Here is a 72,089-nt window from a genome sequence, read left to right on the forward strand (position 1 = left end):
CACCCAGGTGTCCCTTGTTCATCTATTTATTAGTTGTAACTGTGGGCAGGTTACTTGATCTCTCTGTGTCTCAGTTTCCTATTCTGTAAAGTAAGGATAATAGTTGTAATTACTTCATGGGGTTGTAGTGAAAATGAAATAAGTTATTTTAGGCAAATTGCTTAGGAAAGTTCCTGATTGAAATCTTACCATTTACATCCACGTGGATGGAACTGGAGGGTATTATGCTGAGCAAAATAAATCAGCCAGAGAAAGACAATTATCATATGGTTTCACTGGTATGAGGAATATAAGAAAAAGTGCAGAGGATCACAGGGGAATGAAGGGAAAAACGGAATGGGAAGAAATCAGAGAGGGAGACAAACCATGAGAGACTCTTAACTACAGGAAACATTCTGAGGGTTGCTGAAGGGGAGGGGGGTGGGGGGGATGGGGTAATTGAGTGATGGACCTTAAGGGCACGTGATATGATGAGCACTGGGTGTTATATGCAACTGATCAGTTAACTGAACTCTACATCTGAAACTAATGATGTTCTATATGTTGGCTAATTGAATTTAAATAAAGAAAAGTTTCTGATGATAATAAACATATAAAATGTTAGCTATTATTATTATCATTTCAGATTATATAGTGGAACTTGATTCTTCCCATTAAGGCTTATATGGAAGAGGAGGATTACACAAATTTAGAAAAGGAGTTCATGCAGTGGGCAGCCAGAAAAGATGACAAGTATCCATTATCATAGGTGTCCTTCCAGACTTTTTACCCCTCCATTTGCAATTAAGACATTTGTGCTTGTGCTTGTGAATGTGTGTGTGTGTGTGTATCAGTTAGGATTTCAACTCAAACCTAGCTCAACCTCAGACACAGAGGGTGGGAATTTATTGGCTTTTGTAATCAAACCACAAAGAGGGAGGACAGGGATGCAGCTAGGTCTCAAGGACAACTGGAAGCATAGTGTTCAGTGCCACTAATATTCTTTCCATTTCTTACCTCTGTTTCTCTTGGCGTAGCGTATCATTGTCTTATATTCAATTCTTCTACAAGACTGAAAAGTACCATCTCTGGCAACATCGGGCCTCATACCTTCCTACTTCACCGTCTTGAGGAAGTGGAAATGTTCTCCCTCTGATGCCTAGACAAAGAATTCTGGGAACAGGTGTGGATTGGCTTCGGTCAGTCACTGTGGCTGGGTAGGTTATCATCAGGGAATGTGGAAGCTCCTACTAAGACCACATGTTTCAAATTGGGAAAAACGTTTTTCAGAAGAAGTAGTGGAGTATTTGGCAAGCAGTTTTATGTATTTTTTAATTAACCCTCATGGCAAACTAAAAATTCCTTTATGTTAAAAAAAATCTGTTTTTAAATTAGAAATAAAAAGCACATGTAACAGAAGTGTTAGGTCCTGATTTTTAAAACCTTGGAGATCAGCAGTGTGTTAACTTGGGCTGCCTGGTTAACTTTGTACAGTTCCTTGGTATAAACTATCATCTTTCAATTGTAGAGTATCCTGAGTTGCAAGGGAGCTTTAAAAGAACTGTTACTATTTGCAACCATTTATTTGTGTGAATCAATTCTCTGCCACCAAAACAGAATCCAACAAAACAAAATGCAGGGATATTGCCATGAGTGGCTGTCATCTGCCCCTCCTGATTTCTCATTTTGTGTTCAACCAAACTGCTGGTTTGGTTTTTCATATTAAGGAAATATTTTACATCTTAATTTACAAAATTAATGTATACTAAAATACTGCATTCAGATGTTTTATTTTCTTGTAAGATTTCATTTGAAAGGATTCTACTGCTAAAATTTGAAAACCAGTATATTAGAGCAGGGGTTAGCGAAGTTTCTGTAAAGGGCCATATAGTAAGTATTTTAGATCTTGCGGGTCATACGCTCTGTTGCAATGACTCAGCTCTGCCATGTACCGTGAAAGCGGCTATGGACAAATACATAAATCAACTATGGTGACTGTTCCGATAAGACTTTATTTACAAAAACTGGAGGCAGACTGGATTTGACTGGTGGGCTGGGCTATAGTTTGCCAACCCCTCTGTATTAGAGCTTTTGCCATAAACGAATAGATGGGACTATTCAGACGAGTTACACAGTTACCTTTAATGAAGGGGGCAAGTGAGCTTCCCTTTCATTCTGTATTAACGGTTACTTTCAAGAGGGGTCTTCTTAAACAGTTCTGATTTTAGTTAAAATTCTCTTGCTGATAGTTTAATTGAAATTGTTTGGTCACATTGTTTCTGAAATCCACCAATTTTAAATTAGCCCCAATATGCAGCTTTTTATATGTTCTTTAGTGTAAAATAATCTGGAAGAGTTTATATGCCATGTATTTGATGATAATTATCTTTTATGGTAGAGATTTACTCATTAATCTTTGCTTCTAATCTCATTTGCAAGAGTAAGTGAAGAGTTTAAATTAGGCATCCTAATCTAATCTTCCAAATTGATGCTTCTTTTTCTTTTGCTCACAATAGCTTGTATCATCTGAAGAAGGGCCCGAAAAAAAATGTATCATTTGGCCCTAGCTAAAAACTGTCATCATTAACTTGATTAATCAAATGCTGCTCTTAAAGATGGATTGAAATGTAAAATAGCCAGCCTGGTTCCACATAATGAAGAGATTAATTTGACACACAAGACAACCAATTTAATTTTACTCAATGATCATGCTTTATTTAGAAAGCCATCAATTAGTATATTTTTCCTTGATGTACTATTTTGTCTTTCTAACAAGAAATGGTGATTTCCTCAAAAGTTACTCTGCTTCCCTTAAACATAAAATGATATTTATCTTAGCACTCTTAAATTCCAAAATGTGAAACTCTGTCTTATGAGTAAAGAGAAAATTAATGATGGATTAAAAAGCTTACAATGGAAATCTTTAGTTTTAGGATATTGCTGATTTTCTTTTTGTAACATGATTAGGGTTATGGTAGTAGAAGTCACAACAAGAGAGACCCAGAGGCCCCTGTTCTTACTTCTTTTGGATGGAGATTTAAATGGCCTGTATACATGTACTGAGATGTAAATTGTGCACTAACTTGCAAAGAAGTTAATTAGATTTTACTGCTTTTTTGTGTATGTGGTGGCTGGGAGAGGTTTTTTGGCAAAGTAAAGAGTATTAAGTCACAGTATCAGTTTTCTTTATATGATTGATACTTAAAGCAACTGAGAGAACTGTATTCATGAGGTTTATGTGGCATATGGATTTTTTAATCATCCCCTGTTGACTAGCATTTCTGATTATGATGGGAAGAAACAGTGGCAAATATTTCATTAACTAACTTAGGGCTAATGATGCTTTCTGGATGTGGCGCTTACTGTGAATTGAGAAGTTGGATTTGATGTTTAAAGAGTTCAGAGTTGGATTAGATTTCAAATGCTAGACTTGAGGAATTTTTAAAAAGAGAGTGATGCTATTTCATTAAGAGTTGATGGAAATTTACCATTTGAAAGGCTGATGTGTTTCAGAACCTATTACGAGTTATTAGATGGCATGCCATTTATGGATTTGACAGATTGTTGAAATCTGTTTTGTGTCTTGTTTTTTTTTTTTGTTTTTTGTTTTTTTTTTGTGGGGAGGGGCCTTGGCAGAATGCTGCATGTGTGACATATTTCTTTTTTCTTTTTTTTTTTTAAAGATTTATTTATTTATTTGAAAGAGAGAGAATGAGAGAGAGCACATGAGAGGGGGGAGGGTCAGAGGGAGAAGCAGACTCCCCGCTGAGCAGGGAGCCCGATGCGGGACTCGATCCTGGGACTCCAGGATCATGACCTGAGCCAAAGGCAGTCGCTTAACCAACTGAGCCACCCAGGCGCCCCGTGTGACATATTTCTTGCCTATGTGTGAGTGGTTGGTGTTTCTGCCTAAGTGTGTCAGCCTCCTGGTGCTTGTGGAAGCTTTCTAGAATTCCAGGGGGCTTTCAACATGCATAAGGAGACTGTAGGTGGTAGCCCAAGCATGACTTCCTGGTTCCGTCACTCACCGTGTAGGCTTTCTCTCTGCTGATAAGGCAGGATAACAATCCAAAAGTGGCGACTGAGCATTCCTTAAGTCCCCAGTACCGGGGGCCACACTGGTGTTTGATGATCTTAGTGTGTCTTCTCTTTCCACAAGACAGGAGTCCTTGGAGACTGCTTGGAGTTGGGTCCATAAGAGAAGCAGTCAAAACTTTCCTTGTTGCTGTTTGAAGGAGAGCACGTAAAGAACAAACATTTCAAAATTGTGGAATGGATTTGAGAGACCTGTTTCCCAAGAGGACAATCACGGACTGGGAGCCAGGACTACTGTGTTTTAGGCCTCTTGCCACCAATAAGTATTTGTGTCACCTTGGGCAAGTTTCCTCGCTCTTTTAGAGGTTTTTAGAGAAGTGTAGATTTATTGCTCAGATAGAAAGTGGGCAACATGAGAGGACAACATGAGAAGAATACATTAATATTTTAATAGTGTTCAGAGGCATAAGCATGAACAGTTGTAGAAAATATGTACTTGAGGGAAAAATAAGTTTATCATTGAGAATGGATTCCCACAAAGCTGAAAGAATCTGTTAAGGATTGATGGCTTGACCTTCACCCTATCCATATATTTTTCATTTCTTAAAAGCGAAAATATCTCTTCCTCCCCCTTCCTGCTGCCCTCCCTCTTGATTACAAAAGAAAGATTTTTCTTTTGTAGAAAATTTGGAAAATAGAGACAATTACAAGGAAGAAGTGAAAAAATTTTACTACCCAGAAATCAAGCCCTTAAGATTTTAATATAACCTTATTGCTTCTTTCCTCTGTATGTGCATGTGAATGTGTGTATGCACATAATTGGAATCCTGCTAAATGTAGTTTTTCCAGTGTATTGTTTTAATTTAATAATATATTGTGAACATTTTCTCACCTTGAGTATTCTTCTAAAATATAATTTTAAATAAATGCATAGTATTCCAGAACATGCTACTTGTTTAAAAGAATTTCTTTCCCATTATGAAATGTTCTTTGGCAACAATTTTGGAAAATATAGAAAGAGATAAGAAAAATAAAATCAATGATAATTCAGTTATTCGAAGAAATCAGTCTTCTGGTCCATTTTTCTGCACATTTTCACTAATATTTATAATTTGTTCTCTGCCTTTTGTTTAACAGTATGACATAGATATTTTCCTTTATTATGAAAATTTATCTTAAGTATATTTAACATTAAAATTTAGAGTTAAGTTTGGTATTGTACAAACTCTGTAATTAATATTGCCGTGTGGTTATGTATATAACATATGCAATTATGTTTCACCATTCATGCACTCAACATATTTATTGAGAGCTTATTATGTACTAGACACTTGGTGTACACTTGTAAAGAGAGCAGGTGGTACAGATTATGAATGGTAGTAGATATTCTTTCATAATCTTTTTGTTTCCATTACCAATATGTCTTTACACATCAGCTAGTATTTTGATCCTGTTGTTGTGATCCTGTCATTTCATGGATATACCACTGGTGAACCTTGGATTGTTGTCAGTTTTTCCCTGTGAGAATTGTGATGAATATCCTTATAGCCAATTATTTTTTTCACATTCTTAATTATATTCCCTATGACAGTTTTCTGGAGTTTAAGGTCTTGATTAAAAAGCGTATGTATTTTTAAGACTTTTGATATCTACTGTCAAAATGCTATCCAGAAAGTTTGTATCAATTTTCACTCCTAATAGCAATGATCGAGGGCCATTTTTCCTAGGCAAAAATGGCCTATCATTATTATTTTAATTTTCATGTCTTGCTTTTATGGCAGAAAGTCCCCCCTCCTCCCATCACTCTATTACACACATTTAAAATTTACATGATTTTGTTTAAAATTTTTGATTCCTAATCTAAGTGAAAATTATTTATTCTTAAATTGTTATCAATGTAAGGGTCAATGTAAGGGTCAACTCTCCTCTGCTTCTGGCACTGCAGTGGATTAAAAAACATATTCATTCTGTTATTGTTGGATTTGGGGGAGGGAGAAGAGGTAAACATGTCATTTATCAGCCATTGGAAATAAGAATATTCAGCCCTTTTTTTTTTTTTTTTTAAGAAAAGTGAGCATAGCATAAGAGCTGTTAAAGGTAGTAAACATACAAAAGTCAATGTCATGGCTGCTCAGCAGCTCAGGCCTGTCAAAGAAATATGCACAAGTACATTCCCAGCGTTTGGATCACTGAAGCTTTGCCACAAGCTTTAAACATATAATTGTTACTGCCATAGTTGAGAAGGAAGACAAGAAAGAAAATTAGGACATTTGGGGCATGTTTGTTCTTTTAGCAGCAGTAACTTGGCCACAATGTTCCTGAATGACGCATGTAGCAAATGCCTCTGGCACTCCGTGTCATATCTCCTCAGCCCACCTCTGTTTATGGCTCAACTGCAGTGGACAGTTCATTCAAGTAACTACTCACCTTGTGCTGATGGTGCCGCGCTCCATGTGTGTCTTTCTGCTCTCTTCCCAGTGGCTTTCTCTGGTGCCACAGGTGCCCGTTCAGTCCCCGTGCAAGTCCCAGGGTGTGGGGATGTGAACGCCCCTAAGCTCAACCCTCAACCGATGGGGGACAGAACCACAGTGGATAAATGCTCCAGCCTCCTGTCTTTCGGGTAGACAGTTCGGGGCAGGGTGGTCATTGTGTATGTTTCTCAAATGGCCCCGACTTGATCAAATCCTCATTGCCCATAGTAGGGAGGTTGGTAATTCAGACTTATTTTGGGGTTTCCTTCTTTCTTTTCTTACTCTCCTGGTTCCCTCCCCCTTGTTTCTTAGAATCGCCTTCCAAGAAATCACTTGTACCCATGGGCTTGTCTCAGACTGCTTTTGATGGAACCCAAACTAAGACAATACCATTAAGTGTCTACTCTAGAATTTTAATGGAGCTTTGAGGTTGAGATGTTTCACTGCTGGCCTTGACTGCATGGAGGATGTAGAAAAAGAATAGGGAACACCACTGCGGTTCTCATGTTTTACTGACCTTGGGAAACATTATCACATATGAGAGCATAACTGCTGAGAAATTCTAGTTTTTCGGCATCCCAGGGCCACAACAGTGTAGCTATCGGAGCAGGGAGGGAGGGAGTAGCTGCTACGTGTTGTGTGCCTTCTGTAGGGCGCTTTGTATGATTACATTTAGTCCACTGATTCAACCTTAAAGGTGGAGATTACAATCCCCATTTTATAAAAGTCTGAGGATAAAACAATTAACTTGCCTAGGACCACAATATCCAGTAAATGGTAGATTCAGCCACTAGGGAAGTCTACTTTGAAACCCAAGTTTTAGGAGCATCTGGGTGGCTCAGTTGGTTGGGCATCTGTCTTCAACTCAGGTCATGATCTCGGGTTCCTGGGATCGAGTCTCACATTGGGGTCCCTGCTCAGCGGGGAGCCTGCTTCTCTCTCTGTCCCTCCCCCGACTCATGTTCTCTTAAATAAAATCTTAAAAAAAAAAACCCATGCTTTATAACTTCACTAGTATTAATTTTAAATGAATAATGTTGTATATAATTCATTCATTCGCATGTTCAATATTTTAAAAACTTTATGTTAATTATAAATATTGTTGAAATTCTTACCCAAAGTAATATGTGTACGCGATACGGAATTTGAAGATCTGAGAAGGTATGCAGTGAAAAGCATATCTCCCTCCCACCTCTGCTAGGCCTGTATGGAAGGCATCTGCTGTTACTGGCTTCTTGTATATTCTTCCACAGTTATGCTCTATGTATATGTATTATTTTATTTTTAACTTTTACATATGCCATGCACATTACCCTTTTCTTATCCTTGCTATTTTCACTTAAAATATCTTAGAGATCCTTTCATTTGATTCACAGAAAGTTGACTCATTATTTTTAACTGCTGCAGAGTGTTCTATCCTATGGATGTATCCTAATCTATATTATCTATTAAATTTTATCATATAAAAAGTTAAAACTTTTTGATATCTGGAAACGATTATTTAAAAATTCTTCTTGGGGTGTCTGGGTGGTGCAGTCAGTTAAGCATCTGACTCTAGATCTCCGCTCAGATCATGATCTCAGGGTCATGAGATTGAGCCCTGTGTTGGGCTCCACACTGGGCATGGGGCCTACTTAGGATTCTCTTTTTCCCTCTCCCTCTGCCCCTCCCCCTTCATGCACGTGCTCTCTCTAGAAAAAAATCTAAAACAAATTGGTGGCAAAAATTACCTATAACTTATAAAACATAAGGAATGTTCTCTAAAACCAACAATAAATGGTCCTTTTATCTGTTAATGTATAGCAAATTTTGAAATGAGTAGAATTTAAATTCCTTTCAATTAGATATCTCTGTGTCTCGGTCTCTCTCTCTCCCACCCTTGATAACCATCTTTTAAAATTATGATATGCGTACTCTCAGAAGTCAGGGATTGAGTTTGGAACTTGTGGTCACAGTGTCCCTTTAATTCCATTTCTGTTAGTTTAGAGTTCTTTTCAGAAGCAGGCACAAACTTCAGAAACTGGGTTTTAAAAATTCACATTGATAATGTAGATATATTGGGTATAGATTTTTTCAGGTGGCATAAAAAAATCAAAGTGCGTACATAAGACAACTCTAGTTATTCATACTTAGAGTCATAAAGCCCTCTTAAAATTTGCGTTCAGAGCAAACCTACTTCTATGACTAAAGGAAGATTCCATGAGCCTCCTAATGAAACTAATTAAATCCAGTAAATTATAATTCACAATTATTCATATTATCTTTTACTCTGTCCTGTCTTGGAATTATGCTGGAATAAGCACACTCAAGCTCACTTTTTAAAAAGCTGTCCATTAATGGAAAACATTTTCCACAGACACACATGTATTTTCCTTGATTAAACTTTTAATTTTGGGACAATGGTAGGTTCTCGTACAGTTATGAGAAATAATGCAAAGAGATCCCATGTACCCAGTTCCCCTCAGTAGTAACATCTTGCAAAACTATCAATTACAATATCACAACCAGGATATTGACATTGATACAGTCAAGATACCACACATTCCCATCACCACACCCATCCTTCATGTTGCCCTTTACTAACCACATCTACTTCCCTTCCACTGCTGTCCTTTCTTTAACTCCTGGCAACCACTCAACTGTTCTCCACTTCTATAATTTTGTCATTTCAGGAATGTTCTACAAATGTAATCATATCACGCATACATACATTTTTTATAGGCTTCTTCAGGAATCACAGCTAAATTCATAGATAATATTCCTAAATTGACATGACACATTTTGTGTGTCATGTTGGTTTGATTTTATTTATTTATTTATTTATTTTTATTTATTTTTTTAAAAGATTTTATTTATTTATTTGACAGAGAGAGAGACAGCGAGAGCAGGAACACAAGCAGGGGGAGTGGGAGGGGGAGAAGCAGGCTTCCTGCAGATCAGGGAGCCTGATGCGGGGTTCGATCCCAGGACCCTGGGATCATGACCTGAGCCGAAGGCAGATGCTTAACGACTGAGCCACCCAGGCACCCTGTTTGATTTTTTTTTTTTTTAAAGAAATCAAATCATCCGGGCGCCTGGGTGGCTCAGTTGGTTAAGTGACTGCCTTCGGCTCAGGTCATGATCCTGGAGTCCCGGGATCGAGTCCCGCATCTGACCCTCCCCCCTCTCATGTGCTCTCTCTCTCATTCTCTCTCTGTCAAATAAATAAATAAAATCTTAAAAAAAAAAAATCAAATCATCCTTTAAATATTCAACATTTTCATTTATAGAAACTTATTCAAACCTACTGAATTAGATTGGTGCCCTGGAAACTGACTCAGAGGCGGAGGCTTGCGTATAGAAGGTCCACCGGGGTTTGGTCTCAGGAGACATCCCCATAAGGAAGTGTGGGAGGTGGGCTTGGGCAGCAGGAGAAGCTGCCCCATGGTTCGTTTGTAGCTGAGGCCTCAGTAAGCTTTACCGGGAGCTCTGAAACCAGATGGTTCTTCACAGTTGTCCCAAATTGAGAGAAGGGGACTAGACTAGACCTATATATTTCTTCATATATATTTTAGAATCAGCTTATAGATTTCTACAAATGATCCTGCTGGGATTTTGATTTGATATTGTGTTGAATCTATAAATCTATTTGGTAGGAATTACATTAAGAATATTGACTTTCTTACACAATTCACAGCGCTCACCATAGCACATACCCTTCTCACTGTCTATCACTCAACAATGAATCCTGGAACACTACATCAAAAACTAATGATGTAATGTATGGTGATTAACATAACATAATAATAAAAAAAGGTAAAACAAAAACAAAACAAAACAAAAAGAATATTGACTCTCCTAGTCATTAAATTTGTGTATTTGTATTTATCTATGTCTTCTTTCTTTCATCAGTGTTTCGTAGTTTTTTAACATCTGTGCATATTTTGTCAACTTTATACCCAAGTATTTCATGTTTTTGGTGATATTGTAAATGGTACTTTTTAAAAATTCAGTTTTCAGTTGGTTGTTGCTAGTATATATTGTCCTGTGATCTTGCTAAACTGACCTATTAGTCCTACTAGCTTTCTTGAAGATTCTTTAAAATTTCTCCTTAAATTAACACTGATGTCATCTGCACAGAGAGAGTGTATGGTTTTATTTCTTCCTTTCTAATTAGTTTGGCTTTTATTTCTTTTTCCTGCTCTCACTGGCTATGTTCTACATTTCAGTGTTAACTAGAAATGGTAAGGGCAGACACATCTCTGCCTTGTTTCTAATTTGGGGAGGAAAACATTTAATCTTTCTTTTCTTCTTTTCTTTTACTTTTTTTGGGGTGGTGGTGGTGTGTGTGTGCAAAAGCTTTATTGTTTCCGCTTGGTCCAGGCTTGGGGGGCTCCAGTCAACAAGCTGCTTGGCCGCTGCAGGGAGACCCTCACCCAGAGGCCCTGACGCCGGGGGGTTGCCAGAGGGCCCCTCGAAGCCTGCTGGGCTCTGGAGGCTCCTCGCCGTGCTGGACGGTGGGCGTCTGGAAGAGCCGCCCGCCCGGGCCCAGCCTGGGGCCGCCCGCCCGCCGGGGGAGTCGGGCGGTCGCCACCTTCTGGACGAGCTTCAGCTGCGGCCCCCGGCGGCGGTCCTGCGGGCGGCCCGAGAGGTGGGCGCCTGCGCGGGCGCGGAGCGAGGGCCGGCCTCCGGGGCCGCTCCAGGCCGCGGGGGGCGCGCGTGGCGTCCGCGGCTCTGCGCCCCTCGGCTTGAGCCGGAAGGAGGCCGGCCGCCGCGCTGGCTTCGCGTCTTGGAGAGGAGTCGCCGGGCTTCGCGCCGGCCAGCCCTGGAGAAGCGGGCCGCCCTGCGGAGCCCCGTCCTGGCGGTGGCGCGAGGCGGGGCGGGAGCCCGGGAGCGGGCGGACCCGGCGCTGGGCGCTGGGCGCTGGGCGGCGGGCGGCCTCCACGCGGGGGGTGGGGGAGTCCCGCTGGCGGGTCTGGGGGCTCGTGGGCGATGCGCCGCCGGGAGCGAAGCGCACCACGCCGCGTCGGCCGGTCCCGGGGCAGAGGGTGGCCGAGAAGACGGTTCCCAGGTTGGGGCTGGAAGGGGGTTGCAGGGTGGTGGGAGGCTGGAAGACGGGGTCCCGGGACCCTCCTGTCCAAGCACCGTCGAAGCAAGACGCAGATCCACGGGGCCGCCCGGGGCGCTGGTGAAACAGTCGGCCTTTGACCTTAATGGGTGACGTGGGCTGCAGGTGTTCTGTAGATGCCCTTTAGTAGAGTGAGGAATGTCTCTCCGGTTTCTGGTTTGCTGAGGGGCTTTATGGTGAGGGACGTTGACTTTTACCGAAAAAGTTTTTTTCTTTTTCTGCGGCTACTGAGATGATCACAGCGGTTTCTTCTTTAGCCTTTTTATACGATGAATTACATTGTTTGATTTTTCAAATATTTAACTAGCCTTGCATTCCTGGGATAAACTGCATTTGGTCATGCTATATTTATTTTACAAATGTACTGCTGGATTTATATTTAGTGAAGATCTTTGTGGCTATGTCCAGGAAGGATAACGGTTGGTTGTAATGTCTTTGCCTGGTTTGGGTATCAGGGTAATGGGTGGCTTTTAAAATGAGACAGGAAGTGCTCGTTTCTCTTCTGTTTTTGGGGAAGAGTTTGTGTAGAACTGACATTTTTGATACTGTTTCTTTTTTAAAAGTTTGAGAACTGTTTTGCAAGTAAAGCCATCTGGGCCTGTGGTTTTCTTTGTAGGAAGTTTTAAACTACAAATTTATTTTCTTTGGTAGATGGTAGGAAAATTCAAATTATCTATTTCTTCTTGAGTAAGCTTTGGTAATTTGTGTCTAAAAGGACTCTGTTCATTTCATCTTTTTTGTCAAATAAATGGCCATAAGGTTGTTTGTAATATTCACTTACTATCCTATGACTGTATGATCCGTAGTGGTATCCCCTCTTCTATTTCTGATATTGGTTATTTGCATCTTCTATCATTTTTTTTTTCTGAATTTGTTTGGCTGGAGTATTATCAATTTTATCCATCTTTTCAAGGAATTAGCTTTGTGTTTTTTTTTCCATTTTCAAACTTCCTGGTTTCTGTTCTTATTATTTTCTCCTGCTTGCTTTGTGTTTAATTTGCACTTCTTTTTCTTCGTTCTTATAATGGAAGCTTAGATCATTGATTTGAGACCCCCCTCCTTTTTTTTCCCCCTAATGAAAGCATTTAATGTTATACCTTTCTCTTTATGCCTTGTTTTTGCTGCATATCACGAAGTTTCTATGTTGTGGTTTTGTTTTCATTTACTTAATATTTTCTTGCTCCTCTTTGGATTTTCTCTTTGACCAATGGGTTATTTAGAAGTACATTGTTTAATTTCCAAATAATTGACGGGAATTTTTAGGTATATTTCTGGTTTTGATTTCTAGTTTCTGTCATTGCCAGAGAACATACTTGATGTCAGTCCAATTGTTTCAAATTGGGGGGCGGGCCATGATATATAGCCTGGAATATTTTTTGGTGAATGATCCATGTGCACTTAAAAGAATGTGTATTCTGTTGGTGTTGGGTATCAATAATGTAATGTTGGTTAATAGTATTTCTGTCTCCTGTATCCTTACTGAGTTTCTGGTTTTTGTTCTTTTAATTACTGTTGGAGTCACTGGTGTTGGAGTCCCTGTCTATAATTGTGGATTTGTCTGTCCTTTCACCTCTATCAGTTTTTGCTTATGTATTTTAAAGCTCAGCTGTTAGGTATGTAAATATCTGGAAAAGCATTGTTTTTCCTTCTTAGTAAATTGACCCTTTTATCATTTAATGTCCTTGTTAATCCCTTGTAATATTCCTTGTTTTGCACTGTCTGGTGTTAGTATAGCCATTTCAGCCTGTCTTTTCATTTTTTTCAAGTATAATTAACATAAAGTGATATATTAGTTTCACAATATAATGATTCAGCAGTTCTAAACATTAGTCAGTGGTCATCAAGGTAAGCATACTCTTAATCCCCTTCACCTGTTTCCCCTATCTCCTCCCCCCCCCCCCCCCCTACAACCCTCTGGCTCCAGCCTGCTTTTGATGATTGTTTTGCAAGATACATATAGTTTCATTCCATACTTTTAGCCTGTTTCCATCTTTAGGTTTAAAGTGAGTTTCTTGTAGGCCGCATGCAATTGGGCCTTGCATTTTATTTTATTTATTTATTTAAAGATTTTATTTATTTATTTGACAGAGACACAGTGAAAGGGAACACAAACAGGGGGAGTGGGAGAGGGAGAAGCAGGCTTCCCACTGAGCAGGGAGCCCGAAGACCTGGGCCTTGATCCCCGGACCCTGGGATCATGACCTGAGCCAAAGGCAGGCGCCCCACTTTTTTTTTTTTTAAATCCCATTTGATAATTGGTTTTTAAAATGGTGAATTTATGGAATTATATCTACCATTTTGCTAGTGGATTTTTGTTTGCTCCATTATCTTTTTTCTCTTATTTTTTTTTGGGGGGGGGTTCTGCTTTTGCATTGAGTATTTTTAAAAAACTGTGCTTTAGGGGCACCTGGGTGGATCAGTCAGTTGAGTGTCTGCCTTCGGCTTGGGTCATGATCCCCAGGGTCCTGGGATCCAGCCGCATATTGGACTCCCTGCTCAGTGGAGGGCGGGCCTTCTCCCTCTCCCCCTGCTGCTGTTACCCCTGCTTGTGCTCTCTCTCTCTGTGTCAAATAAATCTTAAAACAAAAGACAACTGTGCTTTAGCTCCATTTTTGGCTTACTATATATACTTCCTTTAAAGATTTTCTTTGTTGTCCTAATGTTTACAATATACGTATTTAAATAATCACATTCTGTCTTCAAATATTATACTACTACACATATTGCATGAAAACTTTACTCCTAATCTATCCCTCTTTCCTTGCAATCTTCTGCACAATTGTCTTATGTTTTACTTTTACATATTTTGCACTGTAAACTCTCAATTCATTACTAGTATTTTAAATTTAGACAATTATTTTCTAGAGCTATTAAAATGAGAAGAATCTTCTATAGTTACCATTACTTTAATCACATCTAGAGATGTAATTTCATTGTGTGGATTAAAATTTCTGATTTTTAGTTTTTCAGTAATAAGGAATAGGACATTTCTTACAGTGCAGGTTGCTGGTAATGAATTCCCTCAGTTTTTTGTTTTCTTTTTTTAAAGATTTATTTGAGAGTGAGAGAGTGCGCACGAGTAGGGGAGAGGGGCAGAGGGAGAGACTCTTTAAACAGACTCCTGGATGAAGATACCACCTCACACCAGTCAGAATGGCTAAAATTAACAAGTCAGGAAACCACAGATGTTGGTGGGGATGCGGAGAAAGGGGAACCCTCCTACACTGTTGGTGGGAACGCAAGCTGGTGCAGCCACTCTGGAAGACAGTATGGAGGTTCCTCAAAAAGTTGAAAATAGAGCTGCCCTACGACCCAGCAATTGCACTACTGGGTATTTACCCCAAAGATACAAATGTAGGGATCCGAAGGGGTACGTGGCACCCCGATGTTTATAGCAGCAATGTCCACAATAGCCAAACTGTGGGAAGAGCCAAGATGTCCATCGACAGATGAATAGATAAGATGTGGTATATATATATAATGGAATATCATGCAGCCATCAAAAGGAATGAGATCTTGCCATTTGCAACGATGTGGATGGAACCGGAGGGTCTAATGCTGAGCGAAATAAGTCAATCAGAGAAAGACCTGTATCATATGACCTCACTGATATGAGGAATTCTTAATCTCAGGAAACAAATTTAGGGTTGCTGGAGTGGTGGGGGGTGGGAGGGATGGGGTGGCTGGGTGATAGACATTGGGGAGGGTATGGGCTATGGTGAGTGCTGTGAATTGTGTAAGACTGTTGAATCACAGACCTGTACCTCTGAAACAAATAATACATTATATGTTAAAAAAGAAGAAGATAGTAGGAAGCGAGAAATGGGGGGGGGGGGAATCGGAGGGGGAGATGAGCCATGAGAGACTATGGACTCTGAGAAAGAAACTGAGGGTTCTAGAGGGGAGGGGGTGAGGGGATGGGTTAGCCTGGTGATGGGTATTGAAGAGGGCACGTATTGAATGGAGCACTGGGTGTTATACGCAAACAATGAATCATGGAACACTACATCAAAAACTAATGACGTAATGTATGGTGATTAAGATAACATAATAAAATTAAAAAAAAATGAAAAAACAAAAACAAAAAAACCCAGACTCCTGGATGAGTGAGACCAACATGGGCTGGATCCCACAACCCATAAGATCATGACCTGAGCTGAAACCAAGAGTTGGACTGTTAACAGACTCAGCCACTCAGATGCACCCCCTCAGCTTTTGTTAGAAAGATTTTCACTGTGTGTAGGATTCTGAGGAAATAGGTTATTTTTTTGCCTTTTCAGCATTTTAAAGATGTCACTCTATTGTCCTCTGGTTTGTATAGTTTATGATAAAAAGTCTGGTATAATACCTTTTTTCCTCAATATATTAGGTCTTTTTTCCTCCAGCTTTCTTTTGCTTTCAAATTTCCTCTTTTTCTTTAGACTTCAACAGTTTGAATAGATGTGCTTGGACGTGTGTGTGTGTGAGAGAGAGAGAGAGAGAGAGTGAAGAGACCGTTTTGTTTTAGTGTTCATCCTTTTTGGGGGTTTTGAGTTTCTTTGATCTGTGGTTTGCTATCTTTTATGATTTTAAGAAAATTCTTGGCTATCATCTTTCGAAATATTTCTCTAGATTGTTTTATTCCTCCTTTTCTGGTATGTTAGGTCATTTGATGTTGTTCCACAATTCTTTAGATGGTCTGTTTTGTTTTATTCATGCTTTTTCCTTTGATTTTTGGGTAATATCTGTTGACCTATCCTCAAGTCCACTGATTGTTTCCTTGGCTGTGTTGATTCTATTGATGAGCCTGTGGAAGGCTTATTTTATCTCTAATACCAGATTTTTATATTTACAACATTTCTATTTTTCTTATAGCTTCCAACTCTGCTGAAATTTGCTATATGCATGTTCACCTTTTCTATCAAAGATTTTCCCATGTTAATCCTAATCTGATAGTTCTAACATCTGAGTCTGATTCTGTTGATTCTTTTGTCTCTTTGTAGTGCATTCCTCTCCCCTCCATTTGCTTTTACTGTGTTTTGTAATTTTTGATAGGATATTGGGCATCATATGTAGAATAGCAGAGGCCAAGGTAAGTACTATTTATACGTGGAAATATGCACATGACTCATGTCATTAGTTATGTATGTGGTCCTGGGGTAAGTTAATATAATCAGAAGCTGAGCTGGGTTTAACATACGGCTTCAAATTCTTCTAGGGCTACTTTATGTTTACTGAAAGTTTTTTGTCAATCTTTATGCTCTACCCTTGGCTTTTGGCTTTTCCTGTGCACCTGTCTTCATCTTCATATTTCTCTTTTAGTGGTGGTAAATTGTTTTTGCTTGTACTTGGAACTTGCTAGCCTGGTGGTGGGAGTTGAGAAGGTTCTCTTGTATACAGATTTGGCCCTAGTCTTAGGCAGGCCTTGTATCCCTGAGTCTTGGAGGCTGCTTATCGCAGCAGCTTAAATGTTTGTCCTGCAGAGAAATAGGATGGGGTGGGGCTTTATGCCTTTCTTGATATGGCAGCTTTTCCTGTCCTCTCATACTACACCACTGCTGGAAGCTTTCTTTGGTCTTCTTCCTTACCCTTAATCTGTTTTATGGACAACAGAGGTCAGAGAAGAGCCATGTGAACTCTTTGTTTCTGCAGAAATTAATAATTCTATACACTCATACTAGTGTACACTTGGTCTAACAATTTGTTAAAAATTTCTTAAATTCTTGCTTGGTGCCTTGAGCCTTTCCTCCTATGCTCTGCCACAAGGGAGCCAGCAATTGTGTGTTAGTCACCTTACAAAAGCTTTTCTTTATATTTCCAGCTTCTTGGTTGTCATGTGGGTTTTTTTGTTTGTGTTTTTTGTTTGTTTAGCTCTGGTAGGTTCAAGAAAAGTTATAATTTTGTGTTTTATCTGGATTTTTCTTTTTGTTTAGGTTGTAGTGATGTTCTTTCCAGCTTTCTATATAATAGGTGGAAGAGGAATCCCTTTAGTTGCATCTTTAAGATGCCGTCCCCCTGCCCTATAAGGCCAGTGGCTCTGGATAATGTGGTATACGGATCCCATGGTTCTGTGTCCACTGCTACCCCTTTACCATACAGTAGGTCCCTTGGTTTGATACAGTGTTTTGTGCGACCTCATGTTGGTGAATCAAGCACTGTCTAAGTCCTTGGATATTAGTGCTGGCTCAGGCCGCAGTAACAAGTTGTTTCCAGTGTTGATCCCATATAAGGTGAATCTCCACCCCTTCGGGGTGCAAGACTTCTCAGCTAGTCATCTTGCCACCAAGGGAATATTTGGCCTCAAGGGGTGGTGCCGTGTTGGGTGCTTAGCATTGATCTCTGTTGCTGCCAGGTTGGATATAGAGCACTGGTGATAACTAGATCAACACTGGTAGTGGAAGCCCATATTACTGGGCCCATGCATATCCTCCATCCCTGCTGCCCTGTTTACTTCATTAATGAACTATGCTAGCACTAGTGTGGGAACTGATGTCAACTGGTCAGGTACTACTATCTCTGGTTATTTAGTAACTCTTCTATGGTAAGTGCCCTCTGGTGATGGTTAACATGAAATAGAAAAATATTCATACTTTGTGCCCAGTGTCCTGTATCCATCCACATGTCTTGTCCTTAGACTTCCTTGTTCCTAATCCTCTAATCCATTTTTCCCCACCTTGAGCTCCCTGAAAAAAACAGCCAGGACATTCTCTGCTGCCTATGGGTCTATGTATGTTCTTACCCTGGGCGACCAGTCTTGTCATAGGAACTAAATGACAAATACACTACCTGGAGCTCTGTTCATTGGGAGGATTTTACCTTCTTACTCTGTCATGATCACTCCTGAGTAGGGGGATGTAGAACAGAAGTCTATTTTTGGTTACTAAGGTAACCTATCTATGAACCAAACTTGGTATTTTCCCCCCTCTATCTGCTAGTCCTAAGTAACTACTCTCCATTCCCTATAGCTATAGTTGAGAAGTGGGTGAGAGATGTCCATGCAATAGTGGTGGAAAATGGGCAGGGCATGACTTACCTGTTGATGCAGTTTACCTGTGACTTCTGGCCCTACTCATTTCCAATGCTAAATGTATGGCTTCCATCTTACTTTGGATTATTGCTGTGCCTTCTCAACCTAATGACTTTTGTCATTAGCTCGTGATGGGAAGCTTTGGCTCCTTGGTCGTTGATGTCCCTATCAGAGTCCTGTAACATGGTAAGAGTTGCTTTTTAAGTGGTGCATAGTTCTCTGCTGCAGACAGCATATCTTTGCTCCAACTTCCCCTCGGTATGTAGTCTCTTGCGGGAGGGCTTGTCCTGTGCATTTTAAGATGTTTAGCTGCATCCTTTGCCTCAACGCACAAAGTGACAGTAGCCTGACTTCTTGCCTCCCTTAGCTGTGACACACAAAAATGTTTTCATATATTACCAGATGTTTTCTTTGGAGCAGAATTTCCCCTGGTTGAGAACTACTGGTCTAGACAATTCAGGTCCCTTTGGACTATATTATTACATGGGGACAGAGAGTTAACCTAGTCCTAGGGCAAGACTGTAAATGTATATTGTTGTCAGTCCCATGAGAATGTGAACTACTTTTGATCTTCTTTTTATAGGAATGGAAAAGAATACATTCCCAAGATCAGTGGCCTCATACCAAGGGCGGGAGGCTGTGCTTGTGCTAGCAAAGTTAGCACATTGGGTACAGCAGCTACAATTATGGCTACTACTTGGTTACGTTGTAGCACTTTACTCTCCTGCACCATGATCCTTTGGATTTTTTAGGGGCCAGATAGGTAAATTAAATGGAGATAAAAGGGGAACCATCACCCTTACATTCTTTAAATCTTTGGCATGGTACTAATCTTGCCATTCCCATCAGGATATGATGTTTTGATTTACTATCTTGGGGAGGAGTGGGGGGCAGTTTCTGAGGCTTTTGCATTGTTTTTTTGCCTTACAATAGCTCTTACCTCATAGGTCAAGGAGTCAAAATGTGGGTTCTTCGAACTACAACCTATGTCCAGTCCAATTACATGTTTAGAGTCTAGGAAATGACCACCGCTGGGTTGAAGTACCTAATGGATTGAGTAGACTCCACATGAGCCAGAGCTTGGCTACAACTCCATATTATTAAAGTGCTTCCTTATTTCCTCACTCTAAGAAGAAGGCCATGATGGTGATTTGGGTCCCCAGATATCAGTGTCTTTTTAGACCCTGTGCCCAGCAGTTTTCAAAAGGTCTGAGTATTCCCCTTTTCCCATTGCATGGTTATCCAAGGAAACAGCCCTACATTTATTTAGGGAAGTACTGGAGAATTATTGCTGAATACATTTGATGTGGTATTGCAGGGTTCATCCTCACAGGGACTTGACCTATCTCTTAGCCAAGAGGTTCTAGATTTGAGAACTGGCTCAGGTCTAGGTGAGAAATTGTGACTTTGCTAGGGTGGCTGCTCTTGGTTTCCTGATTATCTAATCTTGGTTGCATAAATTAAGCAATACTTTTGTTGCCTGCCCACCTTTTTTGCCCCTGTGAACATTGTGTTACAGTAACCGTTTCCATATCTCCCTGGAGGTTGAGGTGTCCTGACTGTCACTCCAGTGTTACCATTTATCACAATAATTGGGCCCACTTTCCTTTGGATGGTTAAGTGTTATAACTTCTTTTATTTCAGGCTTCTGGAATCTCTGTTCTTCTAACAGTATCTCTTGCCACCAACCTTGGCCTATGGAGTGCACCACTGAACTGCTCAATAATGCTAGTGTCTCTTTGCCTAGCACATTCCATACCAATAACTTTGGTAAATGGAGTGTACTTTGGTCTCTTTCATGAACATGGTTGGCTGGGGGATTTTCTGGATTTAAGTAGTATATCCATTCTAGCATACCTCCTTCTATGATATTTTCAATTCCTTTTTTCCAAATTACAGCAATTCTGGAATTTCTAGTTTACTTAGTGTGAGCCACTGATTTTTTTTTTTTCCCCAAATTTCCAGGACCTAAACTAGGAGGGTGTTAGCATTGCTTACTGGGATCTTTACCATAGACTTAAATCCCCCACCCCTTCAGTAGCTGGGGGATGGGTAAATCAGCTCTGAAGAAGAGATTTCGTGGAGCACCATGGTATCTACTCACTAACTTACTCAGAAGCACACTATATCTGCCATCATTAGTTTTGCAATCACTCTTGTCAAAAGTGATACCATCTGACCTGGTAGCATGATCTCCAAATAAGGGACTCAAACTATATAGAAACAGAATTTAAAGACTACATGCCTAAAGGTATCAAGGAAACACAAGATACCTTTACTGAAGGAAAGCTTTAAATGACTGAGTTACAGGGAGTTACAACAGTCAACAGACAAACCAGTGAATAGGTTGGAGGGATTCCTCCAGCCAAAGACAAGAGTTAGCTCCTTTGTATTGTAACATAAAAACCCCCAAACTGTATTCATCCATCTGGACAGTGCACTGAGGTCTGTTCATTATTATTTGGTCTTTTCAATCCCATAGAGAGATGATAGTCGCCATTGCTAAAACTCCTTCATTATACAATATAATGAAGATAGCAACCATTTCTTGAGTTTTTCGGTGCTTTATAAAACATAGGCTCCCTAAATGCCCATGTATACATGTGAAGGGTAGCTTGGGAATTGCTGTCAGAAATGGTGCAACATTACTATGAAATTCTTGAATGTGGTACGTCGTCATTCTCTACAAGAGGATTTGGTGTTTTGGAACCTATGGCGTCATTCAGGACCAAGTTGGGTGAATAATTTGGAAATATTTTCAAAGTATTTAAAATAATTCAAGGTTTTTTTCAAATAAAAGATTCGACTTCTTGACTATTAGGCAGTAGTAATCTGTTTTCTTGGATTTTTGTAAACTCTCTAAAGCATTTCTCAAAGTAGTGTTCGAATATGCTCTGAGCAATGACACAATTGTTGGAATGAAGGTGACCTCTTAAGGTGAGTATCTGAAGAGCAACACTTATGTGGATTAAATTCCATTAATTAAATTTATTTTATTTTGCACACAGCCAAAGAAATGGAGGGGAACTACTATGCTAACTTAAAAATAGGTATATTTCCTTATATGGGGGAAAAAACACTTTATCCATTTTTTTTTTTCTTTTTTGCTGGTAAAGATTTTATTTTTAAGTAATCTCTGTATCCAACATGGGGCTGGAATTCACAACCCTATGATCAAGAGTCCTATGCTCTACTGACTGAGTCCATGGGGCACCCCAATTTTACCCATTTTTTACTCTTAAGGCATAGTTGCCTTGTCCAGTCTATTTTATAGTACAAAGTTTTGAAAGACTTGTTTTCATATACATGATCTTCAGAATCTTGAATTATGTTACCAGAACTTAGCAAATGGAAGCTATATTTTTAGTTTTCTTCTATATATTTCTTCATTGTATTTTTTAAATTATTGACTGTATTCCCATGCTGCACTTTTTATTTATGTGTATTTATTTTAAATGCATATTCTATTATCAAGATATTGATAATAAATAGAAAAACAAGTTTTGTATTTAAATTAAACTTATAATACTCAATTACATATTTTTTTTTATAAGTGAAGCATTACATTTGATGACTTCTAACATTTCCCATAAATATGTCTTGTCACCTTTATTTTTATCTACCTCTTCTAGGGGGTGGATAAATTTTATTGTAGTATTGAGTGGCAAAGTCTCTGCAAGGTCAAAAGGATATAGGAAAATTGATAATGTACCTGTGTGCTAACATGGAAGGATTTAGAGCATTGTATGGAAAGGTAAAAAACAACAACAACAACAACAAAAAAAACAAAAAAAAAAACCATAGCTACATTCTTAAAAAACAAATTCTTCTCTCCTGGCTATGTCTGTCACAGGGAGGCTGTTGTGCATGTCAGATGCTGTCTGTTAAGTTGCACTGAGGATTTACAACAATTTCTATAGGTGTGAAGGTGTACAGGTAACTTCAAAATTGATTGTCAAATGTCATGCTTAATTAAAAGGTGTTCCTTGCAAATTCAGATCTAAATTTAGGCCTAAGAATTTATCCTCCTCCATCTTTCTTGGAAAACCATCCAGTGTAATTTGGGGGCTTGCTGAACAACCTGAACAGAAAAGGTATGCTTTTTTGTTTGAAGATGAGAAGAACATTTTTCCTAGCAATGTGTGCAAAGAGCTGGCTATCGCAGGTAATAGTTCTGGGTTTGATTTGGGCGTTGATACCTTGGCTGAAAACTCTCATTGAAAATTGCAACCTTTTTTTTTTTTTTTTTTAAATTACCCTTAGTTTCTCTGCTTCAGATTTGTTAAATCTCACTGCTAAAACAGATTCTGTCCTTGTCAGGCTAAGAAATCAACGTTATTATTCTAGAAATTGGTTACTGCTTTTAAACATAGGCACAGTTAGTCCTATAAAATAGCATAGCAATTTGTTTAGAAATAGACCGGATTATTATTTTGCCTATAGTTTCATCAGCATGGCTTATTACTTTGTGATGATGGTTTAGTCAAAATAAACTCTGTTATCATTGGACATGCCGAGAAATAGATTTTTGTCTTAAAAGACTGTGAAAAAGGAGTACTTATCATTAATGGTATCTTCCCACGTTTCTGTATCATGCTACTGAAATTTAATTGTTAGATGCTAAAAACAATCATTACATAAATGGCAGATTTTTGTGGTAAATGTCAACATTAAGAATTTATGCACATTTTCTGGCTCAATTTAAAATTTCAGTGCTGGAAAAGAAAACCATAAAAATGAATTCCACTTCCTGAAAATAATTCAAATAAATTAAAATGCAAAAATGCATTTTCAAATCTGGCTATTCTTTTCCAAGCAAAACAAAACAAAAAGAGAGCGAGAGAAAGGCTTTTCTCTTCCAAGCAAGCAATCTCTTGTAAAGTCCACTTTGTTGCCTCTACTGGAATCATAGAGCAAGATTGCCTCATTCACTGGACTTTGGAAATAAATCAAGGACCATTGTACGTGCTACTAAATAATGTCTGCGATATCACACACCCAGCAAAGATGCCTTCTTTTTTAGTTGCCTTGCTGTCTAGCTTGCTCCGTATACTAATGTGGTTCTGTGATGATTATGGGAGATGTTGATATTTGGGAATGCTGCCGATCGGCTTTCTGGTTTCAGAAATTGCACCAAAGACTTGAGGTTTTAGCGGAATTGATAAGAGGAAAGCCAACATAAGAGCTCTTGCTTTGATGCATGTTATAATAGCCAGCAAACCCCACCATGGGCAGCCTGAGAGCAGGCCACTACTCTGAGGAGTACTCAGTTCTTTGGGGCTGATTATGGCTTATTGAGGCAGAAAACTTGTTCCAGTTCAAACTCTTTGAATTCCTTGTTCACTCAATAGTGTGTCAAAAAAGAGCATTCAATGTTTCATGTCACAAAATCACCGCCGGCCTAAATTGTTCCTATTTCTCTTTTGCATATGGTGTGCAAGAAAATTTTCAACTCTCTTCCGTAGTACCATAATGCTTTGATATGGGTAACATTGCCATAACAGCCTGCATTAAGGAACTTATATTTTATTCTTCTTTTCAGTGTACATAAAAATCCCAGCTTAGTCCTTTTTTGTCTTTTAGATCCTTTGAACTCTTTCAAGCTATGTTTCAAGACTTTCTGGGCTTTGACGGGGCTGGGCATTCACTGTAAAAGCAGTCAATGCCTCAGTGAGACCACAAGCAAAACTGTGAGTGTCTTAAGCAGGGACCACACAACTCTTGTGAGTATTTACATATTTTAGCAACTCTGTTGAGTGTGAATCTCAAAGCCAAGAATGCTGCTCATTAATTTCCTTTCATTAAATATCTTGGCCATCTACTTTTTTGAACAGACCTTACCTGTATTGGATCCCTTGGAGCTGGGGGGTGCGTGTGTGCATGGACTCTGGAATATAGGTGTGTGTATGCGATGGCATGCTTGCGTATTAGAGTCCTGGCTCGATGTTATCATGAGAGAATATGTTTACACTGCAGTGTGCGATTCTAGAATCAAGTGCTGATTCAGACGCACAAGTATATACCCTGAAGTAGCCAACTGCGGGCTCAAAGAGAGCCAGGCTAAAGCTGGACTGCCCAGTTCATTTTCCAGTTCAGTAGCTGTAGTAATCCAACTTCGCCAGCTGCTAACAAGATTGGGTCTGAAGTTTACCTCCACAATGAGATAATCAGATTACCAGCCACAAAGATCAAATAATGACCCAGCTTTCGAGCAAGTTCAGCAGGCCCTTGATAACACTGTGTGGTCCTTGAGGCTTGATTAAAAAATTAAATGGCTAAACTTTGCCTCAATATTTTGCGTCGGGATTTTGAGTGACTCGATGATTCTTTTCATGGTGCACTTTTCCTATTCTTCTGTAGGTTTGAAATTAAGAGGTAGGAGAAAAGGAGGATGCTCCCGCTGTGCAGTTGTTCTTGAGCTGGGCTTTAAATGAAGCATGTAGAATTTTTAATTTGGTGGTGTAGGGAAGACAAGGCAAACTCAAAATCATTCGTGAGCAAGGAGCTGGGTTGTAACAAAACCGCAACCGTTGCCTCTCCTCTGCGCTGTCTCCCAGCCCTGTGCTTCTGGACCAGAATGAATTTGGTCTTTCGCTCCCAGGCCAAAAATGTTTGAAAGTTTGGGTTTTGGCGACTATATGCTAGCTGTTTTCAGTAGTAAAGGGATTATTCTGAGAGGCATACAAATGTGATTGTCTCACAGCAGATGGTGCGCACTAGTTCACCTTTGAGAAAAGTTAATTAAGCCAAGCATATTGTGCCCATAGAGAGGAAAATGTAGATGAATATTGAGCAATCAAACTCAGTGTCTCCTTTTTTCATGCCTTTGCAATGGGACACAGAATCCCATTGAAAAAGAATTATGTACAGAATCAAATGAATTCACATCCAACTTTACTCTCTTCCCACGTTTTAACAGGGGTGCACACCAGGCCCTTCAGAAGTTTTGTCCACAATCAATGGGCCACACTGCGGTGTCCACTAAATTAAATGAACCAGTGCAGAAGAATCTCTTGTGAGATATTAAAAGGGTGAAAGGCTGTTTAATTCAAATCCTTCCGTAGAGTCTTTTCACAGCCCCCTTTCCATAGTACAGTATAAATTATTAACTAACTCCTTTCATCTCAGATCAATTTACAAAACAGAAACAATTACCCCTTGTTAATGAGAGTGAACGCTTCTAATAATTATGAAAGTTGCGTTTGATTCTGTTTCCTCACAGGTCCTTGTTTACAATCTAATTTAGAGTTGCATCAAAGTGAAATAAAACAGGAATTCTCAGTTTGAGAAATGGCTGGTCTGAAATAAATGGGCTTCCCATGTTAATGAGTGTTGCTTGAGGAATGCATTCAAATAGGATTCAAATATGATACCTGCTTCCGTTCCAGTAATTCTACTCTGTGATGGCGCTTGCAAATATCTAGGTTTCTGAGGGGGCTGCTTTGCGGTTGGGGGGTTTGGGAAGGTGTTCACACCACCAGCTCTACAAATGGCGGGTAATTGTTGATGGACAGGCTTACCTCGAGGAGAAGAGGGAGAAAAGGTTTTACTGTGGCCTCCTGCCATGCTGAGTAGTTTGAGGCCTTAGGCAGGCTCCATGGGCTTAACTTTATCTTTCCCTTCAGAATCAGTGACGAATCCAAAAGGATAAAGGTAGACTTTAGACACCAAAGGAGCACTGAGACTCCAATAGAAAGGCACATTTTCATCTCAATTGGATAAAGAGGGGCCAGAGGAAATGACTCAGATCATTGAAAGAAAAGGCCAAGTCTGAGGTAGGCCCAGCAGCTGGGTTTCTGCACCTGTCCAGCCCTCCTTCCCATGCCTGGCCAACCCACAGGCTCAACTATTATTTTGGTTTCTCAGGGTGTATTCAGAGAGGCGAGCAGTGATTATGGAGCTTGAAGGGGAGAGGGAGGCAGTCATTGGAAGAGAAGGGAATGGTAACACAGGCCAGCAGAGGCCAGAGTACTTACTAAGAGGTCTGCCTTAGCTATGGTGGGGGGGGGCGGGGGGAACTCAAAGTAGGAAGAATTTCAGTAACCATGTCAATCACAGAGGAGTGACTTTGGAGATGAGGCCTTACGAATCCTACTTTGTGGTCATTTCCGATAGCGGGCTATGGGGATGGGAAACAGAATGTCATTTGAGGACCTAGAACTGATGAACATAGTGGTCAGTAGCGGCCATCTAATTGCTCTGATAGAGGACTTGATTGTAGAAGCATCATGGCAGAAATGAAGTCCTTAGTAACTCATTTCTTTGGAGATTGAATTTACCAAAACCTCTTGTGAATGGAGCACCATTTTAAGTATGCAGTATCTTTTTTTCCTATACTTCTTAAAAAATGAACTTTTGATTTTTTTAGACTAGTTTTAGTTGTGAAGATAGTACAGAAAGTTCCCATATGCATCACACCCAATTTCCCCCATTATTAACATCTTCCATTAGTCTAGTACACTTGTCACAATTAACCACTATTGACACATTTAAAAGAGACTCTAACAGATTTTCTTGGATTTTGCATGCTGTCCTTTTTCTGTTCCAGGATCCCACCCAGGTTACTACATTACACTTATTTATCCTCTTGGATATGATAAGTTCCTTGTTTTTGATGGCCTTGATGGTTTTCAGTACTGATCAGATGTTTTGTTTGTTTTGTTTTTTGTTTTTGAATATCCTTCAATTTGTCTGATGTTTTTTTCTATGATTAGATGGGGGGTTATGGGATCTGGGGAGGAAGACCACAGATATAAAGTGCCATTCTCAGCACATCATAGCAAGTGTATATCCTATCAACATGGTGTCACTATGGTAGTTAACCTTGATCCCTTGAGTGATGTAGTATGTGTCCTGTTTCTTCATTGTAACTTTACTCTTTTACCACCCCCTCCTTACTATTCCTTTTGAAAGGAAGTCACTGTGCCTAGCCCACACTTAAGGTGTGGGAAGTTATCTTCTACCACCATGAGGGTGGAGTTATCTATGCAAATTACTTAGAATTCTTTTTTTTTTTTTAAGATCTTATTTTTGAGTAATCTCTACCCCCAGCATGAGAGCTCGAACTCACAACCCTGAGATCAAGAGTCTCGTGCTGTACTGACTGAGTCAGCCAGGCACCCCAAATTACTTAGAATTCCTAGGCATAGAATATTCTTCTCTTTTCTCCAACTTATTCGGTCATTTATATCAGTATGGACTCATCAATATTCATTTTATACTTTGGGTTATAATCCAATACTACTTTATTTATTGTGTTGCTTTAATTGTTTTGGCCATTGGGAGCTTTACCATTGGCTCCTGTGGTCCCTTTGACAAACTTCCATCTTTTTTTTTTTTTTTTTTTACTTTCTTACTTTCGCACACTGTAAGATGTTCCAGACTCCTCTTGCATATTCCCTACCCCAAAATCAGCCTAGAGTCATTTCTCCAAGAATCTCTGGTTTGTTTTATTAAAGAGTGGCATTAGAAATCAAGATCTGGGTGCCAAGTGTCCTGTACCTTAAAATGTTGCACCCCATTAAGGAAATGAATTGTGGTAAGAAACTCTGATATTATCCATTCATCCATCCAAACATTCATTGCAAAAATTGTTGGAAGGCTTACAATGTACCAGGCCCAGTGCTAAGACTAGAAATACAAAATAAAGAGTAAGATTTGCTTATATGGAAGTTCATGGTTGGCTAGTAGCAGGAGCTTAGACACCTATACCAACGCCACGATAAAAAGCTTACTTGTTAATTTTATTTAAAAAATAATTATGTGCAGTTCGTCTTGTGCTAGGTACTTGAGATACGGGGGGAAACATGCCCAGTTGCTGCCTTCAGGGAACTTACATACAAGTGACATGGGGGTGGGGTGATCAGAAAACACATGTGAACAGGCAATCAAAATATAATGCCGTCTGGGGTGTGGAGTCCATTCCTGACTGACGGTTTGAGACTTGGATAATGCATCCTTCCCCGCATTGCCTTCCAAAGAGAATACCTTAGTCCCCCAAAGGTCTGTATTATCAATAAATCTGTCCTTAGACCTTCGTAGCGTCTGCCTTCCCTAATGTGTTCAGAAATCCTTCCAGATTTTACTCAGGTATAAAAGGTTTGCCCTATCTCATCACTAGAGCTGGGCTTGTAGAGAACAATCCCTGACTGTTCCAGCAAACTGCACTGGGAGTGCCTATGTCCAACTTTGAAGGCTTTGTTCTTTTTGTCACTGCTGCCACCCCCTGGAGCTAAAACACATTACCGTCCCCTTCCAGGAAACCTTGCACTGGGGCTGAGTCCCCTGCCCTGCTCCTCTTTACTCAAATGGGGAACTGTCCAGTCTCTTACATTTTGAGACTGGACCTGCAGCTTGGATGTAAATATTTACATGTGATAAAAGAAATTAATGTGTATGAAGAATCCCATAACTTAGCCTGACTTCATACAGGATTGCTAGACTCGGAGTCCTGTCATTTGGGTGTATAAATGGATGACTTTGGCCAAAGCTGTTGACAGTGGCAGTGAGCTTTTTGTAGTGCCCCCTTTGCCTCTCTTTTCTAGGTAGGGGACCTTGGACAAATTGTTCAATTCTCAGACTCTCAGTTTTTGCTTTTGTGAGGCGGGTGGGAGTAGGACGTAGTTGCTAATACCCTTGTGGGGCTGTTGTGAGTATCCAATGAGTTAATGAGTGGGAAGTCATTTTTCTTAATGAAAAGTGTGATAACAGTAGTACTATTAATAATGATTTTTTATCAACAAAATATTCATTGAATTTATAAGCACATAACTTTGGAGCTGGATAGACCTGAGTTGAATGCCTAATTCTGTGACCTTGAGCAAGTTACCTACCTGTCTGAATCTCAATTTGCTCATCTAGAGAGTATCACTAGAATGATAGTACCAATTTTAGAAAGGGAGCCAGCATATGTGATTGAGTACTTGGTGTAACGGAAGGCATGTTTGTGTCTTCCCCGAATTCGTATGTTAGAACCCTAACCCTCAATAGTATGGCACTAGGAAGTGGGGGCTTTGAGAGGTAATTAGGTCATGAAGGTGGAGCCCCCATGATCAGTATCCTCATCAGAAGGGGAAAAGAGCCAACCCTCTCTCTTTCTTCCACATGAGGACACAGCAAGATCAAGGCTCTTTGCGACCCAGAAGAGAGTTAAGAGAATCTGACTATGTTGACATTCTGATCTTGGATTTTTATCCTCCATAACTGTGAGAAATGAATTTCTATTGTTTAAGCCTCTCAGTGTATGTATTTGTTTATAGCAGCCTTAGACTCCTGAACTAAGGTTATTTATTGTCATGATCGACACAACACTGATGGCAGGATTCACACCTAAGAGAAGCATTGGAAGATGTAATCTTTGTGAAGATTAAATGATATAATTGATTCATTCCGCAAATATTTACTGCTGTTTTCTAGGTGCTAGAGAAGATCAGTAGAGAACAAAGCACATACAAATTCCGACCCTTGGGGAGCTAACATTCTGGATGTGGTGGAAGGATAGACAATAAAAAAAATTAGCAAGTGCAGTACATAGACTGTTAGGTGATGGGGGATGTTATGACAAGGATTAAGCAGATGGGAGGAATTTCTGATTTTTAAGTAGGGTGGTCAGGGAAGGCCTCGCTGAGGAAGTGGCCTTTGGGTAGTAGACGGAAGGAGGTGAGGGTGAGAGTTGGAAGACTCCTTAGGAGGAAGAGCTTCTGAGGCAGCGGGAAGAACAAAATATAAAGGCCTGAGGTGAGCATTGATAGCAGGCCTGGCTGCATTTTGAGCTTTTTAATTGAGGCAGGGCACTGATGGGGGAGTCTTTAAGACCTGGTTCTGATTTCTTCTTAGAATGTTCATCCCAAGCAGCTGGCTGTAGATTGATGTAGGAGGATGCTCTCTCAAATTGGCATCATAAGCTGGCCAGGAAAACCGCCACATAGCTTTGCCTAAGCCTGTTCTCGACGGCATAGTCCATCTGGGCTGGCTCGGTTTTAAACTGAAAATAAGACAATGGCCCACTTCTTCTAACTTGAGATTTCTAAGAAATAAGCCCAACCAGCCAAAAATGCTTATCATGCTGTCGGATGAGATTCTCCGCTTCTTTCCCTCACAGTGTCTTAAATGGAGAAAGAGAACGCATGCACACCCCTGGAGGGCTGGGGGGCACAGCCCGCAGTGACATCGCAAGCTTGAGATTTCCTGAAAGCTTGAGTTTATCTTAACAACTAGTGCAAAATTTACAATACACCGGTTCTATTTTTGTAAAATATTAAACTCCCAAAAACATGAACACTCCAAAATAAGCTATATTTATCCTAAAGCTTTATATACCCCCTAGTACACTGCTGTGTATCCTGTGGGTACCCCATCTTGAGAAGTATAGAAAATCAGGCTATAGTAAGTGGAATTATTTTGGTTTTGAGGTTAAATATTCTGTTCAAAGTGTATTACATCTATAAATCTTGCAAGTGCAAATTTGCATGCAAACTGTCACCCATCCTGATTTCCTTCTACTCATGTTGTCTCTAAGATACAAATTCCCCAAGTGGTTAAGCATTGCCTCTTTTTGATAACTTCCTTTTTGCTCCATGCTTTTTTCTTTTTTTAAAAATGGAAATATATTTGACATACAATGTTTAAGTTTTTATGGTGTACAACACATTGATTTGGTAGATTTATATATTGCACTATGATTCCCACCATAGTGTTAGCTAACACCTCTATCGTATCCCATAATTATCATCTCTCTTCTGTGGGTGGGAATAATTAAGTCTAGGCTCTTAGCAAGTTTGATGTTTATAATACAAAGTGCTTCCCCACCCCTGTCTTCTCACTACTAGCAGTGCTTATCCTTTTTGTGTGTTCAGGTCTCTTTGTCTTCTTACCTATTTTGTTTAGAAATTCGTGTGCTGAAGCCAGACTACCTTTTTACATTTTAAAATTTTCTAGCAGCATTATTGAGCCTCGCTGCCTGGATTTTGAATCTCATCTCCACTATTGACTGGCTCTGTGACCTAGACAAGTTACTTAACCTCTCTAGGCCTGTTTCTTTTCAAAGGAGGGTAATGATGGAATCTATCTCCTAGGGCTGTTGTGAGAATTGAATGAGTTAATGTCTGCAAAATGCTTGGAACAGTGCGTGCATGTAGAAAGTCCTCAGTAAGTGCTAGCTGTTGTCTGTTGTGATTATTGTCTGTTCTTCTAGTGGGTGGAGGCCAGGGATGCTGCTAAAGTGCTAATCCCACCCTACAATGCCCAGGATAGGCCTTCCACAAAGAAGGAGTCTACTCCAAATGTCCGTAGTGCCATGGTTGTGAAACCCTGCCCTAGACTCTGAATCCAAAAGGCAAGTATCCTCCATCGTTACATATCCAACTCTGGTATAATGCCTGGTCTGGAGCAGGCACTCCAGCTATTTCTTGGATGGGTTCCTGCATGAACAGTGTTGATGCAGAGCACATGACATTTCCAGTGGAAGTTCTGCTGCCATACATACTTAAAGAAGGTATTCATTTATTTATTTAAGATTTTATTTATTTGAGAGAGAGCGAAAGCAATCACAGAGGACAAGGGATCACAGAGGCAGAGGGAGAAGCAGACTCGCTGCTGAGCGGAGAGCCTGATGTGGGGCTCAATCCCAGGACCCTGAGATCATGACCTGAGCCGAAGGCAGACACTTAACCGACCGAGCCACCCAGGTGCCCCAAAGAAGGCTATTATTAACCATGGAATCTGGCGTTGGCATGTTCATCAAGTCTTTGTTCATAAGACTCAAAAAGTCAGCACTGATAACCTTTGCAGGAGAGGCTATGTCTAATGTTGGATGTCTCAGCATATTTAATCTCTATCTATCTTTTCTGTAGCACCTGGTCAACAGTGAAGGCCTAATCCATATAGATCCTTTGATGCAGAACCTCAGAGGATGATTTTTGACTCCTTTTAGATCTCTACCTAAGAAGAGTACTAAGAAGATTTCTCATCTTTTCTCCTTTCCTCTTGTCTCTCTCGGCCTCCCTCCCTGCAGCCATCTGAAAATGTCTAGAAGAGACAAGACTCCGTCCTTGCCCAATCATGGCTTGAATTGCTAAGTGGATCAGCACAGAGGTACAGCCTCTCCTTTTCCCTCTGCCTCCCCAGTTGCTACCAGTCTGGAGACAGAGAGGAAATGACTAAAAATTGAACGGAGGCCTCCAACAGGGCTGTGAGGAGATCTAGCCCATTTTTAGCACCTTTTAATGTGAAAATGTCTCTCAGCAGGACATTCCCCCTCATTGTTTGTTTAGTTATGTGATCAGGAAGTGGACACAATTTTCTTGAATTATTCCTGCCAGACACTAAATTAGATCTCAAAGAGCAAAGCTTTTGATTTTTTTTTTCTTCACCATTCATTTCTATTTTTGTTATCACACACAGCAGGCTAAGAGTAGAAGCCATTTTCTCACTAAGTTCCAGTGGAAGTGTGTGTGTGGGGGGGAGCCAGTTCAGAGAAAAAGCAAGAGCATTGCGCAGTTGACTATAATGATGAGATCCAGGATAAAATCCAACTAAGTTTCCTTAACATTCTGAAATGTCCACATGGGTCCCGAAGAGGGATCCCAGGATCTCCCTACACCATCCCAGGAGAAGGGACCTGTAAAAGATGTTGGTTCCGATTTGCCAAGTGTAGGGCGGGAGTAGGTGATGGGTTCACTCTATGGATGGAGTTGTCACTGAGGAGGGAAAAAGAGAAGGGTTGGGATCAGAAGAGAAAGAGATTATGCCGTGCTATGTGAAACTACTAAAGTTGACATAGGTTGTAAGCTGAAGAACTTAGATTAAGGAGAGGAAAAATGACAAAATAGGATTGAGCTTTGAAAAACCACTAACCTTTTAAATTATTTCTGAGCAAATTCTAATTACTAGAACTACCTATCTGTGTCTAGTTCAAACCATGTTTCTACACAAAAGTAATTACATTCAACAGATAGGCACCAGATGGCTTCAGGCACTGGTGGGTGCTGGGACACAGAAATGAAAGACACAATGCTTTCAGAGTCCTCCTCTTACCTACAGAATCATCAGATTGTCTAATCTGCTGTGACTGAGATTCTTTGTCTGTAATCATGTTTCTGGTAGTAATAACTCCAGTTGTTTGCTTTGAGAGTCAAATGAGATAATTTATATATGGAAGCCTGTCCACTGAAAACTAAAAAGCCCCGTACACATCTGTTGTTTTGCTTCTAGGCTACAAGTCTGGCAGTGGCTTACATCAATTCTACCCACCTCTTCCTGGCTAAAACACAGTCAACTTAACTACAGGGGCATCTGGCAATATAAAGGAGTGTGGGATATTTGGTGGGCACTCATACAGTGTTTTAGAGGGATGGAGGCAGTAGTCTTGACTACCTAAATGATTTAGAGAAAGATGATACAGGACTTCTTAGAATGAGGTAGTGATTAACCTTTATAGGGTAATGAATGTTTGTCCCACATGATACCCTGTGTGTGCAGAGACCACGTTTAAATTTCCAGATTATTTTGTTACTTTACTAGCTACGTCATATCAGGCAATTTACTGACCTTTCTGAGCTTGAGCGACCTCATCAGTGAGATGGGCCTGGCACTGCCTCTCTTAGAGCTTTCTTTGAGGATTCAGAGATAAATTTGTGAATTGCCTTTGCTCAGTGCCTGGCACCAAGTAGGTCCTTAGAGTACATATTAATGTTTCTACCTACTTCCTAGCATTATAAATGAGTAAGTAGAGACCCGTAAAGTGTCTTTGCCAAAGACCCAGAGCTGGAACTAGACCCCAGTTGTATTACTCCTAGTCTGATGTGTTTTCCCTTCTGCTACCCCCTCATGTTAATTTGTCACCAGGACTCAACTCCTCTTTTGAAATGTTTCTCCAAATTACCCTTTAATCTCCCTTTTTTAATGAAGACCCCTGGTTGGATTTATGTGGTGTTGTGACTGGCACTTTCCTCCAGGTTTCCTTCCTGCTCTCACTCTGTTCATCTTCTAGATTGATCATTTTCCTGTCCTAGAATTTCCACTATCTACTACATCAACTCTGTCTTTCTGCCGATTTTTCAAGGTCTTCTCTACTCTGTCCTTTGTAAGAGGACCCATAGAAACTGGGGAATGGGATCTATTCTGTGCATGGCTGGGCCACTATAAGGAAATGTAACATACCTGTTGGAGTTCTGGAACCCCACGCTTGTTCCCTCCCATCTTCCCGAATACTTATGTGTTCTAAACCAATGATGGGCATACTCTCCTGAGAAGGGCCAGAAAATAAATATTTCAGGCTTTGTGAGTCTTAGGGTCACTGTCACAACTATTCAGTGCTCCCGTTGTGTGAAAGCAACCATAGACTATCTGTAAACATAGGAGTCTGGTTTTGTTCCAGTAAAACTTTTTTTTTTTTTTTTTTTTTTAACAAAAATAGGCTGCTGGTAGGAGTTTGACGATTCCTGTTCTACACTACAGCTTTACTCTGCTTGTTCGTTCTTCTCTTTCACTTCTTCCTGGGTATGTAATCTCTCTCCCACATGGACTGGTCTTCTTGCTATCATATCTAAGGACATGAACATTCTTTTTCTTCTTTGTCCTTGCTCACACGACTCCAGAACGTAGAAAGTCCTTACTAACTATTCTGACACTCTCATCATTGTCTCTGCTGTCTGACTGCTTGTCTAGTCTGAATCATACTGATGATAGCATTCAATTATGCAAATGCCATTTATTGCTAATTGTTTCAAATGTTATCTTAGCTTCCTCAAATTAAGCACTTTTCCTGTATTCCCAGACTGTGCCTAATACAATATAATTGGATACTACAAAATACAACTTGATCCATTTTTTTTAATAACCTATGTACTGTACTAACAATTTGAATTAAGATCTTGGCAGAGGACTTCATTCAGAAAGATTCTGTGGAAGATCATGATAAAGTTCAAGCAATTGAAAAAGAAAAAAAATGGGTGGGGGCACTTGGGTGGCTCAGTCAGTTGAGCATCTGACTCGATTTTGGCTCAGGTCATGACCTCAGGGTCCTGGGATTGAGCCCCGCATTGGGCTCTGCACTCAGCAGTGAGTCTGCTTGAGGATTCTCTCTCTCCCTCTACCCCCACTTATGCTGTTTCTCTAGTTCTCTAAAATAAAAATCTTTTTTTTTTTTTTTTAAAGTTGAAGCAAGTGGTGTGTGGTAAAGCCTAACTCAACAAATATGCCTATGATGTCCTTTCTCTATTTTTATTTTGGGTACGGAAATCTTAGAGTTTCCTATGGATTCATCTCAAGAATTACCTGCTTTGGACCTAATTCTTCAAACATCCTTGTCCCACTGTCTTTGGCAAATAAATTTACTGGTGCTTCAGGCCTAAGAAATAAATATTTTTTTCCATTGGAGTAGTATGGGTGGAGTTACGAAGGGACTCCACAATGTGAATGTTCTGGAATTTAGTAGGACTTTGGTTCAGATTCCAGTTTTTTCTACCCATTTCTTTTTTAAAAAAGTTAATGTATTTTAAGAAATGCTAGATATTAGGGATTTAGGGATATGTGTAAGCTTCACAAAGGAAGCTCTGCTCAGGTGCTAAGCACAATGTTTTTAATGTGCTCTGTTTTTCTTGCTTGGGTTTTTATAAGTAAACTTGTTGGTTTAGTCTGTTTATTTTGGATGTTTTGTATTATATCCAGCATTCTATGTGCCTTTATTTACAAAGATTTCTATCTATGGTATGTTCTTCCACCTCTTTTTAGTCTCTCCAAATCCTTTTATCCTTGTGGCTTGGTCAGGTTGCCTTCACTGTGAAATATCTCCATGACCAGTTCATCTTCCTGCAACTTCTCCCTTGTCTGAACTTGTAGACAGTTGAATGCTTGTTATCACTGACTTTCCTACCCTAGAATTTTGGCCCTTATTTATTTTCTTGTAATATCACTTGGTTGCCATGTTGTTTTGTTATTAAACTACAAATGTTCTATCTCTTGTCTCTCCAATGAGACTGTAAGCTCTCCCAGGGCAGATACCTAATTTTATCTTTCTTTGTACTTTCCTCACTATGTGTATACTCCTCTTGATTGATTGAATGAGTGGCTCAAGATTTTAGGAGCATAAAAATCTATCAAATGGCTGTCTGTTCTGGAGTAAGAGTTTTGTATGTAGTATATCAAAAAGGCTCAGATAGTGTTGTCAAGATAGGAAAGATTTCTTAGTTCTTCAGTACCTTCTTCAGTGGCCAATTTAAGTTAGACAATTGTCTTCAGTAGATGGTGCTCTGCTATTACTAGGGAAATATCAAAAGGGAACTCCAAAATTTCCCAAGAGACTGGAATGTTTGGATTACTGGGGTCATTAATGTTACCTCTTAGTGTTAAATGTTCATCCTTTAAAAGCCCTAAGAAAAGGCTCCCACATTTGCTCCCATGACATTTTATTCATGGAAAGGCATGCAGTCAGATGACGGTTATTTTTTCATACATCTGAAGAAGTCTGTGTTTGGGGTTAGTTGGGGAGATTGTGTTTGTATCTGCTTGAATTACATTTATTTCAAAAATGAGGGAAAGTTCCATATTCCAAAGGAAAATTTTATAATTTTACTTTCATACCTCAGTTTCTTATAAATTCCTGAATCAGTGTTCTACAGTTTTGGGAATAAATTCTTGCAAATAAAAGAGACTCTAATTAAAACTTTCCAGAAAATGCCAAGTGTCTCTCTGGATTTGGTAAACTCTAGAATTTTAATGGAAATTTTAATTCTTGAAAAGTAAGCCCTGTTTTTAAAGAGGTGGATAATTAAAACAAATAGCTAGGATGGAAACTGCACTTCATTAAAATGTTTTGTGGATATTGCCCTTCTCAGCTTTGCTAGACCTTTCCAGTGCTGCTAATCTCGATCTCTGTCTGAGTTCTGTCCTGGCCTGTAAATGTGTTTGTTCCATACAGTTTGTGTGTTGGTTCATTCCTTAATTTAGCAAGTATTTATTAAGTGTCTACTTAAACACTCTTAGCCATAGATGTGTTCATACCATTAAACATGCCATGAGAAATCAGCCTGAAAACTTCTAGGGGGCTTGATATATGGCAGAAATATCAAATTCACTTAAGTTCAGTATATGCTCGAAGAATTTGCTTTCTTTTGTCAACAACATGCCTGCCTTAAAAAAAATGCAACACAGTGACCTCCTTAAAGATAAAATGTGGGTCTCCTGCATCCTTGCATTTCAAATGCCTTCTATGGATAAGCAGTCAGTACCTATGTGTTGAACAAATAAGTAGATAACCAACATGCAATGTGTTTTTATTTTTTACTTAAAAAATTTTAAGAACCTTTAACATGAGATCTACCATCTTTTAAAATTTTAAATGTGCAATACAGTATTGCTAATTATAGTCACAGTGTTGTACAGCAGGTCTCTAGAACTTGTGTAACCACAACTTCATACCCATTGAACAGCAGCTCCCCATTTCCCCCCTCCTCTCACCCCTCACAACCACCATTCCACTCTGTTTCTAGGAGTTTATCCCAGATATCTCCTGTAAGAAGAATCATGCAGTATTTGGCCTTCTGTGACTGTCTTATTTCATTTAGCATAATCTCCAGGTTCACCCATGGTGTCACATATGGGCAGGATTTCCTTTTTTAAGGTCAGAATGTTATTCCACTTTATGTATATACCACATGTTCTTGATCACTTATCCATCAGTGGACATTAAAGTTGTTTCTCTTCCTTGGCTTTTGTGAACGTGGAAATGCAGCTTTTTCTTTGAGATCCTGATTTCAGTTCTTTTGGATACATACCCAGAAGTGGGAGTGCTGGGTCCTGTGGTAGTTCTGATTTTAATTTCTCTGCAGAGTTGCCATACTGCTTTCCACAGCAGCTGTGCCATTTTCCATTTCTATCAGCTGTGTATGAGGGCTCCGATTTCTCCACATCTTTGCCAACGCTTGTTATTTTTTTTTTGTTTTTTGGTATTGTTTAACAGCTATTCTAACAGGTGTGAGGTGATAACTCCTTGTGGTTTTGTTTTTCCCAATGATTAAAAATGTTGAACATCTTCTCATAGGTCTGTTTACCATTTGTATGTCTTTTTGGAGAAGTGTCTAGTCAAGTCCTCTGTCTATTTTTTAATTGGGTTATTCAGAGATCATATTTTCCCCATTGTGTATCCTTGGCAGCCTGTGGAAGATCAGTTGACTGTAAACGTGTGGGTTTAATTTTTGGCTCTGTATTCTGTTCCATTGGTCTGTATATCTGTTTTAATGTCAGAACTGTATTGTTTTAACAAGTGTAACTTTGTAATACATCTTAAAATCAGGAAGTGTGATGTATATAAAAGCATCAGAATAGAAAAGGAAGAAGTAAACTTATCTCTGCTTGTAGATGGCATGATTTATAGAAGATCTTAAAGGTGCCACAAGAAACTGTTCAAACTAATAAATGGATTCAGTAAGGTTGCAGGATGCAAAATCAGCATACAAAAATCAGTTGCATTTCTATACACTTATAATTAACTATCCAAAAAGGAAACCAAAAACAATCCCAGTTGCAATAGAGCCAAAAAGAATAAAGTACTTTAGGAACAAACTTAACAAAGGAGGTGAAAGACTTGTACACCAAGAACTAGACCATTAGCATGGAAGACAAAGAAAAATGAAAGAATGATGTATGAGAGATTGAAGGAAATTAAAGAAGTTAAAAGTGAATGGAAAGACACCCCATGTTCTAAGATTGGAAGACTTAATATTGTTAAATGTCCATACTATCCAAAGTGATCTACAGATTCACCACAATCCCTATCAAATCCCAATGACCTTTTTTACAGAAATAGAAAAAAAACACCTTAAAATTAATATCGTTACCCTCCCCCCCCACACACACATCCCCAAGTACCCTAAACGATCTTGCTAGAGGCATTGCAATGTGTAAGTTTTTAATAGAGAATGTACTAGAGAATGTACTAGAGAAATGCATTTGAAAAAATAAGGATTTGGACAATGTAAAAACATTAGAAACGGTGTTTATTATATTGAAAATGAACAAAATTTTGGAAGATAGCTTCTTTAGTATTAATCCATGGAACACTAAGCACTCTTTTAGAAACACTTGGTTTAGACCATTAAATACATTTTTCCAAGAAGCTGTCTTCCATAATTTTGTTCATGAGAAATAATGGGTTAAAGAAAGTTAAAGCAGTTTCTTTGTTGCAGGACTTGTCTGAACCTTTAATATGCATGATGGACATCCAAGAACGATAGTGTGTAGCACATCTCAAACATATATGACCATGACCTCCCACTAATAGAGAACATTTCTCAGTACTGATGTTTCTGCAAAACATACTTCAGAAAGTGCCATTTTAGAACAATGATATTCCAGTTATGTTCTGTGAAGTCCCAGGACCCTGCAGAGGTGCTTGGAGACCGCCACAGAGAAGGGGAAGGAAGATAGGAGTGCAGGATCCCAATGTAGATGATCAGTTTTATCAGTTTATAGATTTGAATTCTATGTGACATTTTATATAGACTCGTATAAAATGTTGGCAAATCACTGTTCTGAGGGCTAGGGAAATTAGTGTTTTTCTTTTCTTTTTTAAAAATAAATGGTGCAATTTCCAAATATAACTTGAAAGTAGCTGTAACATTCTTTATGCAATAACAGATTTCAAGAACGTGTGCTCTGGCAGTGCGACTTAGGATGCGACTTGGGCACACGAAAGCAAGGTTGCATACAGCTCACGTGCATCCCCACAAACACCACGGAGCTGTGGACTTGATGTGCTACACTCCCGACTGCCTTTTCTTCGAGTCCTTTCCTCTCAACTCGCCATGTTTTGCCTCTGAGCTTTCTTCGTGTTCTAACATATTAAATTGTTATGAAATACTTTGGTCGTATGAACATATAAAGGTTAAGGATGAATAGTTTTTATTAAATACTGCATGCATGTAAAAGGTATGAAGATAAAAATGTAAAAAGCATAATATAATTAACCCCCATCTATCCACCACTGTGTTGAAACCCTCTGTGTGCTTTTGCTAAATACCGGATGTCCTCTACCACCTCCTTTCCTGAATTTGGGGTTTATCATTTGTATGTATTTTCTTTAAGTTTTATTTTGTAAGTATGTATATCTAAACAATGTGGTGTTCTTTTTGCATGTTTTTACCCTCATGTAAGGTTGTCTTTATGGATCAGTAGCAACTGTCTTTTTTTTTTTTTTTTAAAGATTTTATTTATTTATTTGACCAAGAGAGAGCACAAGTAGGCAGAGTGGCAGGGAGAGGGAGAAGCAGGCTCTCTGCTGAGCAGGGAGCTGGACGTGGGGCTCGATCCCAGGACCCCGGGATCATGACCTGAGCTGAGGGCAGCCGCTTAACCGACTGAGCCACCCAGGCGCCCCACAACTGTCTTTATCCACTCAATATTGTGTTTGTGAAATTTACCCATGTTGATACGGTGTAACTAGTTCCTTTATCTTCCTGCTATTGAGTATTGCCTTATTTGGTTATGCCATCCCTTACTTTTAGTCTACTCTTGATGAATATTTAGATTGTTTTCCATTTTTGGGGGGCAATTAAAAATGAGGCTGCTGTTAAAATTTTAAACTTTTCCTGTGCACACCTGCAAAAGTTTCTTTATTGAGAAGTGGAATTGATGGGTGTTAGGATGGTCACATGTTCAACTTGACTAAATTGCTTCTCAAGTGATGATGTCAATTTATATGCTCCCCTAGTGTTCCTAAGATTTCTCTTGGCAGTGCATCCTTGCCCACGTGCAGAATGGTAAGGTTTTGGCCAGTCAGACAGGTGGGAAATATTTCAATATTTTAATTTGCATTTCACTGTTTACTAGTGACGTTATATAGCTTTTTATGTGGTTTTTGGCCTTTTGGATATATTACTCTTTGAAATGCCTCTTCATCTCTTTTGCTCCCCTGAAATCCTTCATGTTTTTCATAGCCTTTTTCTTTTTTATCGCAAGTTGTCATGGCATTTTATTTTTTCTTTTCAACATCCTGTTCAGCTTCCGTGGCCCTTTTTGCCCAGATGCCAAAAAAAAAAAATCTTTGGGTCCCTTCTGGAATCTGACAGGGTTATTTTGTGGCTCACTATGAGAAAATTCATCCTATCCTAATCACACGCAAACGGGTTGAAGGAAAAGAGTGTGGTTTTGGCCTGTAGCCCTTTGTGATGTCTTCAATAACCCGTCACCTCTCAGAAGGCTGGCTTGAGGTGATGGCGACACAGGGGACAGGAGCGTTCCCTGTCAGGACTCAAACCAAGGTGAGCTGCTTCAATCTCCAGGATAAAACTGGAGATTTAACGAAACTCTACACTTCAGCCTAGCACTTTTCACCTGAAAACCTCAAGGCATTCAGGAAACACTAATTAATTAAGCTTTATAACAGCCCTGTGAAATAGGTAAGGCTATTCAGGAACGTATCTCTAGGGAAACAACATGGCAGCATGTTTAGCAACATGCAAGAATACTAAGTGGCAGGCAGTAAGGAACTACAGAACTGCAATGAAAAAATGATAAGAGCACTTGGATGTGGGGTTCTGGTGTGGAATTTGGCCTGGATCCTGACATGGACGGCTCTAGTGTTAGCAGGAGGCTGGTCCAGGCAGCGAGTGCTGCTGGGAGCCCAGGTGGGCCTGGACCGTTTGAATCTAAGTGCAGTACTGCAGTGGACTCTTAGATAAGATCACGTTAGGCTGCTTATTTCATAACATTAACTGCTGCTGCTCATGACTCAAAGTTTGCTTCTGTGAGGAGGGAACAGAGCTAATGTAGAAAAAAAAATCAGTAAAATACGTACCCTTCTAAGTGAAAATTTCCATTTTTGATAATCAAGAGATTGCCCCTGGGTTTCTTTTTTGTATCAAGACAATCTGGGGGAAGGGGAAGCCAATTAGAAAATAAATCACATCAACAATGCCAGTGTTTAGGAATTCGGAGGAAAAAATTTAAATGTTCAAAAGTTGAAAATTTAAATAGATCTGTATAGTAAAGAAAAAGTAAAGTTAGGAGGATGATCTAAATGTCTTTTCTCTTTCTAGAAATTTTTCACTTTAAGATCCTGAGTTATTCTTTATGTCCAGAAAGAATAAAAGCTATGAGCTTAAATTAAAATGAGTTTGGTGGGTCCCAGAGAATTACTAGCTCTCAGTGTTATGGGAGAATAAAATGAACATTTATTGAGTATTTCTACTTTGTGCCAAGTACCTTACATATGTTAATCACCTTTAAACTTCATATATATTTCCCATACAATTAATAAATTAACCTTACAGAAAGGCATACAATGAAAGTAAAATATTTCCTCTCTCCTCATCTGTTCTTTTTTTTTTTTTTTTTTTTTTTTCCCTAAGCTGTCCCTTTTATTTCAGCCATTTCTTGGAAACAGGTTAGTATACAGTACTTTTTAGGAAGATTTCCACACATTTCAAAGTTTGACATGTAAAAAGATAAAATTTTAATTCTCTAGAACAGTCTCATCTTTGGAATTGTGAGATCCCTGTACTCTATTTTTTTTTATTCTTATGTTAATCCCCATACATTACATCATTAGTTCTAGATGAAGTGTTCCATGATTCATTGTTTGTGCATAACACCCAGTGCTCCATGCAGAATGTGCCCTCCTCAATACCCACCACCAGGCTAACCCATCCTCCCACCCCCCTCCCCTCTAGAACCCTCAGTTTGTTTTTCAGAGTCCATCGTCTCTCATGGTTCGTCCACCCCTCCGATTTCCCCCGCTTCATTCTTCCCCTCCTGCTACCTTCTTCTTCTTTTTTTCTTAACATATATTGCATTATTTGTTTCAGAGGTACAGATCTGAGATTCAACAGTCTTGCACAATTCTATCACCCAGTCACCCCATCCCTCCCACCCCACCCCCCACTCCAATAACACTCAGTTTGTTTCCTGCGATTAAGAATTCCTCATATCAGTGAGATCATATGATACATGTCTTTCTCTGTTTGACTTATTTCACTCAACATAATACCCTCCAGTTCCATCCACGTCGTTGCAAATGGCAAGATCTCATTCCTTTTGATGGCTGCATAATATTCCATTGTATATATACACCACATCTTCTTTATCCATTCATCTGTTGATGGACATCTTGGCTCTTTCCACAGTTTGGCTATTGTGGACATTGCTGCTATAAACATCGGGGTGCACATACCCCTTCGGATCCCTACTTTTGTATCTTTGGGGTAAATACCCAGTAGTGCAATTGCTGGATCATATGGTAGCTCTATTTTCAACTTTTTGAGGAACCTCCATACAGTTTTCCAGAGTGGCTGCACCAGCTTGCATTCCCACCAACAGTGTAGGAGGGTTCCCCTTTCTCTGCATCCCCGCCAACATCTGTCGTTTCCTGACTTGTTAATTTTAGCCATTCTGACTGGTGTGAGGTGGTATCTCATTGAGGTTTTGATTTGGATTTCCCTGATGCTGAGCGATATTGAGCACTTTTTCATGTGTCTGTTGGCCATTTGGATGTCGTCTTTGGAAAAATGTCTGTTCATGTCTTCTGCCCATTTCTTGATTGGATTCTTTGTTCTTTGGGTGTTGACTTTGATGAGTTCTTTATAGATTTTGGATACTAGCCCTTTATCTGATATGTCATTTGCAAATATCTTCTCCCATTCTGTCGGTTGTCTTTTGGTTTTGTTGACTGTTTCCTTTGCTGTGTAAAAGCTTTTTACCTTGATGAATCCCAGTAGTTCATTTTTGCCCTTGCTTCCCTTGCCTTTGGCGATGTTTCTAGGAAGAAGTTGCTTCGGCTGAGGTCAAAGAGGTTGCTGCCTGTGTTCTCCTTTAGGATTTTGATGGACTCCTGTCTCACATTGAGGTCTTTCAACCACTTGGAGTCTATTTTTGTGTGTGGTGTAAGGAAATGGTCCAGTTTCATTCTTGTGCATGTGGCTATCCAATTTTCCCAACACCATTTGTTGAAGAGACTGTCTTTGTTCCATTGGACATTCTTTCCTGCTTTGTCGAAGATTAGTTGACCATAGAGTTGAGGGTCCATTTCTGGGCTCTCTATTCTGTTCCATTGATCTATGTGTCTGTTTATGTGCCAGTACCATGCTGTCTTGATGATGACAGCTTTGTAATAGAGCTGGAAATCCGGAATTGTGATGCCGCTGGCTTTGCTTTTCTTTTTCAACATTCCTCTGGCTATGCGGGGTCTTTTCTGGTTCCATACAAATTTTAGGATTATTTGTTCCATTTCTTTGAAAAAAGTGGATGGTATTTTGATGGGGATTGCATTGAATCTCATCTGTTCTTTTGTATCCAGAAAAGTTTTATGCATACACCTGTATGCGTAGAAATATGTGTGTGTGTGTGTGTGTGTGTGTGTATATATATATATATGGGGTATGCTACATACATATGTTTGCATGTATATGGGTATATAGTATGTATACTTTTTAATATGCATGTAACTTACACAAATGGGATCATACTGTGCATACCACTGTCTATGTAACTTTTAAAATGTAATAATATATACAGGAGCTTTTTCCACTTATAGACCGATCTCATTTTTTCTATTGGCTGCATGGTATTACATTGTATGAATGTACCAGAGTATATTAGCTTGGTTTCTGTTGATGGACATGTAGATTTTTTCCTGTTTTTGTAAAGACCAACATTTATAAAGATGTATCTGTATCTTGGCATATATTTTTGAATATACATATTCATAGAAAAATTTCTCACAAGGCAGTGGCTGGGTTAAAATATATGAATGTTTAGAAATTTGACAGACAGCCAAACTACTATCTAAAAATACTAGGTAAATTTATACGTAAGTACGAATTTGGTGGAGTAGTGGAAGTTCCAACAGGAACTTTAAGTTTCTCTTTCCACACAGTATTACCAACTCTAGGTATTGTGATTTTTAAATTTTTGCCAGATAAGTGAAATATGACATCTCATTATTTTGATTTATATTTCTTTGAGTTTAAGAAGTTGAACACAGTTTCATGTTTATAGGACCTTTGTCTTAGTTTTCTTAGGAACTATCTATTGAGAGACTTTGGCTATTCTCTATTGTCCTTTAAAAAATTGATTTAAGGTCTTCTAAATTAGGAAATAAGGTTTTGGCATTCATATTGCACATATTTTCCCAGGTATTTTGTCTCTTGGCTTTACTTACACATTTTTTTGTACAGCTATTTTGTATCTGGACAGTTTTTCATTTTTTATTGCTTCTAGTTTTTGTCTTGTTTACAAAGATCTTTCCAATTCCAGGTTTATATGTGAAGTTGCCAATGTTCTAGTGCTTTCACAGCTTTTATTTTTGCAGTGTTTTGATTCCTCTGGATTTTTTTTTTTTTTAAATAAGAAGTGCTATAGTGTTGGGCTGTACTTTGAAGCCGACTGAACAAATTGGGGCTGTGGGAGGTGGGCTTTGTGGTAACAGGATGAGGGGACCCCTGGTTCCTGAGAGGTGATGTGATGGGCTTGTCTGAATAATTTTGCTGGCTGGCAGGAAAATTAAAGCAGTTAGGTTGAGGACCAGGTGGAATGTAGCTGGTCCTGCTCATAGGGAAACTAGTCAGGTGGGGAGCTTTTCCACTGGACGAGGGATAAACCTGGTGAAAGCAGGGGAGCTTAAGCCTTTGGAGCCATTAGGCTCCAAGATGTCAAGACAGCACGTGAAATATCAGGCCTTACACTATAGTCTTCCAATTTCAATATTTTAGTTCATTAAAACATCTTCATTTTATTTATTGATTACCTTTAAAATGGGAACATGTTAAGTTTTTGCTTATTAAGTTATTCTCTGAAAAAATACCACTTTTCTTAAACCCTATGCTTCTAAGTAAGATTTTGCTTTGAAAAGAGTTTTGTACAGGCTTGGAAACCAAAGAACTTCCCTCTGCTGTTTCTGATAGGTCACAAAAACTGCTCCATCCTTGAAGATAATTAAGAAGGGATAAACAACAAATGATGAAGCATATGTAGAAGATACAGTTCATAAATTCCAGGCTCTTTAACTATAAAGATATTCTTTTTTCCTTTGTAATTATAAGTATTTTGGAGGAGAGACACTTTGAAACTAAGTAAACATTTCATTCCTTCTCAAACTTAGTTTATTCACTTACTATATTCATATGGATTCATAGTTTTCTATATACTTTAATAGGTTATAGTTTATTAATATCTTAATTTTAATGACCACATTGTCCCCGGTTAAGTCAGTGGGAATTCCTTCAAGCAGGTTCTATGGTCAAGGATATGGATGGGTTAGAATCTACCATCTTGCTGCCTATTCGTCATTCCATTTTTCCAATTCTCTGCCTTTGTTTGGATCAACTATTTTTATAATTTTATTTTATTCCCTTTATTGACTTTTGATCTATGTATTTTTTTCAGTGGTTATTTAAGGCTTATGGTATCCACCTTGGCTTATCACAATCTATTTTAAAGTAATATAGTACTTCATGTATCTTATAAGAACCATTAAGCGTATACTTCTATTTGGACTCTCCCGGCATTTGGACTTTCATTGTTATACATCCTATTATTGTATTTGTTATGAAGTCCACAATTTAAAGCTATAAATACAGCTTTAAAATGTCATTTGTATTTTAAGTGATTAAAAAAAATAAAATACTGTGTTACGTTTACCCACTTATTTACCGTTTCTTGTGTTCTTCATTGCTTGGTGTGGATTTGTCTAGATTTCCATCTGTAATCTTTTTTCTTTTGCCTGAATGACTTCCTTTAATAGTTCTTGCAGTGCAGGTCTGCTGATGAATTATTTCAGTTTTTTTATATCTGAAAAAGTCATTATTTCAGGATCATTTTTGAAACCTATTTTTTCTTAGAACAGAATTCTGGTTTTAAAGGTAGTTTTACTTTCAGAACTTTGAAGCTATTGCTACATTGTCTTCTGGCTTGCATTGTTTCTGATAAGAAGTCTGCCGTCATTGTTAAAATTGTTTCTGTAACTTGTCTTTTTTATGACTACTTTCCAGATTTTCTTTTTGTTGGTTTTAAACAGTTTCATGTTAGTATGTCTTTGTATAATTTTATTCAAGTTTCTTGGAGTCAGATGAGCTTCTTTAATCTCTGGGTATATAGCTTTCATCAACCTATTTTTCATATATTTTTGTCCCTATGTTTCATTCTCTTTAGGAACTCCAATTACTGATAAAAGAGGTCACTTGGAATTTTTTTTTTTAATTTATTCTTTCTTGGCAGATAATTTCTTTTGAATGATTTTAAGTTCACTCATTTTTTTCCTCTGCAATGTGTAGTTTATTCTTATCCTGTGCACTTTTCATCTCAGACTGTAGTTTTTATTTTTAGAAATCTAATAGGTTTTTAAAAATATTTATCATATCTCTGGTTAACATGTTCATTCTTTTTCTAGCTTCCTGAACACATGAAATGCAGTTACAGTAACTGTTTTAATGTCCTTGTCTACTAATTCTATCATCTGTGTCATTTCTTGGCTGGTTTTGATTGGCTGCTTCTGCTCATCATGGGCCATGTTTTTCCTGCTCTTTGAATGCCTACTAATTTTTGATTTGATGATCTTATGATTATACCTTCTGGTGTGCTGAATATTTTTGTGTTCTTATAATACATCATGCCTTGCTTTTAATCTTTGTTAAGCATGACCAGAACAATGTTTATTCAGTGGTACTTCTTTGAACATTCTTTAAGGGTGTAGCCTCCGTCCTGGTAGGAAGGAGGGCACTTGCTCTGGCCACTTATTGTCTGCAAGGCTTCTGATGGATTTCCCTTGCCTTGAATTTACCTTGGTGTTATCAGGGGGGCTCACACTTGATCTGGAGGAGGAATGAATCCACCTGGGCCACCTTCTGCTGCTAAGTTGGAGATTGGAAAACACCAGGCTTAGGTCTCTATTTGGGAGAGAGTAGGAGGACATAAGATGCTTTGTCCTCCTGTTCTTCCAGTTATAGGTTTCCCTAACAAGTGTTCACCTTTCTCTTTCCACCTTTCAGAATTCTACTTTGGTTGCCTCTTATATTATTACCAGGGTTGTACTTTGTGGAGTGGGGGTGGGGGAGGGTGTCTATGATCTTTAGTTAGGATCAGAAGTCTCAAGATTTGCCTTCTTTTTTTTTGTAAATAGGAAATTATTTTTCATGGCAAAAAACACATGCTGTAAAATTGACCATTTTAATCTTTAAGTGTACAGTTCAGTGGCATATTAAATACATTCATACATTATGTATCTATCTCCAGAATGTTTCCATCTTCCAGACTGAAATCTTGTACCCATTAAATGCTAACTCCCCATTTCCCTCTTTTCTCCCAGGCTCTGGAAATTAATTATACCTCCTGTCTATGAATTTGACTACTCTAGGTATTTCATATAAGTGGAATCCTACAGTATTTGTCTTTTTGTGACTGGCTTATTTAACTTAGCATAATGTCCTCTGGCTCATCCATGTCATAGCATGTGTCATAATTTCCTTGCTTTTTAAGGCTTCTTTTTTAAATGGTAATTTTCCTGTGTATGGAAGCCTATCTAGGCTGATATTTTTCCTTTCCATTATTTGCTGATCTTCAGAGACAACTCTGTCATGGTCAGAACCACAACCTGCCAACTAATTGCTTCTTAAACCAAACTTTTTAAGCCAATTCTCTTGCTTTTCATCAATCCTCCCATCATTTAATTGGGACATATGTGGTTCTTTCAGTTCCTAAACCTAGTTAGGTTTGAGCCAGTTTGCCTCTTTTTGATGTCATCTATGACACGGGTTAAGATTGTAGTTTTTCTCTGCTCTGATAAACTAGCCACCACATATTCGTCTTTCCATTTTTCAGAAAAGCAGTAAATTTTGAGTTGTCATTTCCTCTCCTGTTCTTTGTGGAGAATCAGATTCCAATCTGAGGTGTTTAACCAAAAGCCACCCATTTAGTACTCTACTGGTATCCGGTGCAAAACGTTATTACACACATAGGGGTAAAACTTACAAAAATAATTCAGCCAATTTAATGTAGGAATGTGTCAAAAGAACATCAAGATCAAGTTATTTTAGGAATGAAGTTGAACAAAACGAAATTTATCCATGTAATCACAAATTAAAAGAGCAAAATTACCTGATTAAATAAAGAGATGCTGAGGGGCACCTGGTATAATTTAGCAGCCATTCTTAATAAAAACTAAGCAAAATAGGAATAGATGGGGACAACTTAAACATTATAAAGACTAACAAAACTCTGTATCAGAGAATCAGCAAACTATGGCTTGTGAGCCAAACATACCTTGCCACCCATTTTTATAAATAAAGTTTTATTGGACCACAGCTATGCTCATTTATCAATGTATTGTCTGCTTATCATCCTTGTGATATGATAGTAGAGTAATTGTGGCAGGGACCATATAGACCATGAAGTCTAAAATATTTACTATCTGGCCTTCTTATAGAAAGTTTGCTGACCCCTATACTGGAGAGTTAAATGATGAAGTTATTCCTAGCAAAATGTAGGAATAATTCAGGGATGTGCTTTATTCCAAATATGATCCATTCTGTCCTCCATTTATCAGGAAAGGTGATTTTTTTAAAGATTTTACTTATTTGAGAGAGAGAGAGCGTGCACAAGTTGGGAGGAGAGGGAGAAGCAGACTCCCCGCTAGCAAGGGAGCCCAATGTGGGACTCGATCCCAGGACCCTGAGATCATAACCTGAGCCGAAGGCACATGCTTAACTGACTGAGCCACTCAGGTGCCCCAGGAAAGGTGATCTTCTTAAATATAAATCCGATCAGGTAATTTTCTTGATGAGATTCTTTGATGTTTTTCCTATCATAGTTGGGGAAAAGAATCTAAATTCCTTACTGTGACCTGCAAGCAAGGTCATGTAGGCCTATCCTTTGGAGGCCTTTCCAACCCACTGTCAACTCTTCCTCTCCTTCACTTTGCTTCAGTTCCACTGATGATCTTTTAGGTCATGAAGACTCCCATTCTTTCCTACCTTAGGGCTTGCACACACTTTTCTCACTCCCTGAAATTTTGTGCCCCTGTCTTCTCCTGGCTAGTTCCTCAGGTTCTAGTAGGTCCCACTTCAATGTCATTATCTCAGAGATCTTGCCTTTCTTTGTCATTTTCCATCTCTAGATCTTATTTCTTTTCTTTACAGTACTTGTTACAATTTGCAATTGTTTTACTTGTCTGTTGACTTGTTTTGTTTTCCCTTCTAGAATATAAGTTCTATGAGGGCAGAAATTTAGTCATTTTGGGTGCTTGCTCTTTCTATTTGTTAAATAGATGAAGATACAAGTTTAGTAACTTTTCCAACCATAATCAGTAAAATGTGGCTGGGATTTAAATTCATGCCTGCAGAATGATCTCCACTCTACTGTTCATTGCCATGCAAAGTCTATCCATGTAGTCATCCATTTTTTTGATTCATTAGATAAGCATTTATTGAGCACATGCTAAGCGTCATGCTTTAGGGGTGGGGGTTATGGAGACATAAGTGGAAGGCTGTGAGACTTAAAGAAGCTCACAGCCTGGCAGGAGACCTAATCAATCAACAGCTGGTTACAGTGGAGCCTGATAACCTCTATAATAAAGGACTAAAGAGGAGGGAACCCTCATTGGCTTCTGAAGAGTAAGGGACGAAGGTAGTTTCTGGACAGGATGCTGCCTGAGCTGGAGTTTAAAGGCACACCTTGTATGTATTATGTATTATATTACAACTTAATGTAATGCCGGGATACTTGAGACACTAGTAAAGTTTGGTTATTGTACTTAGGAATAGGAGAACCAGAAAATTGTGGGAATGAGGGTGTGTGGAAACAAGTTCTAAGAAGCAAGAGTAGCATAGGAAAAAGAATGGAGATGAGCTAGAATATGGTCTATTTGAGGAAATGCAGAGACAAGCTTGGGAGAGATAGATGGGGTATACTGGGGAGTGGCAGGAGATGAAATTAGGGCACAGGGGTAGATGATGAAGTACATTACATTACATACTGAACATGGAAGGGGAGCCATTGAAGGACAGTGGTATGAATTGAATTATTTAGAAGCAACAACTAGAGAAAACATGCTCTGTTTCTGTTGTCCTATTTGGGTAAGAGTTTTGCCAGAAGATTTGATGCATCCTTAAATCAAACTTCTTTTGAAAAGTGTAGGCTTCTATAGTGCTGATTTTGCAATTTTTTTCCTGAGAGAAATTTACTTCAGTGCCTGGCAGTCGTATGCTGTTTACATTCTTAACCACTTTTAAAATACCTCAGAAACTGTCTGGTACACTCTCCTCTGCAGGCCCAGGAAGTAGAATTGACCTGTAACTTGCTTAGTGAAACCCTGCCCCTGCATGATTTCCCCCAGGTAGAGGCCTGGGGCATGCAGGGTAAACTACAGGCCTTGAATGTGTCTTTGCCTCCCTCTTTGGAGCCAGAGACAGTCAGGAAATAAATACTTTCTTATGTTGAGTCAAGTTCAAAACAACATGCATGGCACCCAATTTACACCTGTGGGGAAAGAAGAAGCTTCAACTAGAGCTAATTGAATAGCTTTGCCCTTGTAGCAGCCACTTGTGCTTCTGCTAGTGGAAAGGAGGCCCTTGGAGAACCAAGAATCAGGTAGCCTAGTTTCCCTGGGAATCCTTGCATTCTGGAGAAGTACAGGATTTAGAATTTTTTTTTTTTTCCTGTTTTCTGAGCACATGGAGTGTGTGCAGGATGAGCAATCTGTTACTTCTCTGACAGCTGCCGCGGGCCCATCTGAGGCCTCCTGACAACAAGCTGACAACAGAGAGCAGTCTCTAGGTATAGGCTACTGAAAGGGGGTCCCAAAGTAGAGTACAGGGTCCTATCTTGAAAGAATCCATCATCTGGTGGCTTCACAGATACTCGCCTCTGGAGGACTATTCAAGGTAGTGACTAGTGAGTCAGGATAGAGCTGACCAGACTTGCTGAGGGTCTTTCAGAGAAAGGGAAGAGCCAGACAAGGCTTCCCAACAGTGATGAATTAGGAGCAGGACCTTGAGATTAATTTGGGGTTTGACTTGAAGGAGAAGATGTGAGGCCATTCTCGACAGGTGGAAAGCCAGAGAAGTTGACGATAGGTCTTATAGATAGTTCTGGTGATCTATTTAATCCGGTCTCTGCCCTGCTTACAACCTGTCACTGGTTCCTCCTCACCTGTAGGATAAAGTGTAAGCCCCTAGCCTGACATATCATCAGCCTCTGCTTACCTCTCCAGCCTCTTCATCCGCCCCCCCACCCTGTGCCTTGGTCATTACGCCTTAGCAATACCTTCCTCGTACCTCTCTTTGAGTGCTCCATGCTATTTCATGCCTTCGTGATTTTGCCATGAATGTGTCCTCTTCCTGGGATGTTCATTCTTGCCCCCTCAGCCTGGTGAAGTCTCTCTCAATCACCAGAGCCCTTCTGAGACCTCACTAGCTGTCCAGGTCACTTAGTGAAGGGAGTCGGGTAAGTGAAGGGAGTCGGGTCTGATTCCAGAGTCTTTGCTGTTCACCCCGGTTCTGTAGCTGGGTCTTAATTTATAAAAGTGACTGATGATATGGAGAGTCAGTGCCATTGAAAGAAGAGTTTAATCTAACTCACGATTCTTCTGGAAACAAGAGGCATGGCTTGCCACCCAGGACCACAGAGGAACACTAGGAAGCAGAAGCAGGAACAATGACAGGTTTTGGCCAGGGCCTTTATTGGAGTTTCTGAGGGAAGACAAAGTAGGGCAGGGTACATAGTTGAGGGTTGGCTAGTTTGCAATAGGGGTGGTCTCTTGCCTGCTACCTGACCCTAGGATGATTGCTTTCTGAGGTATTTAGGCCAGATAGAAGAGCTTTTGTTCCAGACTGGGTAATTCGCATTCAAAGGCAAGCTCCTGGCTCAGTTCCTTGCTACCTTGAAGAATTGGTTTGCCCTAGGAGGGGCAGTCTGTTCCCAGTCAGAAAGGTTTTTTCAAAGATGTCAAAACATCATAATATACAGGGGAGGAAAAGACTGGTACAACTGATATGCTATCTCTAAGAAAAAAATCCATCATTCACAATTTTTCTGACCACATGAGTTAGTCTCAGGGGATGAGCTGAGTGCTTTGGGAATAAAAGTGCCCTGGGTTCGAATTCCTTCCTGCAACATTACTTTGAGCAAGACCTATTTTACCCGTGGGCTTAATTTTTCTCACTTGTAAAATGACTACATTGATCTTATATATCTACAGAGTATTTTTTTGTTCTATCAATATACTCATTTTTTTCATGGTGTAGGAATATTGGCAATGTTTAGCTGATGGATATAGAATTGTACCCAAGCACCTAAATGAGTGACTTCTACTTGAATGTCAGGGAATTCATTGATGGATTGAATTACTGATGGAATATGGTCTAATATCAAGGTAGGAATTTAAAAACCAAAAACAAGACAGGACTCATCTTTGTAGGAAGTTGGAGGGAAGGAGGGTAAAGTGAGTCAGAAAGATTCTCTGTGTTGGCCTTGTGACCTGAGGCAGGATTACCCTCTGATTTTCCATCTCCTGCTCTGGGAAATGGGGTCCTAACATAATGTACTCCGTAGGGTTGTTGTGAAGATGAGATGAGGTCATGGGTGTAGAGATTTTTGCATAGTGTCTGGCATATAACATATAGCCCAGTGGACACTGGCTGTGGACCGTGGGAGGGTGCCACAGGGACTGGAAGGGGTATGGATCATTAGTTGAATGCTTCAGAAGACCTCAGGCTTTCTTCACTTGCAAATATTCCAGCTACTATTTCTATTTCTGAGTGGTATGCCCTGGAACTCAGAGTCTGCTTTGGGGTTGGGGGGTGGTGATACTGCATGACATCTTGGGTGTAGGCACTGGGATAGCCCAGCAAAATCCTGAATATAAAAGTACAGAAACTAATAGTGGCATTAGCAAGAGGGGCAACAGTAATAATCACGATCGGATCTTTGATCCCAGAGCCTGTTTCTCTGCGATGCCTGACAGTCACCCCTTAAGGAAAGGGGGGGCCAGTAGGATTATTCCATGGCCTGAGACATTCTTATGGGTGCAGTAGATAAAGTCCCTGCCTGTGATAAAGCGAGTGCTTGTGTGATGTTGTCAGGTGGGCAAGGAATAGCCCTCATGAGTCAGCTGTCAGGGCAACTGGGAGTTTCAGAATGCATTACCCTTGGAGACAGAGGCATTGGTGTCGTCTACTAAACACACATGTAATCTGCCAGGTGTGGTGCATCAGTCCTTCACCGTGTTTTCTGAAGTCATCAGATTAGGAAGTGTCTTGTTGGGGCAGGAGGCAGGGGAAATAGGGAACATAGGTATTGTTTTACCTCTATTGATAGTTGAATACTAAGCTGTCCTAGGATCTCTTCTGTGTCTGCATCTGGTTTTCTTTTCACTGGCTCTGTAGTTGAGGGAAGGTAATTCCTGTACTACTCCACATGGTATTGCACATTTTGTAATACAGAAAAACACAATTTTTTTTTTCTAAACGAATAATACCTTTGGAAAGCTTGTAGTACGTATAGGCTAGTTCAAGTGCAATCTTTCACTTTTTACTTATATTTTCCTGATATTCATTAGTCTCCCGCTGTGTATGTAGGTGTCCTTTCTTACTTGTTGCTTTATTGACTGCATTCAACTTCTATTCTCAGGTAACTGAATTAATAAAGTACCCTATTAGGAAAGGCCCTGAGGAAAATATGAAAATCAGTAAATAAAGCCTCTTCATCCTCAAAAATCTTATAGTGGGGAGAAAGGTCACAAAGCTGGAGGGCAGGGAGTGCCTGAGTTAGGCTAATAGCTCTGGAGGCCCCTGTGCAAGGATGGGACGAGGAAGAACGAGGCAAAGATGAAGGTTTTGAGCTTGTGTTGTTGCAAGAACCATGGTGTCATCAGTAGAAAGGGGAATGCAAGAGGAGGAGCAGATGTGGGGGAATGAGGATAGAAGGAGGATATGGTGAGTGTGATCTAAATATATCGGGTTGAGATGACCTAGACTTGGATGCTGGCTCAGATGTTCAGCTGCATTGTCACCTCTACTGAAGATGAGTGGATTGCTGCGTTCTCCCTCAAACTTAGGCCACTTCCTCCTCCTTGGATACTTATTCCACAGGGCTTTGTGCTAGACAATGAAAATGGATTTAAAAGGTACAAATGGCATGATCTTTGCTCTTCCAGCGTTCCAGTTGAGTCGGTGGCACCGTTTGTCCTCAACAGTGCGAGCCATTAATAGTGCTGTGGGCAGTGGTGTACCGAAGGGCAGAAGGAGCCATTTGGGGGAAGGGGGGACAAACTTGAACCTGAAAGCAGCTATCTATAGAGGATTTTCTGAGAGTCCAAAGATCATCATGACCCGGATGACCTTCTTGAGGAAGCTATCCAAAAAGACCTCATTCCCCAGTACCAGGTTTATTAAAAATGAATGAAGGCAGTGTAACGAGTCTATGTTTTTACTTACTTAAGGTAAGTCTATGTCTTACCTTACTAAGATATATGGTTAAGGCAATGTCACTAATGGATTGATTTTTGTCTTTTCATGAGGAAAACTTTTTTTTTTTTTTTTGATCCTGAATGAAGGGGACTTAAAACCCGACCCCTAGGAATAACCCATCACTACTGGGGGTTGGGCGGTGCACAGGGAAATCACCCTCCTTCTTGCCTGTCCCTTTTCCACCCACCTTTGTCAGGATGCATTCTGGGTTCTCTGTCTCCTGGAGCCTGCTGGCACTGTATTGAGACCCACCAGTGTCTTACTGCCTGTTACTGCCACTGAGCTTTGTTCTTCTTGGCAGTGGTGAAGGTGGCCTTGGAGTCTAAACTTTGAAAGACTATTCAAATATAATGGGACAGGCACCTGCTTATGTGGTTACTGTCCAGGGCTGACTCTGTCCACATGGATATGATTTTAAAGGCCCTGTGTATGAGCTCGAAAATACCTATAATGATAACTTATCCTAACAAGGGAAGTCGCCTGGGCCTATGGAGGAGGTATTGAAAGGAGTCAACTTCCTGTTGGTGATTTTGTGGTCCTAACAATGGGATTGGGGAAAAGTGAGAATTTATTGGAAAGTATTTTCCTTTTGACAAGCCGAACATTTGAGTATTAGGGAAATGTAAGAGAAATTCCAGGGTTAGAAGATCTCACTTTGGGAATAATAGTTGTTCCTTTATTAGAGCCTACGCTGGTATCCGATAGTAAGGATGTCAGGGTAAGGGCTCTACTACCTCATTAAAATAGTGCCATCTAGTGGCCAATATTTCAAATTGTAGCTAGGTGCCCAGAGAGTTGTCACAAACCCTCAGGGGGCTTGGCTTAATTATACACAAACAATGAATCATGGAACACCATATCAAAAAACTAATGATGTAATGTATGGTGATTAACATAACATAATAATAATAAAAAAAGATCAAGCAGCATTTGTAATGTGCTCATTCATTTATTCATCTATTATTTCACTTAGTTTATTTGTCACTTACTACATGATGGGCATCTTGACGGGTGCTTTGTGGAAAGAGATGAGGAAGACATAAGCCCTGACCTCAAGGTATTCACGGTCTAGTAGGGGAGAAGGAACACTTGTAAATCTGTGGTTGCAGTGCAGTCATAATACTTCTGAGCGAAGTGCAGTGGGGACCCAGGTGACTCAGATGGCACAGGGGTTTCAGGGACATGGCTGGAAAGCCGTTTGTATTGAGGACTTAACTTACAGGGAGGATATCAGGAAGGAAGAGACAAGCTGTTAGAAGGATCATCAACTTGCACCAGGGTTGGATTCCTGATCGTGCCAGACCTCTCTTTTCAGTTTTCCTCTCATCTCTGTGGCCTTACCTGTAAATCAGGAAACTGAATGAGCTTGCTGTTTGCTGCCAGATGGAGCTCTCTCTTTCATGGGCTTGATTCTCCGTATCCTAGGATCTAACTGGCTGGACACAAGGTGGTATATTTAAAATCCTGGGCACTTTTTCAGGAATCACTTAATAAACTTAAACTTGTATATGCCTTATCTTTTGCTCATTTATATTTTCCTTTTCTTCTGCCCTGGGAGGCTTCTTGAAGTAAGTCTATTTTTTTTTTTTTTTAGATTTTATTTATTTATTTGAGAGAGGGAGAGAAAGAGCGCATGTGTGCACATGTGAGTTGGGATGGGCAGAGGGAGAGGGAGAGAATCCCAGGCAGACTCTGCACTGAGCACAGAGTCTGACGTAGGGCTGGATTTCATGACCCTGAGATCACGACCTGACCTGAAATCAAGAATCAGACACTCCACCGACTGTGCCACTCAGACACCCTTCATAGGTCTATTCTTGACGTAACTTTCTCTGTGCAACCTACACGGTTCTTTTTTGGAGGAGCACTCATGCGATCCTGTTGAGGATATCTAATCTTTCTAGCTGCAAGGGTTGTTTTCTCTTAAAACCAGTCCAATAATATTGACCTACCTACTTTAATTAGTGTTGGTAAAGTGCTTTAATTATGATTTAGTATTTTCTACCATCAAAACACAAGCAAAAAGGCTTGTTATGCCTTTTCTTCACTTGTTTGAAGTTTCACTATGTGGAAATTTTCCCTTATACTGTTTTGGGTAGAGTTTAACACTTAAATTTCTACTTCATTTACTTTTTAACACTATGCTTCTTGAGTAAGTCTTTTCACTTTCCTTTGATCTGGATCTCATGGGTCTCCTAAGGTTTGTCCTCCTTCCTTTCCTTCTGTTTTTTTCTAGTCTCCTTCCTTATCGTGGTGTGGCTTACCTTTATAGTCGTATCTCTTACCTTTACTTTTCTTTCTGTCTATCCAAACTCTTTTCAATCTGTTACTTCTCTCTTCTGGATCCTCCTGGTTCACCTTTCTCTCTCTCACTTTTCCATGTGTCTTTCATTATGTTTCTTTTGATGTCTTGATCTTTTAGCTTCTGCCTCTCAGAAGTTCATAAGTAATTGTTGCTGATGGAGGGTTCCTCGTTGAGTTTGTCCCAGTGAGCACCATAGGAACATCACTCTGCTGGTGTAAGGGAGAGAAGAGATCTGTGAGGAAGAAATAATGAATTCATGTCTTCATTCATTGATTTATCAGATGTGGATTGAGAGCCTGCTAGGTTTTGGGCATTGTGCTAAAGGCACAGATACAAGAGACAAGCTGTTACAGATTCAAGGACAGATACAAAGAGGATTGAGATTGTCCCTGCTTTCAGGGATCTCATAGTCTAACCAGAAATAAATAGGTCAACAACTCTTATTAATGATACAGTCAGGATAGGGGCTACAATGGAGATAGGTGGAAAGTGTAATGAGAATGCAGAGACCTAAAGTAATGGTGTATGGAATAGGTGGGAAAGAATTAAAAATGCATGAGGCATTTGGACTTGGACATGAAGAATGATTTGGAGGCTCATTGGAAGTGGTTTGAAATATTGAAAGGTACTCCAGGATGAGAGATGAATTAGGAAGCCTGGAGCCTTAAATGAATATGGTAATCTAGGGAAATGCAGATGGGAGATGTGGGGATATAGTGGCAAGTGATGAGATTGGAGAGATGGGAAAGAGACAGGTTTGTGGAGAGTCTTAACGTTTTGTATAATGGAACCAGGGAATCATCCTGTAACTATTGGTGAACCATGGGTGGATGGTACTTAAGTATCTGGGTTATGTGTAGGTTAAGGGGTTGGATAAGAGTGAATGGATTTTATTGGGCATTAGAAAATTCATATGGACAGAAGGGGGAATTGGATGTGGAAAGTGAAAGGCAGTGGACCTTTAGGAAAGGTCATTGACATTTGCTTTCATTGGCATATTTGCTCCCTAGGATTTCAAATTCTCATGAGTTACATCCTTTTCTATTTCCTAGTGTTATCCTTTTGTAGTAGGATCTTTCCTAAAGAATCTAAAATTTGAAGTCTCTTTTCAGCTAATTGGCAAAAGTGTTCTAAATTGTGGCACTTCTGTTTTCTTATCTTTCCTGGGTTGGGCTGACTTGCCTGTCCAGCACTGATGATTCTCAAGATAATCATTGATTCCACTCTCAAGCTTCTGTTGATGGAGATGTTGGAGACCAGTGTCCCCATAATGTGTGTGTGGTGGTGGTGTTGAGGGAAAGCTAAAGAGCATTTTACTTATTGTACAGACCAGGTGCCCTGTACTTGTTGATTAGGTGGAGGGAGAAATAATGCAGCTGGTGGATAACATAAAAAGTACATTATTTTATATTATTAATGGGGGGGGGGGGCTTGAGAAGGAGGTTGATGATCACCAGGCTTTCCCTTCTTGCTGTATTTTACTTAGATCAGTATTGACATTGGTATGTATTTCTCACATTCAAATAATGGGGTAGGGAAGGATGTCAAATTGTGATAAATTTTGTGGACAATTATGCCCATGTTAGGATTCTTCTTCCTCAGGAGGATTCACTAAAGGATAATTACACTGAATTAGCATAAGACCTAATGTCATGACTTAAGAAAGGACAGACATCAAACTGGGGATCTAGCAGCACTACCTCCACTCCCTAATCTCCAACCTGTTGATTCAGTTGATGTTTTTGAGATTCTGTGTTTCTTTTTTGTCAAAGGTCACATAAAATTCATTAACACTTTGGGTTCATCATTCTCCTGCACTTCTCCAATGTCTTGAGTGCATGACCCATTGTTTCATCATAGGTATCTAACTATTTTTCTGGAGGCAATGATGCCCTAGGCCTGAGTCTTCATCAGGTTCATTAGATTGATTGCATGAGTAGTCTCACTTCTGCATCCTTTCTCTATCCATGCACTTTGGGCATATGACTTTGTAATTCCTCTCACTGGAGTTGATTTCTCTGCTTTGATTCTGAGTTTGGCCAAGTAACTTTCTATGGCCGATGGAATGTTATAATTAGTCTGACACCAATCTTGATATTTGGCCATTGACACATTTAGACCTCCACCTTTCCCTTCTCTAACACCATACATCTGGCTTTAGACAAGGAAATAACATCTTCCTCCTGAGCTTTTGACATCAGTGGGAAGTTTGAACTCCCTAACCCACATGACAAACCCTTCCCCATCGCCACCTGCCACCCAGCCATTATAAAAGCCCAACCCATGTTCTCCTCTTGTGCTATTCCGGATTGTTTTGTATCTACCCCACTCCTCCAAGAAGTTTCTTGTATGAGTAATAAATTTTCTTTCAAATTCTCTGTGAAGTGTCATCAGTCTTGACATCCAAACTCTTACTTGGAGAGAGTGGGGAGGCAGTGTCCATCCCACCTCCACAGGATGACTACAAAACAACTGTTAGTCTATGTGATACTTGCAGATGGTTGAAGAAACGCTTGCATGTTTCTGCTTCAAGTGTTGATCCTGTGTCATGGCTACGAGAACATGCCTGGGCTAGCCTGCTGGAGGATGAGATAGGTGGAGCAGAGACTGGTTGCCCTGTCACCCCAGTCAATAGCTCAGTCAACAGAGGTGATCCCAGATATGTGAGCAAGTTTAGCTAAGATCAGCAGAGCCTCCCAGTCAACCCCTAGCTAACTGCAGATGTATGGGTGAGGCCAGGCAAGGTCAGCCACAGCCAGCTGAGATGAGCAGAACCCCAAACTGGGAAGCTACTTAAAATATATTGTTGTATATCACTGAGGTTGGTGGTGGTTGCACAGCACTGTTGTGGAAATAGATAATGGATAAACCAAGTGTGGGGACTTTGAGACTGATTATGGGATAAATAATAGAAGGTCTCCAAACTTTAGCAACTGTTACTGACACCAGCAAGTCCAAAAATGAAGCAACGGGTTGTTGTGCAGCTCATGGTTAGCCCCCTTTCCTTCTATTTTTAAGAGTTTATTTTGTTTAATTCTGTGTGTGTGTGTGTGTGCATGCGCACGCTAGGATTCTTAATAAGCAATTCAAAAAAAAAAAAAAAAACCAAAACCCTTAAGTAAGATTAGCAATTTGCACCTTTTAAAAAATTAACAGCGCTCTGTTGTTTTGATATTGAGCTCCATTATCAATTTGCATCTTTAAAGAGGTGTAACCTTTCTCAGATATTTTGCTCTGTGTTCTTATATTTAACTAGCAAGACTTGATTTTTACATTGCTTATGTTGCATTTACTTCTGCACAATTAAAGCAAGGGGAGAAGAATGAAAAACCTAAGGTTCAAGAATTACGGGCATGATGTAGAGTTCTCTAACTTGGGCTATGCAGGGCTGATGGGGGGATCCTGTCAAGGAGCCCTTCATATTTAATAAAGGGAGAAAAGTTCTAGAGTTTCAGGAGACCTATGAACAAAACTTTCTGCATGCCTAAATGGTTGCATACATATCTTCTTATTAAACCAGTGTCAGGGTATAGCATAACCTTCAGCCTGCCACGAAATCCTGAACACTATTTGTATGACAGGTGCATCTTGACCATCTCCCCTGTTTCACTTCATTTTTCCCTATCAGCTGTCCGGCTTTCTCCAGCCAGATCATCCAACAAAGAATTTGCGGAGCTGCCTCAGACAGGAGGGATCATCAAAGTGTGTGTGGGGGTGGGTGGGTATCCTTTGCTTTCCATTGTCCTCCTTTATAGAAAGAAGAATCAGGTTGGTGGTAGTGAAGTCCTTCTTCGTTAGGTAAAAGTACATTACGTATACCTTATTGTTTAGAAAAACAAAATCATCCTAACCATGTTGTCCAGTAGAGGGAATGTTAGTAATAACCTGTATTTTTTTTTTCTGGTGCTTACACCAAACTGTTGAACACTTCTGCATCCTCTGGACTTCGGTTTGAACCTAGTTAGTGAATTTTATCAAACTATGAACCAAACTGACGTATTTTATTTTCTCACCAATGGCCTAGCCTAGTTAAAGCTGAAGCCTAGATTGTATATTTCCTCAGTTTCCTGAGCTGGAACCAGGCATCAAAATTTTCTGCAACTGAGTTGATATTCTACTGAGTTAAATCCCTCTTGAGATCCTAAGAGAGGGGCAGTAATTCTTGGCCACCTTTCAGAGTCGTGTGTGAAATCTGAAAGCTTTGGTTGTACCTTTGATTAAAGCCAATTTCACCTTGAATGAATTTCTAGTGGAATAAGTGAAAAAGCTGGTGTCCCTCATTGAAGACAGGGGAAAAGACGTGACACATTTGGGCAGAATTTGTTTGCCTTCGCCATGTACTTGAAGTCATTTGTTAAATCTTACTTTTGACCTCAGTCCAGCGGTTTGCCAGGGGATATATGGATGTGTTATTCCCTGTAGTAGTGTTCTCTCAATATTTATATGGTATTCTCTTTGGAGAACCTGATCCTGGAAATCATGAAGGGATAGGATAGTCTTTAATTTCTAACTTATCACTAAAGTATAGTCAAATAGTCTCCCAATTTTTAGCTCATACATTTCTTTAAATTACAGATTTGAAAAAAATCACATATATAAAAAATATAATCTATAAACATAATGTGTAAAAAAATAGTTGCATCACTTAGAATTTGAGAACATTTCAGCCACATTGGTTAACTTAAAGGTGAATTTTGATAATGGACTCACTTTCCAAGATAATATACACAGGCCTTTCTCACATACATTGAAAAACTCAAGGAGGAATCAATCATTAAGGTGCCAAAGGTGTTTAAAAGTTACTATATAGGGGCGCCTGCGTGGCTCAGTCGTTAAGCGTCTGCCTTCGGCTCAGGTCATGGTCCCAGGGTCCTGGGATCGAGCCCCGCATCGGGCTCCCTGCTCGGCGGGAAGCCTGCTTCTCCCTCTCCCACTCCCCCTGCCTGTGTTCCCTCTCTCGCTGTGTCTCTGTCAAATAAATAAAATCTTTCAAAAAAATTATTATACAAAATGAGCTGCATTTGAAAATAAAGGAAGAGTAGAAGATTGCTGAACAGTTAAGGTATAAGAGGAGTTAGGATGATACTGAGTAGGTTTTCCAAAAATAGTAGCCTGAGGACCCCTTACCAAATTTGCTCTCTGGCTCAATAGTGAGTAATAGGGCATTTAAAAGAGAAGATGTGGTGGTCTTCTCTAATGAGGTGCTGGTACTGACACTGAATTTAAATTTCAGGAGACCGTTGCTCTGATTTTCAAATTTTTCGTTTGATGTTTTCTAAACTATAAAGTAATCTGTTCTTGTTACAAGTGAAACGATGTAAAGATGTATAAAGAGACTACTCATTATTACCCCCTCCCCTTCCATTTCCAGTCCCATGCTTTTCAAGGATTCAGTAATAGCTGACTGGTGTGGGCCTTCCACATGTTGCTCCTTTTTTCATCCATACAAATATATAAATACATGCTCATGCATAGTTTTAAGAAAATTGTACTAAGTAGGACCATGCTATGCTTGTTAATTTGCATTTTGCTTTTTCACTTGGAATTTACCCTGGAAAATCCCAAGAGAGAATAAACCACAGCTAACTCTATTCTTTCTCATTTTTATTCTTATTTTCTTTATGTGCATATATGTGCACACACACAGATTTCTACACAAATGGGATCATTTAATAAAAATTGTGCTTACGTTTGTTGCTGCCCTTTTTCTCTTTATCTCCTGTTTCCTCCTTTTTTCTCTCAGCCTCGTACCTCCGTGTACAATCTGGTGTACATCCTTCAGTACTTTTTGCCATTCTCATGTAAACCTTACACGTAGGTGTGCACGCACACACACCCGCACATGCAGATACATTTTACATTGTGTCTTAATCCTACAGTGTGCTTCAGGTTGAGGTTGGAAAGGGTGACCCTTTTAAATCTCTTTTCTGGACTCCTCTTTAGATCTCATCTCATGAAGGTTCTCAGTGGTTTGGGCCTTCGCCCACTGCTCTGATTTATTTATATAAGTCATCTAGGAACTCTCATACATTCTCTTTATTACCACCCTTTTGTTGTGGATGACCAAATCTACTTTTCCAACTTTAAGTTCCCATATTTAACTTGCTGCTGGATATTTCCATCTAATTTTTTCACAGGCACCTCAAAAAGGAACATGTCCCACCTTCTCCCTTCCCTTCTCCCCTGTGCATTCCTATTATTTATTGCCACTGATGCTATCCTCATCCATCTGGATGTCAGGCTAGAAACCCGTCACTTGGAATCAATCACCCAGTTCTGTGAACTGTATCACTTGAGCAGTTTTTTTTTTTTTACTTGAATAGTTCTTGAGTTTATTCTTTTCTTTTGATTTCTCCCATTAGTACACTAGTTAAGATGTGTATTAGACTTCATGTAAATTATCACAAAAGTCTTTCAACTTTTTTTTCCCATTCAGACTGCATAAAATAGTGGGTCATTGGGGACATATGACCCCAATCTATCAAGGAAAATACTTATTGTTTTTGGTAAGGTTGAAAACATAATGGAATGGTTAATGTCAAGGTTCTATTCTTTCTAGAGTAGAAAATGCAAAATGTTTATAAAGATTTAAAACAAAAACAAAGAGAAACCATGGCCAGAAGGAGAATCTGGGCAAGAGTATTAATGTTCCAGGGAAAAGATAGGATCCAAGCAAGAATTGATATTCCCTCTCAACATGGGAATCATACCCCTGGCTTTTGCATCCACCCACTGCCCATGCTGGTGCCTTCCATTCTGAACTAGTGATTTCTGTAGTATCACTTCTGTGTCTGTTCTTCAGCCAGTGGGAGCTGTATAACACAAGATTTGAGGTTTGTATGACTTAGCATTGTGGTACATGGAGGAATGTGACTGATTTTAAGGGCTAGAGTTAGTTCAGATTGAGCCAGCAGAAGAAGAACTGAGGAAACAAGGACCATGAGTAATGGAGAAAGCTGCCATCAGAAGACCACTGAGTTAATTGTATGGGCATTGACCAATAAGCTGACAAGATTGGTCTCAGCTCTTCTGAGGTGTCATACCAAATCACCCACTGGAGTGGATGCTTTCTAGACTGTGTGGCTGTTCAGTATACTTCGTCTATGTTCTTTCATGAACTCCAAGAGCGGGAATAAATGTCATCTGTAGCTGAGGCTTGATGACCTTGTTGTCCACTGGGGAGACAGAGCTTAGATAGTAGGAGCCAGGAAATGCTGGGGTTATAACTATAGATAGAATGGAACAACGTGTTGGGAAGAAGGTGTAGATGGTCGTGTTGCAGTATGATTGGTAACAGGAAGGAGAAGGAACCTATGTTCTCATGATGGATGCTGTTTCAGTGAAAATCCTATTGTTGAGTTTTTTTAAGCCTTTGAAGAACATTTCACAAATACGGTGATAAACTAAAATCCCTGGTTCTCCTTTGTCATGGATACTCAGCCTCCTTCAAGTCTATTTTGGTAGTTTTGGTGGTGGTTATGGATGTGAATCTTATGTCACCAGGATTTTTATGTTGCAGTATGGTAGTAGGCCCATAGGATCAAGTGAGGCCTCTGAAGTTCAGTAACGTCTGTGACAGAGCATTGCAGTATTAATAGGTACTGAAGGTTCTTTTTGAGTTCCTTAGTCCTCTCCTTGGGCAGAGTTTCATAGTTCACAAGTACTTAGGAATAGACTATCATACTTCATTCTGGACATCAACTACCAAAAATTTTATGTTACTTTGTGAAAAGCTTGAGAAATATTTTATTGTCCTGAAGGCAGGTTCATAGCACAGGGATACTTTTTCTGGTTTGGACTTACTCCTCTAGATCATATAGGTATAGGAGACTCTTTAAGGATAGGCAGTGTCAGATAAAGCCTGAATTTTTAGTACCATTGTGGTTGCTTTTTGCTAAGGGAAATTGGATCCAGTTTGCAATGAGGAGTGGTTTGGCTCTCCATGTCCTCAGGGAGGGACTAGCACCAAGAAGGTTCTGGATGTTATGGGAGAGAGCTATTGGTTCCAATATTAGTAGCATTCAGATTACTTGGAAATCATAATGGAAGAGCAATCAAACATTATTTCTGCAGAAGCAGAAGGCTAGTTTTTTTGGTCAGTTATGGACCTATGCATCATAATTTCATAAGCCTTCGTCCCAGGAATGTCCAATAAAACAAATGAGTCATGTCCTAAAAAAGTCTGCAGTCTTTACATTTAGGGGCGCCAGAAAAAGTGGGAGTTAATAGTATTCTCTGGTTTTCCATCTCCCTTGGGCCATTGCCTAAATGTGGGAGCATCGAACAGTTGAGCATAAGCAATGATAGCTGGTCTAGAACTACTTTCCCAGACCTTACACTTTAAAGCCAGATAATCCTAATCATGTACCATGTTCTTGTTGACCAATAAAAAAAGTTACTGGGTATAATGATGTTCTCCTGTGAGAGGGGGAAAGACTGGGAGGTTTATGTTGCCCCCTTAGGAAAATTCTCTCACGTTTTTGTCTCGTTTGCAGGAGGTTTCAGAGGTAAAATGAGATGACCAGCCCTAGGAGGTCACCCCAATTTAATCAATGCTGTGGATTAGTACTAGCTAACTGGGGGGAATGGATTTGCTATTTAATTGAGACTCGAGAAAGCAGAGAGGAAAAGGGGCTAAGAATGCTGTGGACTTCAGAAGCCCCCAAACTGTGGTCTCAGAGAAAGGAGCGGAAGGTTGGTGGCTGAGTTCCACAGAGTTACTTATACCCAGAGGAAATGCAGGTTTTAGCAGCAGCGTTAGCCACTGAGAAGCTTTGGGGCTAGAGAGTGGAGAGGCCTCAGGCCCATCTCTTGGGGTGGTAGGAAGTTTCGCTTTCAGGAGTATCACTTGGAGGACTCAGTTGCTTCAAAGCCATTTGTTTGTTTGTTTTGAACAAGGTAAGATAAAACATGCAAAATATATCCATATGAAGGTCACACGAAAGGCCCAATTTTACCTGATGGTCTTTGCAGTTCTACCCCGCCTGAGGAAATTTCTCTCAACTCCCCTTCATTCTCAAGGCCTTCTTTAGGTGTTCTTGTTCTTCTGGCTTTCTGCACTACAGGATGGCAGCTGACGGACAATAAATCTGCTCTGGAGATGAATTTCAAATGTTGAGTCTTCCAGCAAATTTGAAATTTAACCAAGTATTTTCTCCCATTCCTACTTTTTATTCCTTATAATTTCCAAGAAACTTCCTGCTAGCAGACTTCTCAGACAGTGACAAACTGAATCCTCATTAAAACAAAGAAAGGTTAAGGGGAAAAAATAACCTATTTAAAATGAGGTAACTCACCAGTCTTTCAGCTGTAAATTGACAATTGGATTTATATAAATCCATAATTGTATCTCTTTTACCTGCAGTTAGGCTAGTTAATGATGAAAAAAAAGTATACAGCTGATTGTGTAGCTTTAATGAGGATTCTTTTTACAGAGTTAAAAAAATCCACCAAATTAAATTCTGCCAATTTACTCCATTGCAAATTGAGCACCACCCTGTGAGCAGGAAAAAAAAAAGAAAAAAAGAAAAAAAAATCATCAAGTAGCTTAAATCAGTTACAGCTAAATGTGTAAGTCAGCATGTGCTTTAGCCTTTAGTCATGAAGAATATATTAGATTTTAAAAATAAATGGCTTTCTGCTGAGTCTTCATTGCAATGGCTTTCTGACTTTTAATTAAATTTTCAGTACTTGTGGATGCTTCCTCATGTACTCTGGCCACAGAGCTCGAATTGCCTCCATCATTAAGTGGAGTGGAAAACCAAATTGGAGATTATTAAGCTTGTTCATTTCTTTGTTATCGGTAGCTGGTGACTCTCTCCTTTCTACTTGTTAAATAGGGATGGAGCTTTCTACCAGGATATTTTCCAAGAATGAAATAAGCTCTCGTAAACAGAGCATGATTAGCCCTAATTCGGGAGCTTGTTAAATGTTCCTCATTATACATTTCTGGTCTGTTTCATGAGTGTTAAATGAACTTAATGTAAATTAATAAAAACAGGTTTGCATTATTTGTAACAGGATTGAGAGTAAAGAAGAAAACTGTAAGCAACACTAAACTCAGCAACTAATGTTGAAGTTTGTACTTTTTCTCTGCTGCCCTTTCTGTTCTGTGGAATTGAATAAATTGTTCCAGAGGTTTAATATTTAATCTTTTGGAATGGAGCATTATAGTTTAGGTCTTACATTAGAGACTTTAATTGCTAATTTGGTGCTTTTCTGCAAATTTTGTTTTTGCTCCTTTTGAACTTCCCAGAAATAAAGAGATTGATGAGAATAATGTACTGTAGGAACCAATCTTCAACAAAGGAATTTGAATTTTTATACCAGCAGGGTCAAGAACAACATAATTTTGGCTATAGAACCTAATAGTTGGTTGGTTTTAAATTCATATTTGTTTTGATTTATAAAAAGGAGTTCATTGCAGATGCTTCAAGGCAAATGTGTAATGTAAAATTCACATTGTTTTAAACAGTGACATTCTTAAAATACAAGGCTGCTTCTCCTAATTAAGGAGAGAAGCCAAACTGAAAAGAGTTAAACATGCATAGAAGGTCAAAAAGCTAAGGGCCACTAATCTAAATGATAACATGATTTATCTCTGAGATGTGGAATTAGATGCCTATGAGCAAGCAAGAATAATTGGGGAGACGAGCATTTAAAATTTCAGGACCTTCATTAACTAAAATAGGATGTGCCTAAATTGCAAACTCCTTTAGATTATCTTGTCAGGAAGATGAGGGTGCTGTGATTTCAACTTTATGGTTGTTGTTGGGGTTTATGTTGATGTGGAACATCTGTATGTAGGGTCATGGTTATTTGTTAACCTCAAAAATACTGTAAGACTTATAAGAGCTGAACCAGTGTTAACTATTTTGTGAAACCAAGTTAAAGCTTGTAAATTATGAAAAAAGTATGTCATGTAGGAGTTTTCTGGAACTTTTTACTGAAAATTTTATAGTTTCTCCAACTAATAGTGACTATTAACTATTTGTTTAAAATTAGTGGTAACATATATGGCAAAACCTTGATTTTCATTAGAATTCTCAGAGAATGTCATGTTCACAGTCCAGAATAAAGCAAACACAAAATGTATTCCATGAATATCACCCATGGCAGATAGAACTAATTGTTCACAGAACGCAGTCCTGCTGAACTTGTATTGGCCCCAGAATCCTTCTTAACACAGTAATCCAGGCAGCCCCTACCAATAGATTACAGTTGTTACGTGAGACTTGTGAGGCTTTTTTGCCATCCCTGTTCTAGTTAGTGAAATTTTGGATTACTTAGATGTAGTTAGAAAATCTCTTTTTAACTTTTGTGGCAGAAACCTTTTGGAACATTTTTGGCCTTAGTAGGGTATGGTGAACACATTTTAATTGTCACATCATGATTCATTTTAATCTTTACTCTTTGAAGAACTTGTTATAATTCACACCATCGTTATGCAAATTAATTTTATTTTCACAATGAATTATATATGCAGAAAAAAGTACAGCAGATTGGGCTGAAATTGTATGGAACTCAGGATATGTACTAGAAAATTTCTCTTCCTCTCTCCCTCTTCCCTTTTTTTCTTCTCTTTTGGAAATCCCTGTTCCCTTGGGATTTGGTCAAATAACCGAGAAATAATTGAAGTGTCCCAAAGCATGGCTTAGAGGAAAGGCAGACCATAGGCCTTCTGAAATGACCAGTCAGTCAGTCATTTCAAAACGTTGTCGATCTGGCTTGGTCACGGGACTCTCCACAGTGAACCTCAGCCTCATTCCCCTTTGCTGCTCTGGTTTATATTCTGCCCTAGTTCAACTTTCACCTTACCCTCTGGTATTTCCCTGCTGGCTTTTTTTGTTACAGGCTAGCTTCTGTCCCGGGTCCTTCCACTGGATTAAGGTACATGTAGCTCTCTCCTGCCTGACTCCCCAAGTAAAGCATTAGAAATCGATTCTGGTTAATTGACAGCTTTTATTCACAGAACTCCATTGAAGAGTTTGTTGGGTTTTTTTAGTCAGTATATTTGGTGAACGAAAACTTACTCTTGCTGGTGTATACTAAAGACTGCCAGTAATTCTGCATGTGTATGTGAGTATGTGAAGGTCACAGGGAAAAATTCAGGCAGAAAAACTTCAGAGAATCCAAATGTTACCTTTATCTAAAGAAACGTAAAGACTGACATGGGACCTACATGTGGACTTAATGTGGTAACCATAAGTGGCTCTAGATGATCAAAAAATTGCAGAAATACACAAAAGTGAGAAGACAATATCATTAAAATACAAGGAAGAAGAAATGAATCCTAGGTGTATAACGGTGATGTCCTTACGAAAAATATTAATTGAACACTTATTATGTGATAGGCACTATTGCAAGAGCCTTCTGTGCATTAATTCCTTTCATAACCACAACAACCAGCTGCTTTTATCCCCATTTGATAAAGACACTGTATGGTAAAGACAGCAAAGGACTTGCTCAGTGTAAACAGCTAGTAAATATCAGCTCGGAATTGAGTCCAGGAAGTCTGACTCTAGAGCCTACATTTGGTTGGGTTGCTTTTTCCAAAGCTTAGAGCTGTGTTTTTCTCTCAGCATTCTTGAACTTAATCTAAGAAAGGAGCTACGTAGATATAGTTACCACATCATGAGTCAAGCTCTTGGCAGAAATAATGATGCTAGAGAGTAGGGTAAAAATAGAGGCCTCTGGACATGGATAGAATAGGGGAATATTACCCAAAGGGCATTCATTTTTATCAGTCCAAAGGTGCTAACCTCCAGGAAGTCAGAATGAAACAGAAATCAGAAAAGGATCGCCAAATTTCAGACTTTGGATGACATTGGACCTAAATGTAGGATTGTTCGTTGTTGCCAACTTCCCTTATAGCCTCAGGTATTGAAAGAAAAATGAGATGATAATAATGTTCACAGGCATCAAAGGAGGTGAGTGGCCAAAGCTTAGAGTTGGCATAAATAAAGCAAAGGCAAGCCAAGATGAGGAGCTGGGTCAAAATCTACCATCTAGTTAGACAGGCCTTGTGGAAGAAGTAGAGCAAATTAAACTAGAAAGTGCATGTAGGTATTCCAGGTAACGTTGCAAGGTGGTGATGATGGTGGTGGGGTATACTGGGGCTGAGGTGTGGGCGTTTGTTGCTACCCCAGTCATCTGGAAAAATTGGTCATCGTGTACTCTGGATTAGCTAGTTGCTTTCAAGAGCTCTCATTGTGTTTTGGATGGGTTCTAAGACGTTATCTTTCAGAAATAAATTACTGTGCTTTTCATACTCATTGAGCATCTAATATGTATGAGGTCTAGTGCAGAATCCTAAAATGAACACAGTCATCCTTGTGGGTAGATTAAAAAAATTACAGGCAGTCAAGTTTTCCTTTGACCCTACTCATCTCTTCTAATATTAGCACTGCTGATTTATTTAGTTGAGGGTCACCTGGACAAGTGCTGTCAGCCATCTAGCTAATTTTCATGAAAATTCTGCTTTACCACATTTCAGGCAGGTACTGAAAGGCCCCAGGTAGGTGCTAATTTACACAGTTAGAATATCCTCTCCACCATGCATTGTCTGCCTCTTGGCTCTTTATCAAATAACACAACATGTTAGACCCCTATGCCTATGACACAAACGCTTGAAAAAACCTGACGAGGGAAATGAAAATCTGTAATTCTGACTTCTAAAATCTCTAGTTCACTTCAGGGGGAAAAAAAGCAAAGCAAAGGAAGGAACATTATTCATGTA

This window comes from Mirounga leonina, unplaced genomic scaffold (genome assembly GCF_011800145.1).
Source record: "Mirounga leonina isolate KUSES-001 unplaced genomic scaffold, KU_Mleo_1.0 Mir_173, whole genome shotgun sequence".
Taxonomy (NCBI): Eukaryota; Metazoa; Chordata; class Mammalia; order Carnivora; family Phocidae; genus Mirounga; species Mirounga leonina.